This window comes from Barbus barbus (assembly GCF_936440315.1).
Source record: "Barbus barbus genome assembly, chromosome: 24".
NCBI classification, from domain to species: Eukaryota; Metazoa; Chordata; class Actinopteri; order Cypriniformes; family Cyprinidae; genus Barbus; species Barbus barbus.
The window spans coordinates 30,125,522-30,186,540 of NC_136752.1; the positions used below are offsets into that span (position 1 = coordinate 30,125,522).

At 43.7% G+C, this 61,019-nt stretch overlaps 6 protein-coding genes across 6 annotated transcripts; 3 read left to right on the top strand and 3 right to left on the bottom strand.

The window, feature by feature from the left end:
* Positions 1 to 9,724: 9,724 nt before the first annotated feature.
* On the top strand, positions 9,725 to 13,109 carry LOC306843541 (zona pellucida sperm-binding protein 4-like; the record flags this gene model as incomplete). The annotated part of the gene is made up of 9 exons (XM_079375069.1): positions 9,725 to 9,751; positions 11,509 to 11,662; positions 11,738 to 11,925; positions 11,996 to 12,093; positions 12,165 to 12,322; positions 12,393 to 12,585; positions 12,658 to 12,805; positions 12,883 to 12,955; positions 13,033 to 13,109. 9 exons carry the CDS (start codon positions 9,725 to 9,727, stop codon positions 13,107 to 13,109), a joined length of 1,116 nt encoding a protein of 371 aa, XP_079231195.1.
* A 4,245-nt stretch (positions 13,110 to 17,354) lies between these two features.
* Positions 17,355 to 23,256, bottom strand: LOC306843542 (zona pellucida sperm-binding protein 4-like; the record flags this gene model as incomplete). Its single annotated transcript, XM_079375070.1, has 10 exons — positions 17,355 to 17,431; positions 17,510 to 17,582; positions 17,659 to 17,806; positions 17,882 to 18,074; positions 18,146 to 18,303; positions 18,375 to 18,472; positions 18,543 to 18,730; positions 18,805 to 19,000; positions 23,126 to 23,196; positions 23,253 to 23,256. 10 exons carry the CDS (start codon positions 23,254 to 23,256, stop codon positions 17,355 to 17,357), a joined length of 1,206 nt encoding a protein of 401 aa, XP_079231196.1.
* A 3,513-nt stretch (positions 23,257 to 26,769) lies between these two features.
* Positions 26,770 to 30,863, top strand: LOC306843543 (zona pellucida sperm-binding protein 4-like; the record flags this gene model as incomplete). The annotated part of the gene is made up of 10 exons (XM_079375071.1): positions 26,770 to 26,810; positions 27,491 to 27,494; positions 29,263 to 29,416; positions 29,492 to 29,679; positions 29,750 to 29,847; positions 29,919 to 30,076; positions 30,147 to 30,339; positions 30,412 to 30,559; positions 30,637 to 30,709; positions 30,787 to 30,863. The coding sequence occupies 10 exons, from the start codon at positions 26,770 to 26,772 to the stop codon at positions 30,861 to 30,863; spliced, it is 1,134 nt and encodes a 377-aa protein (XP_079231197.1).
* Positions 30,864 to 34,650: 3,787 nt separating this feature from the next.
* On the bottom strand, positions 34,651 to 38,284 carry LOC306843544 (zona pellucida sperm-binding protein 4-like; the record flags this gene model as incomplete). The annotated part of the gene is made up of 10 exons (XM_079375072.1): positions 34,651 to 34,777; positions 35,206 to 35,278; positions 35,357 to 35,429; positions 35,506 to 35,653; positions 35,729 to 35,921; positions 35,993 to 36,150; positions 36,222 to 36,319; positions 36,390 to 36,577; positions 36,652 to 36,805; positions 38,258 to 38,284. The coding sequence occupies 10 exons, from the start codon at positions 38,282 to 38,284 to the stop codon at positions 34,651 to 34,653; spliced, it is 1,239 nt and encodes a 412-aa protein (XP_079231198.1).
* Positions 38,285 to 46,868: 8,584 nt separating this feature from the next.
* On the top strand, positions 46,869 to 48,417 carry LOC306843545 (zona pellucida sperm-binding protein 4-like; the record flags this gene model as incomplete). The annotated part of the gene is made up of 8 exons (XM_079375073.1): positions 46,869 to 46,911; positions 47,042 to 47,229; positions 47,301 to 47,398; positions 47,470 to 47,627; positions 47,701 to 47,893; positions 47,967 to 48,114; positions 48,190 to 48,262; positions 48,341 to 48,417. The coding sequence occupies 8 exons, from the start codon at positions 46,869 to 46,871 to the stop codon at positions 48,415 to 48,417; spliced, it is 978 nt and encodes a 325-aa protein (XP_079231199.1).
* A 4,731-nt stretch (positions 48,418 to 53,148) lies between these two features.
* LOC306843546 (zona pellucida sperm-binding protein 4-like) lies at positions 53,149 to 56,454 on the bottom strand (the record flags this gene model as incomplete). The annotated part of the gene is made up of 9 exons (XM_079375074.1): positions 53,149 to 53,225; positions 53,303 to 53,375; positions 53,453 to 53,600; positions 53,673 to 53,865; positions 53,936 to 54,093; positions 54,165 to 54,262; positions 54,333 to 54,520; positions 54,596 to 54,749; positions 56,428 to 56,454. The coding sequence occupies 9 exons, from the start codon at positions 56,452 to 56,454 to the stop codon at positions 53,149 to 53,151; spliced, it is 1,116 nt and encodes a 371-aa protein (XP_079231200.1).
* Between the last annotated feature and the right edge of the window lie 4,565 nt (positions 56,455 to 61,019).

A 61,019-nucleotide genomic window follows, 5' to 3' on the forward strand; every position in this document is an offset into this window, starting at 1 on the left:
AGTCTGAAAATAGAGGCCTGTACATTCCAAGATGTTTCTAATGGCAAGCTCATACTATATTAGTGTTGTTTTTGGCGGCCTGTTTTAATTTTGGTTTTAGACTAGTCTTGGTGTGAAGCTGTCATTTTAGTTTTTATTAGTTTTAGTCATGGTTCATACTCTTTTTAGTCTAGTCAAGTTTCAGTCAACTAAACGTCTGAGCATTTTAGTCTTATTTTAGTCAGAATTATCCATGACTAGTTTTGTCTAGTTTTAGTCGACAAAAACTGATGGCATTTTAGTCTAGTTTTAGACTATTCTAGTTTTAGACTATTGTATTTTAGTCTCTTTTTAGTAATGCAATTCTATTTAACCCAGTCAATGTAGTATAAGTACCTAGTAGCAGGGGCGCCGTAAGCAGTGGGGGGGGGGAGGTAGGACGATTCTAGGAGTACAGACAAGGACTTTTAAGGGGCTTAAGAGTTTCTTTAGAAAATGGAAACATGGAGAGAAGAAATGCATTGCACACAGTGAGTTAATAAGACGCTACACATTAGATCGTGCAGGGATCATGTTTGTGACCGATCTTATTAGAGACACACTAACAACTCCGACACCGCGCTGAAATGTCATAGCGCCAGAAATGGACGTAATCACTACATTAACATATCTGGCAACTGGAAAAATGCAACTATGCAGCAGTGATGATTTGGATCTGTTACAGCACTTATTAGGCTATGTCTCTGTTCATGTCCTATAAAATACTGTATGTATGACAGCATGGTAAATAAAAAATAAAGAATATATATATATATATATATATATATATATATATATATAATGTGTGTGTGTGTGTGTGTGTGTGAGGAAGAGAGAGAGAGCGAGTACGGTAAAACAGGAAAAATTACGTCTGTAATTTCAAAGTAAGGCTTATAATATACCCTACTCTTAAAAGCGCTCTTTTATTTCCTTCTTGACAACCAACCAATCACAGTCTTCAAAAGACTGTGTCATTCCTAGCAACGGGGTCCGCTCTGCCTCCTCACTAAGATAAAAGTTTTTGTCTTTTCCTCGCTCAGAGTTGCTCTCAGATCGGTCCTGAATCACTTTTAAGCTAAGACTCCTAGTTAGACATTTTTAAGCTAAATTAGGAGCTCTCTAAGAGGATTCTTAGAATCTTTAGGAATACGGGCCCAGATGTACAAACCAGACCCTCCCACCTCTGTAATAAACACGGAGATGTTAGTCCCGTCCGAACTGGTACATGAAAAATCGCAGACGTCAGGTGATAAGAATCGAAACTCAAACTTAGTTTAGAAAACTAGTCCCGTCCGAACAGGGCTTTTGTTTCAAAATATCAGAACAAATGCCACTGATGTGGAAACCAGGAAAAACATTGTTCAATAAACCCAAATCTCCACGCTTCACCATGGATTTAACATAACTACAGGAACAACTTGGTGAAATGAAGTCAACACTTCAAAGCTTTGAGTATTACCAAATTTGAAAATTATTTTTAGTGTGATTGACGTCATTTGTTCATCCTTCATAGGTTGCCTCCATTTATAAAACTAAAAGTTTCATAATGTAGGAAAGCAAACACTTATTTACATTTACATTTATTCATTTAGCTGACGCTTTTATCCAAAGCGACTTACAATTGCTATATATGTCAGAGGTCGCACGCCTCTGGAGCAACTAGGGGTTACGTGTCTTGCTCAGGGACACATTGGTGTCTCACAGTGGATTCGAACCCGGGTCTCTCACACCAAAGGCATGTGTCTTATCCACTGCGCCATCACCACCCCTTTTTATTTAAAAATAAAAAGGACATTAAATTACCACTATGTGGCTGCACAGACTTATTGGCCATTTCCACTCCCTATATATACTGTATATATACACTCACCTAAAGGATTATTAGGAACACCATACTAATACTGTGTTTGACCCCCTTTTGCCTTCAGAACTGCCTTAATTCTACGTGGCATTGATTCAACAAGGTGCTGAAAGCATTCTTTAGAAATGTTGGCCCATATTGATAGGATAGCATCTTGCAGTTGATGGAGATTTGTGGGATGCACATCCAGGGCACGAAGCTCCCGTTCCACCACATCCCAAAGATGCTCTATTGGGTTGAGATCTGGTGACTGTGGAGGCCATTTTAGTACAGTGAACTCATTGTCATGTTCAAGAAACCAATTTGAAATGATTCGACCTTTGTGACATGGTGCATTATCCTGCTGGAAGTAGCTATCAGAGGATGGGTACATGGTGGTCATAAAGGGATGGACATGGTCAGAAACAATGCTCAGGTAGGCCGTGGCATTTAAACGATGCCCAATTGGCACTAAGGGGCCTAAAGTGTGCCAAGAAAACATCCCCCACACCATTACACCACCACCACCAGCCTGCACAGTGGTAACAAGGCATGATGGATCCATGTTCTCATTCTGTTTACGCCAAATTCTGACTCTACCATCTGAATGTCTCAACAGAAATCGAGACTCATCAGACCAGGCAACATTTTTCCAGTCTTCAACCGTCCAATTTTGGTGATCTCGTGCAAATTGTAGCCTCTTTTTCCTATTTGTAGTGGAGATGAGTGGTACCCGGTGGGGTCTTCTGCTGTTGTAGCCCATCCGCCTCAAGGTTGTGCATGTTGTGGCTTCACAAATGCTTTGCTGCATACCTCGGTTGTAACGAGTGGTTATTTCAGTCAAAGTTGCTCTTCTATCAGCTTGAATCAGTCGGCCCATTCTCCTCTGACCTCTAGCATCAACAAGGCATTTTCGCCCACAGGACTGCCGCATACTGGATGTTTTTCCCTTTTCACACCATTCTTTGTAAACCCTAGAAATGGTTGTGCGTGAAAATCCCAGTAACTGAGCAGATTGTGAAATACTCTGACCGGCCCGTCTGGCACCAACAACTATGCCACGCTCAAAATTGCTTAAATCACCTTTCTTTCCCATTCTGACATTCAGTTTGGAGTTCAGGAGATTGTCTTGACCAGGACCACACCCCTAAATGCATTGAAGCAACTGCCATGTGATTGGTTGATTACATAATTGCATTAATGAGAAATTGAACAGGTGTTCCTAATAATCCTTTAGGTGAGTGTATATATATATATATATTTTTTATTTATTTATTTATTTATTTTTTTTATCAAATTATATTGAGACATTATGAATGACAATAAAAGTACATTTTATCTGCATCTCAACTACCCTGACAGCACAAGTAAATCTTCAAGACGTCTGTTAAAGATCTGGGCCCGTATTCATAAAGATCCTAAGAATTCTCTCAGAAAACTCTTAATTTAGCTTAAAAACTTTTACGTAGGAGTCTTAGCTTAAGAGTGATTCGGGACCGATCTGAGAGCAACTCTGAGTAAGGAAAAGACAAAAACGTTCATCTTAGTGAGGAGGCGGGGTTGACCCCGTTGCTATGTATGACACAATCTTTTGAAGACTGTGATTGGTTGGTTGTCAAGAAGGAAATAAAAGAGTGCTTTTAAGAGTAGGGTATATTATAAGCCTTCACTTTGAAATTACTGGCGGAATGTTTCCTCTCGCTCTTTCTCACACACACACACACACACACACACACACACACACACATTATATATGTATATATATATTCTTAATTTTTTATTTACCATGCTGTCATACTTACATTTAAATTTCTAGGGGGGCACAAATCACGTTGTGTGTGTGTGTCGGGGGGGGGGGGGCTGCAATCTGTGATCTCGTGCAGTTGCTGACGCTCGCTAAAGCGTGCAATCACATTATGTGCGCTGTTTTATCGGTACTTTCACTTTCAAAATCGATCGCGTTCAGCAAGGAGGGGAGAGCTCCGGGTCCTGACAACATTCCTGGGCGTGTACTGAGAGACTGTGCAGTGGAACTCACTGAGGTCTTCACAGACATCTTCAACATCTCACTAAATCAGGCTGTTGTCCCCACATGCTTCAAAGCTACCACCATCATTCCAGTCCCTAAGAAGTCATCTCCATCCTGTTTCAATGACTACCGTCCAATAACACTCACTCCCATCCTCATGAAGTGCTTTGAACGGCTAGTCTTGCACCACATCAAGTCTGCCCTCCCCCCCTCCCCCCCTCCCCCCCCTCCCTGGACCCCTTCCAGTTTGCATATAGGTCCAACCGCTCGACCGATGATGCCATCACCACTGCCCTCCACCCAGCCCTCACACATCTGGAGAAAAAAGACTCATTTGTCAGGATGCTGTTCATAGACTTCAGTTCAGCATTCAACACAATCATCCCTCAACAGCTCACTCACAAACTGGCCCAGCTGGGGCTCAATACCTCTCTGTGCAACTGGCTGTTGGACTTCCTGACCGGGAGACCTCAAGCAGTACGGGTCGGCAGTAACACATCCAGCACCATCACACTGAACACTGGGGCCCCCCAAGGATGTGTGCTGAGCCCCCTCCTCTTCACTCTGCTGACCCACGACTGCACACCATCACACAACTCCAACATTTTCATTAAGTTTGCGGATGACACGACTGTGGTGGGTCTCATCAGCAACAGAGATGAGACAAACTACAGGAGCGAGGTGAGCCGCCTGGCCGGGTGGTGCAGTGACAACAATCTCTCTCTGAATGTGAAGAAGACGAAGGAGATTGTTGTTGACTTCAGGAGAGTACACACTCAGCATGCCCCTCTGACCATCAACGGTGCGACTGTGGAGAGAGTGAGCAGCACCAAGTTCCTGGGTGTGCACATCACTGAGGACCTCTCCTGGACTAACAACACTGTAGCACTGGCCAAGAAAGCACAGCAGCGTCTCTACTTCCTCCGCAAACTCAGAAGAGCCAGAGCCCCGACCCCCATCATGTGCACCTTCTACAGAGGCACCATCGAGAGCATCCTAACTAGCTGCATCACTGTGTGGTATGGCGCTTGCAACGCATCCTGCCGCAAGTCACTTCAACGCATAGTGAGAGCAGCTGAGAAGATCGTTGGTGTCTCTCTCCCCTCCCTCCAGGACATCTACAGCACCCGTCTCACCCGCAAAGCCCTCCGCATTGCAGGTGATCCCACCCACCCGACACACAGCTTCTTCAGTCTGCTGCCATCAGGGAGGAGACTGCGGAGTCTCCAGGCGAGGACCAGCAGACTGAAGGACAGCTTCATACATCAGGCTGTCAGGAAGCTGAACTCCCTCCCGTCCTTGCCCCCCCTCCTCTCTTTCACCCCCATTTAACACAGCAACACACTAGGAACTCTGACTCTGTGACACCCCCCACCCCCCCCCCCCCCCCCACCGACCAACAAACTGTGACCGGCACCTGTCACTTGTGCAGCATTGGCTGATCACTACCCATCCAACATTGACTGCAAATTACCTCTTCGGATAGTCTGACAAAAATCTATCCGAACAGTCACTTCGACTTGTCACTTTAACAGACTGATAAGCTCTTCTTGCACTACACTCATAACAAAACAAAACAAATCTGCACAGTTTTGTTTTTGTACATTCAACTGGTTTGCACTCCATCTATTCTGCCATGTGCCTTATGCACTTTATCTATCTCTCTTTTTTTTATTTTCTACAATGTCCTCAGACTGATAAGCTCTTTTGCACTACAAATATATCTACACAGTGTTGTTTTTATTTTACTGGTTTTGCACTCTATCTGCCATGCGCCTTACGCCACTTTATCGATCTAATTCTTGTTTTTTTCTACAATATCCTCATTTGTATATTTGTATAGTTGTATGTACATATGTTTAAACTGTATTTATCTGTATCTGAACGTGTTTAATGTTAACTGTATGCACCAAGGGTCTGAGAGTAATGCAATTTCAATTCTCTGTATGTATGTGCTGTACATGTGGAAGAATTGACAATAAAGCTGACTTGACTTGACTTGACTTGAGAGGAGGGAAAGTGGGGGGGCACAATAACTCGTTTGGGGGGGGGGGGGGGGGCATGGCCCCCCTGGCTCCGGCCCTGCATATTTACTGTGTTTTATAGGAAATTAACAGAGACATATAAGCCTAATAAGTGCTGTAACAGACCCAAATCATCACTGCTGCATAGTTGCATTTTTCCAGTTGCCAAATATGTTAATGTAGTGATTTCTGGCGCTATGGCAATTCTGCGCAGTGTCTGAGATGTTAGCATGTCTTTAATAAGATCAGTCACACACATGATCCCTGCACGAACTAATGTGTAGTGTCTTTTTAACTCACTGTCATGCATTGTGTGCAACACATTTCTTCTCCCTCTTCATTTTCGTCCATTTTCTCCGCTGTTAAAGAAACTCTTAAGCCCCTTAAAAGTCCTCGTCCGTACTCCTAACAAGTTTGACCTTAAGACCTCTTTTAAAAGTTAAGATGCGTTCTGAATTACTTTTTTCTTTACTGGGATTTTTTCTTTAATTTTAAGAGTAAACGCCCACATTTCTAAGAATTGTCTTAGAATTTTGTCACTAGGAGCTACTTTTTGCATTAAAATTCTTCATGAATACGGGCCCAGGGAAACATCTGCCTTGTAATCTGATAAACGCCTCAGAAGCAGTTTTACATGCATTCTAATAAATGTTTATTTGACATCTGACAGGAAACGTCTTAGAGACGTATATTGCAGATGAGCAAACACCCTAAAAAATACGTCTTGCATATGTAAAGGCAGACATCAAACAGACATCTCCGTTATGTACATGTGCGATTAGGGTGAGTGCTTTACTGTCAGGTGCTGGTGCCACCTTCTGTAGAACTTAATGGCACTGGTGTCCTCAAATGTTAGTCTGGAGCCCTACAATGGTTCTCGAAGTCAGAAAAGTTATAACAATAGAAGAAGGTTGTCCATGGTATATTTTCACTGCAAAACAATAACAAATATCATGTTTCAGGAGGTAGCTGTTTGCATGGGGTTTCAGAGGGGGGCGGGGTGATTTGAGTTCAGGGCTCTCACAGCCTGGGGGAAAAGCTGTTGAGCAGTCTGGCAGAGCGGGCTCTGATGCTCCGGTACCGTCTTCCTGATGGTAGGAGCTGGAAGAGACTGTGGGAGGGATGGGTGGAGTCCTTCACGATGCTGTTGGTTTTGCTGGAGCATCAAGGAAGGAAAATGTCCAGGATGGAGGGGAGAGGGGCACCGATGATCTTTGCAGCTGTGTTCACTGTCCGCTGGAGGGTCTTGCGGTCAGCAGCACTGCAGTTCCCGTACCAGACAGTGATGCAGCTGGTCAGCACACTCTCAATGGTGCCTCTGTAGAATGTGGTGAGGATGGGTGGAGGGAGACTTGCTCTTTTCAGCCGGCGGAGAAAGTGTAGGCGCTGTTGTGCCTTTTTGGAGAGTGACATGGTGTTGGTGGTCTAGGTGAGATCCTCTGTGATGTGCACCCCCAGGAATTTAGTGCTACTGACTCTCTCCACAGTCGAGCTGTCGATGGTCAGTGGGGGGTGGTCAACGAAGTTTCTCCTGAAGTCCATCACAACCTCCTTTGTCTTCTCCACATTGAGGGACAGATTGTTAGTGCCACACCATTCAGCCAGGGACACGGACGGACTGAGGTCCGACACGGACTGACTGAGGTCTTCCGGTTAGAAAGTCCAGGATCCAATTACAAAGGGAATTGTTAAGGCCCAGCAGGTTTAGTTTATTTATGAGCTGTTGTGGGATTATTGTGTTGAATGCTGAGCTGAAGTCAATGCACAGCATTCTAACATAGGAGTCTTTATTTTCTAGGTGAGTAAGAGCCAGGTGGAGGGTGGAGGAAATCCGTAGAGCGGTTTGGACGGTATGCAAACTGGAGCGGGTCGAGTGTGTTGGGGAGGCTGGTTTTGATGTTGTGCATGACTAGCCTCTCAAAGCACTTCATCATGATTGGAGTCAGTGCTATGGGATGGTAGTCATTTAGACAGGACACAGGTGATTTCTTTGGTACCGGTATGATTGTTGTGGATTTGAGACATGTGGGGACGACTGCCTGGCTCAGCGAGGTGTTGAAGATATCTCCTAGGACATCTGTCAGCTGTGCAGCACAGTCTCTCAGAACATGGCCAGGTATGTTGTCAGGACCCGCAGCCTTGCGTGGGTTAATCCTAGATATGGTCTTGCTTACAGACAGAGCGCCTGGTCGTTGGGAGGTGTGGGCAGTTTTTGTGCAGGTGTGTCATTCTGCATTTCAAACCATGAATAAAAGTGGTTCAGTGCATCGGGGAGGGATGTGTCATCATCACAGGCCTGTGGTGGGGGCTTGTAGTCAGTGATGGTCTGAATGGCTTGCCACAGGCACTGTGTGTCTCTGCTGTCTGTGAATTGATTGTTGATATTTTTGAGCATATGACCGTTTTGCATTTTTGATGCCACAGGACAGATTGGCTCTTGCTGTTTTGAGGGCTGCTTTATCTCCTGATCTGAATGCTTCATCTCTGGTCTTTAGCAGCCCACGAACCTCTGCTGTCATCCATGGCTTCTGGTTTGCACGTGTGGTGATGGTCTTGGTGACTGTCACATCATCAGTGCACTTTTTGATGTAAGCAGTCACAGTTTCGGTGTACTCATGCAGGTCTGTGTGGTTGTTGTAGGTGGCTGCCTCTTTAAACATGTTCCAGTCTGTGCACTGAAAGCAGTCCTGTAGTGCTGAGGTGGCATTGTCTGGCCATACTGTGATCTGCTTTTGAACCAGTTTGATGAGTTTGAGAAGTGGTCTATATGCTGGGATTAGCATAACAGAGATGGGGTCTGAGTACCCGAGGTGGGGGCGGGGTACAGACTTGTAAGCGTTCTTTACTGTTGTGTAAACAAAGTCCAGTGTGTTGTTTCCCCTTGTTGCAAAGTCACATGTTGGTAGAACTTTGGCAAAACTGTCTTTAAGTTTGTGTGGTTGAAGTCACCGGCTATGATGAAAAAGCCGCTGGGGTTATTTGTTTGTTGTTCACTGATGGCGCTATACAGTTCATGAAGCGCGTCTTTAGCGTTTGCACACGGGGGGGATGTAAACCGCGACAATAACAATGGCCGTGAACTCCCGCGGTAGGTAGAACGGTAGACACTTCACAAACATAAACTCCACCAGCGATGAACAGTGTTTTGATAATACCGCAGCATTGTTACACCAGTCTTTGTTGATATACACACACAAGACACCGGGTCTTGCCAGATAGTGATGAATCTCTATCCGCTCGGTAGCTGGTTAGCCCGTGCTGCTGAATGGCGGATTCCGGGATGTTGTCGTTTAGCCATGTTTCAGTGAAAACATACACACAACAATCCCTTGCCTCATGCTGTGTAGACCGACTGAGTTGAATTAAGTCCAGTTTGTTTTCCAGAGAGCGAACGTTTGAGAGCATGACTGTTGGAAGAGCCGGTCTTGTGGGGTTAGCTCTTAGCCTAGCTCGTATACCTCTGCGCTTACCGCGCTTCCGTCCTCTCTCACGCAGCTTGCGACGCTGCCTTGTGCGGGTAGCGTCATTAGGCGAGGCCGTGGTCTCGAGGTCCAGCTCCAGTAGTAAACAAAGGCCTCGTAGCTTCTCAGTAGCCGCCGGCGAGAGTTGGTGTTTGTACGCGTTGCCGATATCCAAAAGGCTTTGGCGATCATATATGTGTTTGAGAGTGATTTCCTTGTGAGTTAGCGGTAATTTTACACTATTTGGAGACGAACAGATGACATTAAAAGACATAAAAAGCACCGTCTTTGGGACCCGGAGCAGACGCTGCGTCTGACCGCGCCGCCATCTTGGATCAATCAATCTTCAAGCATGGATGATCAACTGGCCCTTCAATTGGTCTGTGCAGTTATTTTATCTGAAAGAAAGAAGAAACCACGACAAAAGGGAATATGGCAGAAACAATGACTTGGAAGACGTGGATAACAAGAACTGTCAGTACTGCAGAAAGAGTTGGAGTTAATTAAACAGTACAATGAAACTTAGTTGATTTGATTAATTTGTGGATTTTCGTTTCTCTTCATAAAGATCCATGATAAGACCGATTATACCATCTGCACTATGATTGGCTGGATTAGTTCCATCATGTCATTGTGTCACTCACATTACCAGATCACATGGCGATAATATCAAACAGGGCTGAGTTCAGCCCTGAAAAAACGGTGCAAAACGTTTATCAAACGTAAACGGTGGTGCGTTGAACACCCTGTTCTGATGTTCTGAAGTGTTGCAACTATGGCAGCTGAGAAGGCCATTCTTTGTGTTCTTTTTGAAGAATTTTTGGAGTCTGATGAAATCGGTGTAAATACGTGTTTAATACTGCAAAATACGCTCGATGTTACAGTCATTGCTCTTGCCGTCCAGAATAAAAGACAACATCCCAATTGAGTGAAGGGATTTGTGGAAACTGTGGTTCCTAATTATTGTGATCCAACATTTGCCTCGCATTTCAGGTGAAGGATAATCCACTTCTTACCTCCGAGACTGTGTTATGATCTATATGACCTTATTATTTTTATTGTAGCACCGATTTGGTCACGATCCCGGGGTTTTGTCGCAGACTATGGAAATCTGTCCGCGACAGCAAAATCCAGCCAAAAGTCCCGTAGTGTGAGCCTGCCTTAAGAATAAAACAATCCAGAAATGTCAAAACGTCAACAACTGGATTCAGCTAATGCAGGATAAAACCAAGACCGAATTCAAAATGGCAGAAATTAATACAAGTATGCTATTTTTAATTATGCTCAAGTTTGTTTTTCATGCATGTAACAAGGATAATTGAATCAATGAGAATCACACAGTTGCATAAGCTCCAACTCATGCAAGTCTAGAGAATCGTGAGGATTAATGAAGAGGGAGGAGCTATCATTAATTAGCTGAAATCTGTAGAGTACAAAAAGACCAAAAGGCTGCACTTCTAAATTGTGACTAGCTGTTGAACAATGGTTGGAATTTGGTGGTTGTTTCAGATTTTGGCAGTTTGTGCTTTCTGTCATGCTGTTCCACAGTGGAGTAATTTGCCTCAGAATCCTCAAGCTCTGATGTTCCAGCAAACTGACCAGCGGTTTCAGAAGCCAGTTCAACAGCAAACTGACCAGCGGTTTCAGAAGCCAGCTCAACAAACTGCCCAGTGGTTTCCTCCGCAGTTTCAGAAGCCAGCCCAAGAGCAAACTGACCAGCGGTTTCAGAAGCCAGCTCAACAGCAAACTGACCAGCGGTTTCAGAAGCCAGCTCAACAGCTAACTGACCAGCGGTTTCAGAAGCCAGCTCAACAGCAAACTGACCAGCGGTTTCAGAAGCCAGCTCCGATACAAACTGACCAGCGGTTTCAGAAGCCAGCTCCGATACAAACTGACCAGCGGTTTCAGAAGCCAGCTCCGATACAAACTGACCAGCGGTTTCAGAAGCCAGCTCAACAAACTGCCCAGTGGTTTCCTCCGCAGTTTCAGAAGCCAGTTCAACAGCAAACTGACCAGCGGTTTCAGAAGCCAGCCCAACAGCAAACTGACCAGCGGTTTCAGAAGCCAGCCCAACAGCAAACTGACCAGCGGTTTCAGAAGCCAGCTCAACAAACTGCCCAGCGGTTTCCTCAGCAGTTTCAGAAGCCAGTGGCCCAGGCAGAGTACCTTGATAAATGTGCTGTAGCTGATTATGAGCAGATCCAATGTGGACAACCTGGGATCAGTGGTGCTGAGTGTGAAGCTATCAACTGCTGCTTTAACGGACAGCAGTGTTACTATGGGAGGGCAGGTAAGCTTTCTCAATCTTACTGTTCATGTTAAACAGATTCTCAGCACTAACCTGTTCTTGTACCTTTTGTTCCAGTGACTGTCCAGTGTATTAGAGATGGTCAGTTTGTGGTAGTGGTGTCTAGAGACGTTACTCTGCCTAGACTGAGTCTGGATTCGGTTAGTCTACTGGGTGGAAATGACCCACCTTGCGGTCCTGTGGAGTCCACGCCTTATTTTGCTATATACCAGTTCCCTGTGACCGCATGTGGCACGAGCATGATGGTGAGCAGCTGCTTCTGGTGTAATTCTGCTTTGCTTATGGACTGGATGCCAACAGTGTTGCTATTCACAGGAGGACCGCGGATATGTGGTGTATGAGAACAGAATGACCTCCTCGTATGAAGTTGGCATTGGACCGTTTGGTTCCATCACTAGGGACAGTCATTTTGAGTAAGTGATCTATGACTTGGTGTGAATTTTAACCTTTGATAAATGCTACAAGCTCACCGTCTGTTGTCCAGGCTTCTCTTTCAGTGTAGGTACTCTGGAACTTCTGTTGAAGCTCTGGTTGTGGAGGTCAACTCTGTTCCTCCACCTCCACCAGTAGCTGCTCCTGGACCTCTCAGGGTGGAGCTCAGGCTGGCCAATGGCCAATGTGTAACCAAAGGGTGCGCAGAAGGTGAGGTCTTATCCTGTGTCTCCCTAAAGCCTTTCAAACTTGAGTGTGGTTAAACCCCAGTGTTCCTCAGGGGATGAGGCCTACACGTCCTACTACAGTGACGCTGATTATCCCGTCACAAAAGTCCTGCGGGAGCCTGTGTATGTTGAGGTGCGCATTATGGAGAGGACTGACCCCAACATTGTCCTGATGCTGGGACGTTGTTGGGCAACTTCAACCCCCAGTCCACTCAGTCTCCCCCAGTGGGACCTTCTGGTTGATGGGTGAGTGTACAGCCGATCTTATCCAGTTTGTCTACTGGGAGGCGCTTTCTAACCTTCTCTCTCTTTCTTCAGATGCCCTTACCAGGACGACCGTTATCTGACCACACTGGTTCCAGTGACTGGATCGTCTGGTCTTCAGTTCCCAACCCACTACAAGCGCTTTGTTGTGAAGATGTTCACATTTGTAGCTCCAGCCTCACTGGCTCCTCTGCAGGAAACCGTATGCCCCCCATTACTTGACCGGTTTTGTTTTTACTACTTGTGGATTCTATGACTTGCTCCTCTCTTCCCTGTCAGATCTTCATCCACTGCAGCACAGAGGTGTGCCATCCATCTTCTGGCTCTTGTGAGCAAAGCTGCACCAGGAAACGTGAGTTCTTGCTTTAACTTGACTAGCAGAACTGAGAATTTATAAGCGCGTTCACGCTCCTAAAATTTCTCTTTCAGGAAGAGACACCGCTATCAAGGCCAGGTCTAGTGAGCAGACAGTGGTTTCTAGTGGAGAAGTTACTCTGGTCCTGTAAATCTAGTGTTTTTAATAAACCTTGCAGAACACCAAGATGTTTTTGTCTATTGGTACTTTTTGACTTCGCCGAATCTGATATTACGTGCCTCTTCCGAGTGCCTTTTTCTCCCCCACACTTTTAAACCAAGGTTCCACGACCTTTTGTACAGTCATGCCTCGACTCAGAATGCTTCTGTACGAGGCATGACCCTTATCCAACCTCCAGTTGTTAACCTGGGCCACTGCATGGGGTACCAAATTAAGTGTTAATCATTAGCTTTTCATTAACAGGACGTTTGGCCCAACCAACATGCACTTATCCCATCAAAGTGTGCATACACTTTGCTGGGGAGCAACTGGGTTTTTGGGGTTGTTCAAGGGCACCTCAGCTGTGGGTATGGAAGGTAGTGTTATACACTCACTCCCTTGTATAATTCCTGCTGGTACTGATACTTGAATCCTTGACCTTTTGGGTTACTAGTCGGTCCCTCCAGGATGTTTGTAATTGCCACAGATCTTGGACATGTCCTGTGACATCGCAACACGCATTCAAAGAAAGGTTGTCTCAGTTTGAAAAATGGAATGAAGAGCCTTGTGTTCTCATACCGATTTACAAGAGCTACATTGGACAAACGAATCTGGCCGGAGCCGCAGGCTGCTCTCGATCACGTGACCCCATTATACTATACGGTCTAATTTGCTGCAGAATCAACATCGGTCAAAAAATTGTGAAGCATTCAAATTCGGCACAGAATTGATAGCTACGGATATCAAGGCAAGTTTATTTATATGGAACATGCACCGTGGTAATTCAAAGTGCTTTACATGAGTGAAGGTCATTAAAAATAATCACAGCAATAAAAACAAGGAATTTTAAAGTGATATACAAATTGATTTAAATGAATTTTAAAACCGTTAAGAGAAAATGATTATCCATAAAATGCAGTCCTATTGGACATAGCGCAGTGCTCATTCAACAAATGCACAGCTAAACATGAGTTTTGTGTCTGGATTTAATGGTGGCTAATTTTTTTTGCACAGCTGGGGCCTGTTCCATAAAACAAGTTTACCAAATAAGCCAGGCTTATTTCAGTAATTCTGACTTATTTTCACTTGATTTGGTTTCTGAAAGCAAAATTACCATAGCTAATGCTCAGTCACTGTGGCAACTTATGCTGGCAAACTAACCTGGTCCGGAGCAGGCTAACTGTCAGGCTAAGTTGAGCTCCTCTAACTCTGACCAATAGGAACGCATCGATATTACCACTGACACTCTCACATACAGTCAGTTTAATTTATTATCGGTCCAAAAATAAAAGTATACAGAAAATACACCTGTGAATGACATTTTAACACAGTTGCTACTTCAGTTGATCAGAAGTTTCTAGCCATGCAGCCTTTCTCTCTGAATTTATGACAGCTGTACCTTTTATGGTTATTAGAACATTAAAACATTACAATCTAAAATGGCTCTTTAAAGCATAAAAACACAATCAAATGTTAAAATCACTGAATTAAAAATGTAAATTTATAATAGAAATCAGAGTACATTTTAACTGATAAGAGGAACACACATTTAACTCATTTGAGCTAGTGATTAACAGTTGCGGCTATCATAAAAATACACATGTAGGAAATTAAAATTCTATGTGTCACATTTAATGTCCAACAACATATTTTAGCAGAATGTATATTTTATTCAGAATTCTTGCGCTAGTATTCTATTCTGCTCTGTGTGTAGCGCAGCGCTCGTTCTCTCGCATAAGCCCCGCCCACTCCTGACAGCTAAATGGATATATTTGCATGGCTTTCTGACATTTACAGATGTAAAAAATATACCTGTGACGTATCAATTATGCACTGAGGAAAACACAATGTTTCAAATGCGTTAAACAGCACAAATATTCGCTGTTTGCTATGGTGGATCGATTTGATCCATGATCGACATTAAGGGCTGCTTCAGAATAAGCGTGTACATCACATTATCCTGACTCACTGAACCTGGATAGCATTAGTCAGATTGCGTGAACTTGAATTGTCGTTTATGGAACCGCTTTAGTCCCGATTTGTTAGGTTATTTCAAGTCAGGTTTTGGACTTTAATCCCCGCTTTTCTTAGCGTCTTTTATGGAACAGCCCCCCGATCTCTTCTGGAAGCTGGTTCCAATGGTGTGTGACATAATAGCTAAAAGCGGACTCCCCTTGTTTTGTGTGAACCCTTGGTATTTCTAACTGACTCTATCCTAATGGTCTGAGTGGTCCATTAGGTTACTATTCCGTGAGCATATCAGCAATGCATTTAGGTCCTAGGCCATCTCTACTATAGGAAAGGAAGAATTGTGTGAACTTGTTAAATCAGCTAAACCAACAACATGTTAGACCCTATTCCAGTTAAACTACTAAAAGAGGTGCTTCCAGAAGTCATAGATCCTCTTTTGGCTATTATTAATTTGTCATTAGGATATGTCCCCAAAACCTTTAAATTGGCTGTTATTAAGCCTCTCATTAAAAAAAAAAAACAACTTGACCCCCAAGATCTAGTTAATTACAGAGCGATCTCGTATCTCCCTTTTCTGTCAAAGATGCTAGAAAAGGTAGTATCCTCACAGTTATAGTCCTTCTTAGAGAAAAATTATATGTGTGGATTTCCAGTCAGTATTTAGACCTTCCCATAGTACTGAGACTGCTCTGAGTTACAAATGACCTGCTGTTATCATCTGATCGTGGTTGTATCTCTATTAGTGGTACTGGATCTTAGCGTTACGTTCAACGCTATCGTTCACAACATTCTTTTGAATAGACTAGAAAACTTTGACATTATTGGAAGTGCATTAGCATGGTTCAAATCGTACTTATCTGACCGCCATAAATTCGTAGCAGTGAATGAAGAGGTATATCGATCACAAGTGCAGCATGGAGTACCTCAAAGCTCAGTACTAGGGCCGTTACTTTCACGATTTACATGTACAATATCATCAGGAAACACGAAGTTAGAGGTGTTAAAAATAGGTGTTAATTTAGGACCTAAAACCCCCAAAAGTAATAACCTAGAACATCGTCTAACACTTGATGGCTGCTCTGCTCCACATCCATTACGTTCTCAAAACTCTGGCCATTTGATAATACCTAGAATATCAAAATCAACTGAGGGAGGTAGATCCTTTTTCTATTTAGCGCCCAAACTCTGGAACAATGTACCGAACACTGTTCGGGAGGCAGACACACTGTCAGTTTAAATTTGGATTAAAGACCCATCTCTTTATCATGGCGTACACACACTTCTAATATTCAAATCCGTTAAAGGATTGTTAGGCTGCATTAATTAGGTCCAGGAACACTCCCCATAACACAATGTACTCGTTACATCGTAAGAAGATTGACATCTACACTAATATTAGTCTGTTTTTCTCTTATTCAGAGGTCACCTTAGCCGCCCAATCCAGTCCGTATCCAGCCCAGATGGTCACTGCAGGCACCAGATCCAGTTCATATCCAGATCAGATGGTGGATTAGCACCCAGAGATGACCTCTACAGCCCTGAACATCAGTGGAGACCAGGGTCGCGTTTCATAAAACAAGTTTACCAAATAAGTCAGGTTTATTTCAGTTAGTCTGACTTATTTAGAACCAAATCAACTGACAATAAATCAAACCAACTAAAATAAACCTGACCTATTTGGTAAACTTGTTTTATGTAACAGGCCCCTGGACACCTAGATGAGCCCCAGAGAGGACCCCGCCACTTAGACAGCATCGGGAAGAGACCACTGGAACCCTTACAATCTGACTGTGCTGCAGTTGAACTGCTGGTTCGTTTGGCCAGAGGAGAACTTGCCCCCCGACAGAGCCTGATTTCTCTCCATTCTGGCACCGATGGAATTTTGGTTCCTTGCTGATGTCGACCTGCTTGCAAAAGACACCATTTAAACTGAACTCAATGAAATTCCTTTAACTGAAAGGAGCTTAATCTTGTCATTTAATTTGCATTGTTAAAAGCGCTACATAAATAAAGGTGACTTGGATGTGATGAATGCATGTTGGTTGGGCTAAATGTCCAGTTAACGATTAACCCTTAATTTGGTACCCTATGCGGTGGCCCAGGTTATCAAGTCGAGGCATGACTGTACAAAAGGTCGTGGAACCTTGGTTTAAAAGTGTGGGGGAGAAAAAAAAAACCCCACAAACTCGGAAGAGGCAAGTAATATCAGATTCGGCAAAGTGAAAAGTACCAATAGACAAAAAGATTTTTATTAAAATCACTAGATTTACAGGACCAGAGTAACTTCTCCACTAGAAACCACTGTCTGCTCACTCGAGCTGGCCTTGATAGCAGTGTCTCTTCCTGAAAGAGAAGATTTTAGGAGCGTGAACGCGCTTATAAATTTTCAGTTCTGCTGGTCAAGTTAAAGCAAGAACTCACGTTTCCTGGTGCAGCTTTGCTCACAAGAGCCAGAAGATGGATGGCACACCTCTGTGCTGCAGTGGATGAAGATCTGACAGGGAAGAGAGGAGCAAGTCATAGAATCCACAAGTAGTAAAAACAAAACCGTTCAAGTAATGGGGGCATACAGTTTCCTGCAGAGGAGCCAGTGAGGCTGGAGCTACAAATGTGAACATCTTCACAACAAAGCGCTTGTAGTGGGTTGGGAACTGAAGACCAGACGATCCAGTCACTGGAACCAGTGTGGTCAGATAACGGTCGTCCTGGTAAGGGCATCTGAAGAGGAGAGGGAGAAGGTTAGAAAGTGCCTCCCAGTAGACAAACTGGATAAAAGATCGGCTGTACACTCACCCATCAACCAGAAGGTCCCACTGGGGGAGACGGAGTGGACTGGGGGTTGAAGTCGCCCAACAACGTCCCAGCATCAGGACAATGTTGGGGTCAGTCCTCTCCATAATGCGCACCTCAACATACACAGGCTCCCGCAGGACTTTTGTGACGGGATAATCAGCGTCACTGTAGTAGGACATGTAGGCCTCATCCCCTGAGGATGAACACTGGGGTTTAACCAGACTCAAGTCTGAAAGGCTTTAGGGAGACAGGATAAGGCCTTACCTTCTGCACACCCTTTGGTGACACATTGGCCATTGGCCAGCCTGAGCTCCACCCTGAGAGGTCCAAGAGCAGCTACTGGTGGAGGTGGAGGAACAGAGTTCACCTCCACAACCAGTGCTTCAACAGAAGTTCCAGAGTACCTACACTGAAAGAGAAGCCTGGACAACAGACGGTGAGCTTGTAGCATTTATCAAAGATTAAAATTCACACCAAGTCATAGATCACTTACTCAAAATGACTGTCCCTTGTGATGGAACCAAACGGTCCAATGCCAACTTCATATGAGGAGGTCATTCTGTTCTCATACACCACATATCCACGGTCCTCCTGTGAATAGCAACACTGTTGGCATCCAGTCCATAAGCAAAGCAGAATTACACCAGAAGCAGCTGCTCACCATCATGCTCGTGCCACATGCGGTCACAGGGAACTGGTATATAGCAAAATAAGGCGTGGACTCCACAGGACCGCAAGGTGGGTCATTTCCACCCAGTAGACTAACCGAATCCAGACTCAGTCTAGGCAGAGTAACGTCTCTAGACACCACTACCACAAACTGACCATCTCTAATACACTGGACAGTCACTGGAACAGGTACAAGAACAGGTTAGTACTGAGAATCTGTTTAAAATGAACAGAATAAGATTGAGAAAGCTTACCTGCCCTCCCATAGTAACACTGCTGTCCGTTAAAGCAGCAGTTGATAGCGTCACACTCAGCACCACTGATCCCAGGTTGTCCACATTGGATCTGCTCGTAATCTGCTACAGCACATTTATCAAGGGGCTCTGCCTGGGCCACTGGCTTCTGAAACTGCTGAGGAAGCCTCTGGACAGTTTGCTGTTGAGTTGGCTTCTGAAACCGCTGGTCAGTTTGCTGTTGAACTGGCTTCTGAAACTGCTGAGGAAACCTCTGGTCAGTTTGCTGTTGAGCTGGCTTCTGAAACCTCTGGTCAGTTTGCTGTTGAGCTGGCTTCTGAAACCGCTGGTCAGTTTGCTGTTGAGCTGGCTTCTGAAACCGCTGGTCAGTTTGCTGTTGAGCTGGCTTCTGAAACCGCTGGTCAGTTTGCTGTGGAGCTGGCTTCTGAAACCTCCGGTCAGTTTGCTGTGGAGCTGGCTTCTGAAACCTCTGGTCAGTTTGCTGTTGAGCTGGCTTCTGAAACCGCTGGTCAGTTTGCTGTTGAGCTGGCTTCTGAAACCGCTGGTCAGTTTGCTGTTGAGCTGGCTTCTGAAACCGCTGGTCAGTTTGCTGTTGAGCTGGCTTCTGAAACCGCTGGTCAGTTTGCTGGAACATCAGAGCTTGAGGGTTCTGAGGCAAATTACTCCACTGTGGAATAGCATGACAGAAAACACAAACTGCCAAAATCTGAAACAAACACCAACTTCCAGCCATTGTTCAATAGCTAGTCACAAAGTAGAAGTACAGCCTTTTGGTCTTTTTGTACTCTACAGATTTCAGCTAATTAATGATAACTCCTCCCTCTTCATTAATCCTCACGATTCTCCAGACTTGCATGAGTTGGAGCTTATGCAACTGTGTGAAACTTGAGCATAATTAAAAATAGCATACTTGTATTAATTTCTGCCATTTTGAATTCGGCCTTGGTTTTATCCTGCATTAGCTGAATCCAGTTGTTGACGTTTTGACAATTCTGGATTGTTTTATTTTTAACGCAGGCTCACACTACGGGACTTTTTGGCTGGATTTTGTTGTCGTAGATAGATTTCCATAGTCTGCGACAAAACCCCCGGATCGTGACCAAATCGGTGCTCGTTGTGGTCGCTGAAGCTCGTTTATTATGAGCAGGTCAGCAAAGTTATCCAAACCCGTCTTGAACTATCACAGACGCTACGACATTTTCAAACCTGGGGCACGTTCAGGCTCACACCGTTTTATTAATATTTCCTTTATTTTACCAGGATAGTCCCATTGAGATATAAAATCTCTTCTTCCAGGGAGTCCTGGCCAAAATGGCATCGCAAAAAAGTTTCACACAAAACAGTATACATATACATTAAAACTCATACACACACAAAAAAACCTTAATACTTAATTAAAACATTTACACGTTTCCTTACAGTTAGACCATAAAACATTTTTAAAGGTATTTAGCGAAGGAAGTTTTTGCAACATTAAAATACTCTCTCATTCCATAAGAAAGGTGCATAAAAAGAGAAAGCAGTTTTGCCAAACTCTGTGTAAACTCTAGGAACATGTAAAAGCAATCTATCAGTCGATCTTGTACTATAATGACAAGTATAATAAGATAGCAGACTACATATATAAGAGGGTAATTAACCTAACAAGGCCTTAGCTGTAAATAACAACATATGTATTGTGACGAGTCGGCTGCCTCCCCCCTTATTGTCATCACCACCCCGTCCCGTATTCGCCGCCCTTCACCAGGCTCCCGACAGGAGTGGGTGTGTGAGAGAGGAGGGGCGCTGAAACAGCCAGGGCTGGCGGCGTGTGATGAGGCGCACCTGATGTGAATAGAGCCTCATCACCGCCGCCGTTTAAATGCCGAGCGCGCCTCTCCTCGGGAGACCGGTCTCTTCCCCGTGCATGCACGCTGGTGTCCTCGTGGGTCCAGGAAGGGTGCGTCGAGGAGGAGGATTGCCGCACCCGTGAGACGGCTGACGGGCCAGGCTGACGGGCCAGGATGCCAGGCCGTCGAATCCCCCAGAAGCGCCGGGAACCCAGGAGTTGGAAGAAGCCGCGCAAGAGACGTCGCCACTCGCTCCTGGCCCCGAGAGGGGAGCGCGTGTGGCCACCGGACTCCGCCCCTTCCCTTCTTAACACTACCCTCCTGCACAAGCCCCGCAGCACAACGAGGACACCAGATTCCCCGTTTATTTGGACACTTTTTTTCCCCCTTTGGACACTTTATTTTACCTTTTATTGTTTAATAAAAACCTCTCCGAGGCTTGACACCACACCCACTGTGTCTGTCGTTTGCTCCTCCCACCACAGTATTTTTCTCCTCTGAAACAAAGAGGACCAACCCACTAATTCATACAAGGTACAATGATGAGTGTGAGAAGAAGCACAAGTCACAAATCGTAATGCAGCATGGTATACATAATCCGACTTTTTTAAAATAGAAGAACTTGCATGCATCTAAGTCACATCACCATAATCCAGCACCGAAGCAAAACAACCTTGTATAATTCTCTCCCTTGCTTCAAAGGGAAAACATTTCTTTAAACGATACAAAAAACAGATACTTTTTTAATAGATTTTCAATATGTACCTGAAAACTCAGCCTTTCATCCAGCCATATACCCAAATATTTGTAGCAACTAACTCTTTCTATACTCTCACTCTCTAAACTTAAAATAAAGTAATCCGATTTAATGCCATGTCTGGTAAAAAACATTTATTTCGTTTTATTAGAATTTAATACCAATTTTAAATTTGACAATGAAAGTTGCAATGTCCTAAAAGATTCTTGCAAAAAAATACAGCTTGGTCCAAGGAACGTGCTACTGTATAAATAACAGTGTCTTCAGCGTAGAAATGAATTTTAGCTGGGGTTATCCCACATCCCAAATCATTAATATATATTGAAAATAAAATGGGTGCTAAAAATTATAAAAATTATAAAAGGGACACCTTTTATAATTTTTAACTCTGATGAACTATAATTTTCTGTCTAAAACCCACACACCTGAGTTTTTGCAACAAAACTGTATGATCTACAGAGTCAAATGCTTCGGTAAGGTCTACAAATAAAGCTGCACAATACTGTTCACTATCCAAGCAATTTATAACATAATTTATGACCGATATGGCTGCTGTTATAGTACTGTGACCGGATCTGAAGCCTGACTGAAATTTATTTAAAATTGCATTTTCAGTTAAAAATTGTTTTACTTGTTCATTTATAAAGGATTCAAATACTTTTGCCATCACCGGTAACTGTCACAAACTCGACCATCCACCTCACCAGTGTCAGCAGGTTTCTTCTTTGTCAAAAAGAAGGATGGAGGATTACAGTCAATGAGATCACAGTCAAGTTCCGCTACCCTCTGCCACTGGTTCCAGCCGCCCTAGAAATGCTCCATTCTGCAAAATACTTTACCAAGCTTGACCTTCGCAATGCATACAACCTTATCCGGATGAGAAGAAAATCAACTCAGTGTTAAACTGGCCCACACCCAAGACCACAACGGATCTGCAGCGTTTCCTGGGGTTTGCCAACTTCTACAGACGTTTCATACGCAACTTCAGCACCATAGCCGCTCCGTTAACGTCATTGCTTAAGGGAGGCAAGCGCTACCTCGCCTGGTCTACAGCAGCATCAGAGGCTTTTCAGCAACTCAAGGAACGTTTTAACTCCGCACCGATTCTTCATCACCCCGATCCAGAGCTCGAGTTCACGGTTGAGGTGGATGCCTCTCACACAGGCATTGGAGCCATCTTGTCTCAACGTCAAGGTAACCCCGCTAAGCTCTATCCATGTGCTTATTACTCCAGGAAACGCAACGCTGCTGAGAAGAACTATGATGTTGGGGATCGAGAACTACTAGCCAAAGTAGTTGGCTTTCGAGGAGTGGAGGCATTGGCTAGAGGGCGCCAAACGACCTTTCATTGTACTCACTGATCACAGAAATCTGGAATACATCAGGTCAGCCAAACGCCTTAACTCCCGTCAAGCAAGATGGTCACTGTTCTTTTCCCGATTTGACTTTCATGTTACTTACCGTCCTGGCTCAAGGAATGGTAAAGCTGATGCTCTCTCCAGACAATTTTAATTCAAACACCACCAACGAACCGGTCATTCCCACATCTCTCATTCTCGCTCCCGTACAATGGGACATTATGACAGAGATTACCGAGGCACAAGCCGATGATCCCACGCCACCTGAATGCCCACCTAACTTAACTTTTGTTCCAGTAGATCTTTGACAACGCATCCTACGGATGATTCACGAATCTCCCAGTTCCGGTCATCCCGGCATCACAGCTACTGTTCACCTTATTAACAACCGTTTCTGGTGGCCATCGGTACAGAAGGACGTTGCCATGTTCATCCAGCACTGTGCCACCTGCAACATTACCAAGTCATCTCATCAATGCCCAGCTGGCTTACTTCAACCTCTACCCATACCTCAACGACCCTGGTCCCATATCGCCATCGACTTTGTCACTGACCTTCCTCTTTCCAGAAATCACACCACCATACTTACAGTTATCGACCGCTTCTCCAAAGCATGCCGCCTCATTCCTCTCCCCAAGCTCCCCACAGCCTTCGAAACAGCAGAGGCTTTGCTGGAACATGCGTTTTCCGATTCTACGGACAGCCCGAGGACATTGTCTCTGACCGTGGACCACAATTCACCTCCAGAGTCTGGTCTGCCTTCTGTCAGCAGCTCAACATAAACATCAGTCTAACCTCTGGCTATCACCCCGAGTTCAATGGCCAAGTGGAACGGCTCAATCAAGAACTAATTTGGTTTCTAAGATCTTACTGCCACAACAATCAGAACGACTGGAGTCGATATCTGCTTTGGGCGGAATATGCTCAGAATTCACTACGCAAGCCTTCGACTGGTCTAACACCGTTCCAGTGTGTGCAGGGGTTTCAGCCTCCCCTATTTCCCTGGTCAGGGGAACCCTCTGATCTGCCCGCTGTCAATGACTGGCTACACCGCAGTGAGGAGACCTGGAATTCATCTGCAACGTGCTGTACGCCGGGTCAGAGAGCAGGCCAATCGTCGTCGGAGACCTGGTCCCCCCTATGCTCCGGGTCAGTGGGTGTGGTTATCCACCAAGGACCTTCGCCTTCGTCTCCCGTGCAAGAAGCTCAGTCCCAGATACGTGGGTCCTTTCAAAATAATTTGTCAAATTACACCAGTTTCATATCGTTTAGCACTTCCTGCCAGTTATCGTATCTCACCCACTTTTCATATGTCTTTGCTCAAGCCCGCCGGTGGTCTGAGAGGAGAGGGAACCAGGAGGAGGCCGCTGAGGAGCGCACCCCTCCTATCGTGGTAAACGGCGAGGAGGCGTATCGAGTCAGGGAGATCTTGGATTCCCGACGCCGAGGCAGGGTGTTACAATACCTCATCGACTGGGAGAGGTACGGTCCCGAGGAGAGGTCCTGGGTCAACGCCCAGGACATCCTGGACCCCACGCTCACGGATGATTTCCATCGTCTGCATCCCAACAGACCCGCTTCTCGCACCCGTGGAAGGCCCCGGCGGAGAACCGCCCCTCGCTTCAGGAGCCGCTCGCAGGAGGGGGGGCTCTGTCACAAACTCGCCCTCTGTGGCTCTCCCTGAACACCACCGGAGGGCACCATCACCGGAATATTAACCGAACTGCCCTGTACAATGCCCTGTACCTGAGACTGATTGCAGCACAGGTGTTTCCCATCACTGTTACCCCATATAAGCGGCAATCTCCAACAACTCACCGCGAAGTCTTGTATTGCCCCGGCTACACTACTGGGCGTTTAGTCCATGTTTATTGATCTCCCGTTTACGACCTTGGACTGTTTATCCGACTCTGTGATTCTCTGCTACCTGCCTTTGTGACCTGATCTCTGGACTGTTGTTTACTTCCCCTGTCTGCCGCCTGCCTCGACTCTAGCCTGGATATCGTTTATGGATTCTGATTTATCTCTGACACCCCTGTCGCTGTTGACTGATCTCTGCCTGTTTGACCCTGTCTTATCAATAAAGCTGAAAATGGATCCCTCTGCCTCAGACCCCTCATTACAGTAACTTTGAAATCGGGCGATAATTATCTAATTCAAATGGGTCGCCACCTTTTAACAAGGGGAGAACTATAGCTGATTTCCATGCACGAGGGATAGCATTTGAGGTTAAACTTAAATTAAAAATAAAAGAGATGGGCTCTGTTATCAGTGCTGCAGCAATTTTTTAAAAATAAGGTTCTATTTTATCAAACCCTGCTGATTTTTTACAATCCAAATTTAATAATGCTTTGTAAACTTGTATATCCGAAATTGGAGTAAAGGCAAAAGACTGAGTGGAACAAGATGATGTGGTTTCCATAGCATCTATGTTAGATGTTTTAATTTGTTCTTTAAGCAGAGATAAAATGACTATTAAAAGTATTCACAATATTTTCTTTTCCTCTAATTACGCACTTATTTAATTTCAAATAATCAGGCAGACTGGTAAAAGTTTTTGAACCAGAAACTAATTTGGTTAACTTCCAAAACTTTGTTGGATCATTCAAATTTTCATTTAACATGTTTAAATAATAATCACGTTTTGAGTTTTTTACCAATTTAGTACAATTATTTCTTGTTGTTCTGTAATTAACCCAGTCCAATTGATTATTTGTTTTCTTAGCTAAAGCCCACGCAACATCTCTTTTTTTGAAGATATTGACTCATTAAACCATGGATTGTCTCTATTACTTATTCTAAATCTGTTATAAGGTGCATATTTATCACATAAAGCTAAAAAAGTTGATCTAAAATACTCCCATGCTAAGTCAACATCAGGTATTTGTAAAACAAAGCGCAAATCACTATTATAAATATCTTGCAAAAAAGCTTGTTCATTAATATATTTAAATTGTCGTTTCAAAATAAAACGTGATTTACCCTTTGGAATCCTGCAATCTCTCAAACATATATTGCACAGTGATCACTGACACCATTACAAAATACTCCAACTGCGGTAAATCTATGAGGAGCATTGGTTAAAATTACATCAGGTAGAGTGGATTTAGCTGGATCTTTCTGATTTAACCGGGCAGGCAAATTTATAAGTTGCTCCAAACAAAGAGAGTCACAAATACCCCTGAATGGATCAAACATATGTGATGACCAGTCCCAATTCAAATCCCCAAGTAAAATCAATTCTGATGTTGTCCACTCGTTAAGAAAGTCAATTAATGAAGTGATAGCTTCACTTGATGCCGATGGTGGGAGAAATAACATCCCACAACGACGATATCAGGTCCATTTTGAAAAAGTAATCTAATTGCAAGACGTTCAAAGCATTTTGGTTTGCTGATGGAAATAATACAAGTGCAGTTTAGTTTAGACTTAACATAAACTGCAACTCCACCACCTTTTTTTGTACGGTCTTATCTAAAAAGTTGAAATCCCTCAATAAGTACCATGGAATTCGGCACTGATTTATTTAACCATGTCTCAGAGAGAACGATAATATCGGAATTTGTTGAATCGGCCCATATTCTTATCAAGTCCATTTTATTTACCAGACTGCGTACATTAAGATGAAAAAAAACGTAATCCGTTGCTTGACTTGAATTCATCTGGAGTTTGAAGCTGCACCCTCTCTGGGCCTGGATTCGGATGAATATTGCCCGACAATAAGAGCAAAACAAGAACCCACCAGTTTTTCCTCGCTGAGCCGGCTGACGGGCCATCGCTACAGATGGACACTGCGTAACGAGATAACTTTCCATTTCCCCAGGAACAAAGGCATCGCAGACCTCTTGGTTCATCTCTCAAATCGAAAGGCATCCGAGAAACGAGGTACTTCTCAAACGCCCGAGTCATCAGGATACCACCTCCGCCATCTGGCTCCAGGATAGTCATAGCACTCGGGATAGTCCACCTGTGCCATAGCGCAGGCTTATCTCACCCCTCATCAGCATTAGCGTTAGAGAACATGCCGACAGTGGGGATCCACAACGCCAGGCAGCCAAGCAGGTAAACGAGTCCAGAGTGTATCCGCATTTTCGCAATACAATTTAATAAAATGCAAAAAATTATACAACGAACTCAGGAACAATCGTAAAACAATCTTTGATATCCTTATACATAAAAACTGAAAACAAAACACGCGCACTACATACAAGCCGCCATTTTGGATTTGCTTCAAGCTGTATGCCAAAACCGTTGCCTAATGGTTTGCTATGGTTTCCAGATTGAACGACATGTTTCCTGGAAACGGTGTGCAACGGGGTTTGAGATACGTTTTCTCATGTTTGGTGGGTGTGTCAAAAATGTCAGCCCAATCAGCAGCAACGTGTATATAAACCACGCGGTATTAAAGAGACAGCTCGCACTATGGGTCCAAGTGAAGTCGTTTACAAATGTGTCCACTGCAGCTCAGTATACGCGACAATTGAAGATATTAAAACGTTTGTCATAAGAGTTTTATAGTAACATAGCTTATCAACATGATGATGGTGAATTTGTAAGTAAATGTAATTAACATCAAAATAAATTCACAAGAGCAAGTATATTGTTTGCACATGTTTATTTACATTAAAAGCAAAATAACTGAAATAATAAGAGCACAAGTATAAATCTGGAACTTCTTTGTCTGTCTAAATATCATGTAGTAATTGCAATGTCTTCTGTTCCGGTCCGTATGCTTTCCTTAGGAAGGTGTGCTAGACACTGATTAATGTAACATAAAAATACTATACATATTTATATATTTTGCTATTGTATTGGGGAGTGACACTTTCATAAACTTTTCTATGCTCCTCTGATTATATAATGGTAAATATTACAATATCATAGCACAAAAACAGTGATCAGCAATAATGATAAGCCTGATAATCACAATAAAAATAATAAGGTCATATAGATCTCGGAGGTAAACAGTGGATTATCCTTCACCTGAAATTTATTTTCATCCTGAAATGCGAGGCAAATGTTGGATCACAATAATTAGGAATAATCATAAATCCTTTCACTCGACTGGGATGTTCTCTTTTATTCTGGGCGGCAAGGGCAGTGACTGTAACATCAAACGTATTTTGCAGTATTAAACACGTATTTATACCAATTTCACCAGGCTCCGAAAATTATTCAAAAAGAACAGAGAGAGTGGCCTTCTCAGCTGCCATAGTTGCAATATTTGTGTCATCAGAACAAGGTGTTCAACGAACCACCGTTTCCGTTCAATAAACGCTTTGCACCATTTTATCGGGGCTGAATGTGGCCCTGGATTCAGCTAATGCAGGATAAAACCAAGGCCGAATTCAAAATGGCAGAAATTAATACAAGTATGCTATTTTTAATTATGCTCAAGTTTGTTTTTCATGCATGTAACAAGGATAATTGAATCACACAGTTGCATAAGCTCCAACTCATGCAAGTCTGGAGAATCGTGAGGTTTAATGAAGAGGGAGGAGCTATCATGAATTAGCTGAAATCTGTAGCGTACAAAAAGACCAAAAGGCTGCACTTCTACTTTGCGACTAGCTGTTGAACAATGGCTGGAAGTTGGTGTTTGTTTCAGATTTTGGCAGTTTGTACTTTCTGTCATGCTGTTCCACAGTGGAGTAATTTGCTTCAGAACCCTCAATCTCTGATGTTCCAGCAAACTGACCAGTGGTTTCAGCAGCCAGCTCAACGGCAAACTGACCAGCGGTTTCAGAAGCCAGCTCAACAGCAAACTGACGAGCGGTTTCAGAAGCCAGCTCAACAGCAAACTGACGAGCGGTTTCAGAAGCCAGCTCAACAGCGAACTGACGAGCGGTTTCAGAAGCCAGCTCAACAGCGAACTGACGAGCGGTTTCAGAAGCCAGCTCAACAGCAAACTGACGAGCGGTTTCAGAAGCCAGCTCAACAGCAAACTGACGAGCGGTTTCAGAAGCCAGCCCAACAGCAAACTGACCAGCGGTTTCAGAAGCCAGCTCAACAGAAAACTGACCAGCGCTTTCAGAAGCCAGCTCAACAGCAAACTGACCAGCGCTTTCAGAAGCCAGCTCAACAGCAAACTGACCAGCGGTTTCAGAAGCCAGCCCAACAGCAAACTGACCAGCGGTTTCAGAAGCCAGCCCAACAGCAAACTGACCAGCGGTTTCAGAAGCCAGCTCAACAGCGAACTGACCAGCGGTTTCAGAAGCCAGCTCCGATACAAACTGACCAGCGGTTTCAGAAGCCAGCTCAACAAACTGCCCAGTGGTTTCCTCCGCAGTTTCAGAAGCCAGCCCAACAGCAAACTGACCAGCGGTTTCAGAAGCCAGCCCGACAGCAAACTGACCAGCGGTTTCAGAAGCCAGCTCAACAGCAAACTGACCAGCGCTTTCAGAAGCCAGCTCCGATACAAACTGACCAGCGGTTTCAGAAGCCAGCTCAACAGCAAACTGACCAGCGGCTTCAGAAGCCAGCTCAACAAACTGCCCAGCGGTTTCCTCAGCAGTTTCAGAAGCCAGTGGCCCAGGCAGAGTACCTTGATAAATGTGCTGTAGCTGATTATGAGCAGATCCAATGTGGACAACCTGGGATCAGTGGTGCTGAGTGTGAAGCTATCAACTGCTGCTTTAACGGACAGCAGTGTTACTATGGGAGGGCAGGTAAGCTTTCTCAATCTTACTGTTCATGTTAAACAGATTCTCAGCACTAACCTGTTCTTGTACCTTTTGTTCCAGTGACTGTCCAGTGTATTAGAGATGGTCAGTTTGTGGTAGTGGTGTCTAGAGACGTTACTCTGCCTAGACTGAGTCTGGATTCGGTTAGTCTACTGGGTGGAAATGACCCACCTTGCGGTCCTGTGGAGTCCACGCCTTATTTTGCTATATACCAGTTCCCTGTGACCGCATGTGGCACGAGCATGATGGTGAGCAGCTGCTTCTGGTGTAATTCTGCTTTGCTTATGGACTGGATGCCAACAGTGTTGCTATTCACAGGAGGACCGCGGATATGTGGTGTATGAGAACAGAATGACCTCCTCGTATGAAGTTGGCATTGGACCGTTTGGTTCCATCACTAGGGACAGTCATTTTGAGTAAGTGATCTATGACTTGGTGTGAATTTTAACCTTTGATAAATGCTACAAGCTCACCGTCTGTTGTCCAGGCTTCTCTTTCAGTGTAGGTACTCTGGAACTTCTGTTGAAGCACTGGTTGTGGAGGTGAACTCTGTTCCTCCACCTCCACCAGTAGCTGCTCCTGGACCTCTCAGGGTGGAGCTCAGGCTGGCCAATGGCCAATGTGTAACCAAAGGGTGCGCAGAAGGTGAGGTCTTATCCTGTGTCTCCCTAAAGCCTTTCAAACTTGAGTGTGGTTAAACCCCAGTGTTCCTCAGGGGATGAGGCCTACACGTCCTACTACAGTGACGCTGATTATCCCGTCACAAAAGTCCTGCGGGAGCCTGTGTATGTTGAGGTGCGCATTATGGAGAGGACTGACCCCAACATTGTCCTGATGCTGGGACGTTGTTGGGCAACTTCAACCCCCAGTCCACTCAGTCTCCCCCAGTGGGACCTTCTGGTTGATGGGTGAGTGTACAGCCGATCTTATCCAGTTTGTCTACTGGGAGGCGCTTTCTAACCTTCTCTCTCTTTCTTCAGATGCCCTTACCAGGACGACCGTTATCTGACCACACTGGTTCCAGTGACTGGATCGTCTGGTCTTCAGTTCCCAACCCACTACAAGCGCTTTGTTGTGAAGATGTTCACATTTGTAGCTCCAGCCTCACTGGCTCCTCTGCAGGAAACCGTATGCCCCCCATTACTTGACCGGTTTTGTTTTTACTACTTGTGGATTCTATGACTTGCTCCTCTCTTCCCTGTCAGATCTTCATCCACTGCAGCACAGAGGTGTGCCATCCATCTTCTGGCTCTTGTGAGCAAAGCTGCACCAGGAAACGTGAGTTCTTGCTTTAACTTGACTAGCAGAACTGAGAATTTATAAGCGCGTTCACGCTCCTAAAATTTGTCTTTCAGGAAGAGACACCGCTATCAAGGCCAGGTCTAGTGAGCAGACAGTGGTTTCTAGTGGAGAAGTTACTCTGGTCCTGTAAATCTAGTGTTTTTAATAAACCTTGCAGAACACCAAGATGTTTTTGTCTATTGGTACTTTTTGACTTCGCCGAATCTGATATTACGTGCCTCTTCCGAGTGCCTTTTTCTCCCCCACACTTTTAAACCAAGGTTCCACGACCTTTTGTACAGTCATGCCTCGACTCAGAATGCTTCTGTACGAGGCATGACCCTTATCCAACCTCCAGTTGTTAACCTGGGCCACTGCATGGGGTACCAAATTAAGTGTTAATCATTAGCTTTTCATTAACAGGACGTTTGGCCCAACCAACATGCACTTATCCCATCAAAGTGTGCATACACTTTGCTGGGGAGCAACTGGGTTTTTGGGGTTGTTCAAGGGCACCTCAGCTGTGGGTATGGAAGGTAGTGTTATACACTCACTCCCTTGTATAATTCCTGCTGGTACTGATACTTGAATCCTTGACCTTTTGGGTTACTAGTCGGTCCCTCCAGGATGTTTGTAATTGCCACAGATCTTGGACTTGGACATGTCCTGTGACATCGCAACACGCATTCAAAGAAAGGTTGTCTCAGTTTGAAAAATGGAATGAAGAGCCTTGTGTTCTCATACCGATTTACAAGAGCTACATTGGACAAACGAATCTGGCCGGAGCCGCAGGCTGCTCTCGATCACGTGACCCCATTATACTATACGGTCTAATTTGCTGCAGAATCAACATCGGTCAAAAAATTGTGAAGCATTCAAATTCGGCACAGAATTGATAGCTACGGATATCAAGGCAAGTTTATTTATATGGAACATGCACCGTGGTAATTCAAAGTGCTTTACATGAGTGAAGGTCATTAAAAATAATCACAGCAATAAAAACAAGGAATTTTAAAGTGACATACAAATTGATTTAAATGAATTTTAAAACCGTTAAGAGAAAATGATTATCCATAAAATGCAGTCCTATTGGACATAGCGCAGTGCTCATTCAACAAATGCACAGCTAAACATGAGTTTTGTGTCTGGATTTAATGGTGGCTAATTTTTTTTGCACAGCTGGGGCCTGTTCCATAAAACAAGTTTACCAAATAAGCCAGGCTTATTTCAGTAATTCTGACTTATTTTCACTTGATTTGGTTTCTGAAAGCAAAATTACCATAGCTCAAGCTCAGTCACTGTGGCAACTTATGCTGGCAAACTAACCTGGTCCGGAGCAGGCTAACTGTCAGGCTAAGCTGAGCTCCTCTAACTCTGACCAATAGGAACGCATCGATATTACCACTGACACTCTCACATACAGTCAGTTTAATTTATTATCGGTCCAAAAATAAAAGTATACAGAAAATACACCTGTGTATTTGCCTACATTTTGTGCCCAAAATGTAGGCGAATGACATTTTAACACAGTTGCTACTTCAGTTGATCAGAAGTTTCTAGCCATGCAGCCTTTCTCTCTGAATTTATGACAGCTGTACCTTTTATGGTTATTAGAACATTGTAATGTTTTAATCTAAAATGGCTCTTTAAAGCATAAAAACACAATCAAATGTTAAAATCACTGAATTAAATGTGTGTTCCTCTTATCAGTTAAAATGTACTCTGATTTCTATTATAAATTTACATTTTTAACTCATTTGAGCTAGTGATTAACAGTTGCGGCTATCATAAAAATACACATATGTAGGAAATTAAAATTCTATGTGTCACATTTAATGTCCAACAACATATTTTAGCAGAATGTATATTTTATTCAGAATTCTTGCGCTAGTATTCTATTCTGCTCTGTGTGTGTAGCGCAGCGCTCGTTCTCTCGCATAAGCCCCGCCCACTCCTGACAGCTAAATGGATATATTTGCATGGCTTTCTGACATTTACAGATGTAAAAAATATACCTGTGACGTATCAATTATGCACTGAGGAAAACACAATGTTTCAAATGCGTTAAACAGCACAAATATTCGCTGTTTGCTATGGTGGATCGATTTGATCCATGATCGACATTAAGGGCTGCTTCAGAATAAGCGTGTACATCACATTATCCTGACTCACTGAACCTGGATAGCATTAGTCAGATTGCGTGAACTTGAATTGTCGTTTATGGAACCGCTTTAGTCCCGATTTGTTAGGTTATTTCAAGTCAGGTTTTGGACTTTAATCCCCGCTTTTCTTAGCGTCTTTTATGGAACAGCCCCCCGATCTCTTCTGGAAGCTGGTTCCAATGGTGTGTGACATAATAGCTAAAAGCGGACTCCCCTTGTTTTGTGTGAACCCTTGGTATTTCTAACTGACTCTATCCTAATGGTCTGAGTGGTCCATTAGGTTACTATTCCGTGAGCATATCAGCAATGCATTTAGGTCCTAGGCCATCTCTACTATAGGAAAGGAAGAATTGTGTGAACTTGTTAAATCAGCTAAACCAACAACATGTTAGACCCTATTCCAGTTAAACTACTAAAAGAGGTGCTTCCAGAAGTCATAGATCCTCTTTTGGCTATTATTAATTTGTCATTAGGATATGTCCCCAAAACCTTTAAATTGGCTGTTATTAAGCCTCTCATTAAAAAAAAAACAACTTGACCCCCAAGATCTAGTTAATTACAGAGCGATCTCGTATCTCCCTTTTCTGTCAAAGATGCTAGAAAAGGTAGTATCCTCACAGTTATAGTCCTTCTTAGAGAAAAATTATATGTGTGGATTTCCAGTCAGTATTTAGACCTTCCCATAGTACTGAGACTGCTCTGAGTTACAAATGACCTGCTGTTATCATCTGATCGTGGTTGTATCTCTATTAGTGGTACTGGATCTTAGCGTTACGTTCAACGCTATCGTTCACAACATTCTTTTGAATAGACTAGAAAACTTTGACATTATTGGAAGTGCATTAGCATGGTTCAAATCGTACTTATCTGACCGCCATAAATTCGTAGCAGTGAATGAAGAGGTATATCGATCACAAGTGCAGCATGGAGTACCTCAAAGCTCAGTACTAGGGCCGTTACTTTCACGATTTACATGTACAATATCATCAGGAAACACGAAGTTAGAGGTGTTAATTTAGGACCTAAAACCCCCAAAAGTAATAACCTAGAACATCGTCTAACACTTGATGGCTGCTCTGCTCCACATCCATTACGTTCTCAAAACTCTGGCCATTTGATAATACCTAGAATATCAAAATCAACTGAGGGAGGTAGATCCTTTTTCTATTTAGCGCCCAAACTCTGGAACAATGTACCGAACACTGTTCGGGAGGCAGACACACTGTCAGTTTAAATTTGGATTAAAGACCCATCTCTTTATCATGGCGTACACACACACTTCTAATATTCAAATCCGTTAAAGGATTGTTAGGCTGCATTAATTAGGTCCAGGAACACTCCCCATAACACAATGTACTCGTTACATCGTAAGAAGATTGACATCTACACTAATATTAGTCTGTTTTTCTCTTATTCAGAGGTCACCTTAGCCGCCCAATCCAGTCCGTATCCAGCCCAGATGGTCACTGCAGGCACCAGATCCAGTTCATATCCAGATCAGATGGTGGATTAGCACCCAGAGATGACCTCTACAGCCCTGAACATCAGTGGAGACCAGGGTCGCGTTTCATAAAACAAGTTTACCAAATAAGTCAGGTTTATTTCAGTTAGTCTGACTTATTTAGAACCAAATCAACTGACAATAAATCAAACCAACTAAAATAAACCTGACCTATTTGGTAAACTTGTTTTATGTAACAGGCCCCTGGACACCTAGATGAGCCCCAGAGAGGACCCCGCCACTTAGACAGCATCGGGAAGAGACCACTGGAACCCTTACAATCTGACTGTGCTGCAGTTGAACTGCTGGTTCGTTTGGCCAGAGGAGAACTTGCCCCCCGACAGAGCCTGGTTTCTCTCCATTCTGGCACCGATGGAATTTTGGTTCCTTGCTGATGTCGACCTGCTTGCAAAAGACACCATTTAAACTGAACTCAATGAAATTCCTTTAACTGAAAGGAGCTTAATCTTGTCATTTTACGTTGACAACATTTTCCTATTTTGATAGTGCAGTTTTGCTTTGACAATTTGCATTGTTAAAAGCGCTACATAAATAAAGGTGACTTGGATGTGATGAATGCATGTTGGTTGGGCTAAATGTCCAGTTAACAAAAAGTTAGTGATTAACCCTTAATTTGGTACCCTATGCGGTGGCCCAGGTTATCAAGTCGAGGCATGACTGTACAAAAGGTCGTGGAACCTTGGTTTAAAAGTGTGGGGGAGAAAAAAAAAAAAACCCACAAACTCGGAAGAGGCAAGTAATATCAGATTCGGCAAAGTCAAAAGTACCAATAGACAAAAAGATCTTTTTATTAAAATCACTAGATTTACAGGACCAGAGTAACTTCTCCACTAGAAACCACTGTCTGCTCACTCGAGCTGGCCTTGATAGCAGTGTCTCTTCCTGAAAGAGAAGATTTTAGGAGCGTGAACGCGCTTATAAATTTTCAGTTCTGCTGGTCAAGTTAAAGCAAGAACTCACGTTTCCTGGTGCAGCTTTGCTCACAAGAGCCAGAAGATGGATGGCACACCTCTGTGCTGCAGTGGATGAAGATCTGACAGGGAAGAGAGGAGCAAGTCATAGAATCCACAAGTAGTAAAAACAAAACCGTTCAAGTAACGGGGGCATACAGTTTCCTGCAGAGGAGCCAGTGAGGCTGGAGCTACAAATGTGAACATCTTCACAACAAAGCGCTTGTAGTGGGTTGGGAACTGAAGACCAGACGATCCAGTCACTGGAACCAGTGTGGTCAGATAACGGTCGTCCTGGTAAGGGCATCTGAAGAGGAGAGGGAGAAGGTTAGAAAGTGCCTCCCAGTAGACAAACTGGATAAAAGATCGGCTGTACACTCACCCATCAACCAGAAGGTCCCACTGGGGGAGACTGAGTGGACTGGGGGTTGAAGTCGCCCAACAACGTCCCAGCATCAGGACAATGTTGGGGTCAGTCCTCTCCATAATGCGCACCTCAACATACACAGGCTCCCGCAGGACTTTTGTGACGGGATAATCAGCGTCACTGTAGTAGGACGTGTAGGCCTCATCCCCTGAGGATGAACACTGGGGTTTAACCAGACTCAAGTCTGAAAGGCTTTAGGGAGACAGGATAAGGCCTTACCTTCTGCACACCCTTTGGTGACACATTGGCCATTGGCCAGCCTGAGCTCCACCCTGAGAGGTCCAAGAGCAGCTACTGGTGGAGGTGGAGGAACAGAGTTCACCTCCACAACCAGTGCTTCAACAGAAGTTCCAGAGTACCTACACTGAAAGAGAAGCCTGGACAACAGACGGTGAGCTTGTAGCATTTATCAAAGATTAAAATTCACACCAAGTCATAGATCACTTACTCAAAATGACTGTCCCTTGTGATGGAACCAAACGGTCCAATGCCAACTTCATATGAGGAGGTCATTCTGTTCTCATACACCACATATCCACGGTCCTCCTGTGAATAGCAACACTGTTGGCATCCAGTCCATAAGCAAAGCAGAATTACACCAGAAGCAGCTGCTCACCATCATGCTCGTGCCACATGCGGTCACAGGGAACTGGTATATAGCAAAATAAGGCGTGGACTCCACAGGACCGCAAGGTGGGTCATTTCCACCCAGTAGACTAACCGAATCCAGACTCAGTCTAGGCAGAGTAACGTCTCTAGACACCACTACCACAAACTGACCATCTCTAATACACTGGACAGTCACTGGAACAGGTACAAGAACAGGTTAGTACTGAGAATCTGTTTAAAATGAACAGAATAAGATTGAGAAAGCTTACCTGCCCTCCCATAGTAACACTGCTGTCCGTTAAAGCAGCAGTTGATAGCGTCACACTCAGCACCACTGATCCCAGGTTGTCCACATTGGATCTGCTCGTAATCTGCTACAGCACATTTATCAAGGGGCTCTGCCTGGGCCACTGGCTTCTGAAACTGCTGAGGAAACCTCTGGTCAGTTTGCTGTTGAGCTGGCTTCTGAAACCGCTGGTCAGTTTGCTGTTGAACTGGCTTCTGAAACCGCTGGTCAGTTTGCTGTTGAGCTGGCTTCTGAAACCGCTGGTCAGTTTGCTGTTGAGCTGGCTTCTGAAACCGCTGGTCAGTTTGCTGTTGGGCTGGCTTCTGAAACTGCGGAGGAAACCACTGGGCAGTTTGTTGAGCTGGCTTCTGAAACCTCTGGTCAGTTTGCTGTTGAGCTGGCTTCTGAAACCGCTGGTCAGTTTGCTGTTGAACTGGCTTCTGAAACCGCTGGTCAGTTTGCTGGAACATCAGAGCTTGAGGATTCTGAGGCAAATTACTCCACTGTGGAACAGCATGACAGAAAGCACAAACTGCCAAAATCTGAAACAACCACCAAATTCCAGCCATTGTTCAACAGCTAGTCACAATTTAGAAGTGCAGCCTTTTGGTCTTTTTGTACTCTACAGATTTCAGCTAATTAATGATAGCTCCTCCCTCTTCATTAATCCTCACGATTCTCCAGACTTGCATGAGTTGGAGCTTATGCAACTGTGTGATTCTCATTGATTCAATTATCCTTGTTACATGCATGAAAAACAAACTTGAGCATAATTAAAAATAGCATACTTGTATTAATTTCTGCCATTTTGAATTCGGTCTTGGTTTTATCCTGCATTAGCTGAATCCAGTTGTTGACGTTTTGACATTTCTGGATTGTTTTATTCTTAAGGCAGGCTCACACTACGGGACTTTTGGCTGGATTTTGCTGTCGCGGACAGATTTCCATAGTCTGCGACAAAACCCCGGGATCGTGACCAAATCGGTGCTACAATCAAAATAATAAGGTCATATAGATCATAACACAGTCTCGGAGGTAAGAAGTGGATTATCCTTCACCTGAAATGCGAGGCAAATGTTGGATCACAATAATTAGGAACCACAGTTTCCACAAATCCCTTCACTCAATTGGGATGTTGTCTTTTATTCTGGACGGCAAGAGCAATGACTGTAACATCGAGCGTATTTTGCAGTATTAAACACGTATTTACACCGATTTCATCATACTCTGTTCAACGCACCACCGTTTACGTTTGATAAACGTTTTGCACCGTTTTTTCAGGGCTGAACTCAGCCTTGTTTGATATTATCGCCATGTGATCTGGTAATGTGAGTGACACAATGACATGATGGAACTAATCCAGCCAATCACAGTGCAGATGGTATAATCGGTCTTATCATGGATCTTTATGAAGAGAAACGAAAATCCACAAATTAATCAAATCAAGTTTCATTGTACTGTTTAATTAACTCCAACTCTTTCTGCAGTACTGACAGTTCTTGTTATCCACGTCTTCCAAGTCATTGTTTCTGCCATATTCCCTTTTGTCGTGGTTTCTTCTTTCTTTCAGATAAAATAACTGCACAGACCAATTGAAGGGCCAGTTGATCATCCATGCTTGAAGATTGATTGATCCAAGATGGCGGCGCGGTCAGACGCAGTGTCTGCTCCGGGTCCCAAAGACGGTGCTTTTTATGTCTTTTAATGTCATCTGTTCGTCTCCAAATAGTGTAAAATTACCGCTAACTCACAAGGAAATCACTCCCAAACACATATATGATCGCCAAAGCCTTTTGGATATCGGCAACGCGCACAAACACCAACTCTCGCCGGCGGCTACTGAGAAGCTACGAGGCCTTTGTTTACTACTGGAGCTGGACCTCGAGACCACGGCCTCGCCTAATGACGCTACCCGCACAAGGCAGCGTCGCAAGCTGCGTGAGAGAGGACGGAAGCGCGGTAAGCGCAGAGGTATACGAGCTAGGCTAAGAGCTAACCCCACAAGACCGGCTCTTCCAACAGTCATGCTCACAAATGTTCGCTCTCTGGAAAACAAACTGGACTTAATTCAACTCAGTCGGTCTACACAGCATGAGGCAAGGGATTGTTGTGTGTATGTTTTCACTGAAACATGGCTAAACGACAACATCCCGGAATCCGCCATTCAGCAGCACGGGCTAACCAGCTACCGAGCGGATAGAGATTCATCACTATCTGGCAAGACCCGGTGTCTTGTGTGTGTATATCAACAAAGACTGGTGTAACAATGCTACGGTATTATCAAAACACTGTTCATCGCTGGTGGAGTTTATGTTTGTGAAGTGTCGACCGTTCTACCTACCGCGGGAGTTCACGGCCATTGTTATTGTCGCGGTTTACATCCCCCCCGTGTGCAAACGCTAAAGACGCGCTTCGTGAACTGTATAGCGCCATCAGTGAACAACAAACAAATAACCCCAGCGGCTTTTTCATCATAGCCGGTGACTTCAACCACACAAACTTAAAGACAGTTTTGCCAAAGTTCTACCAACATGTGACTTTGCAACAAGGGGAAACAACACACTGGACTTTGTTTACACAACAGTAAAGAACGCTTACAAGTCTGTACCCCGCCCCCACCTCGGGTACTCAGACCCCATCTCTGTTATGCTAATCCCAGCATATAGACCACTTCTCAAACTCATCAAACCGGTTCAAAAGCAGATCACAGTATGGCCAGACAATGCCACCTCAGCACTACAGGACTGCTTTCAGTGCACAGACTGGAACATGTTTAAAGAGGCAGCCACCTACAACAACCACACAGACCTGCATGAGTACACCGAAACTGTGACTGCTTACATCAAAAAGTGCACTGATGATGTGACAGTCACCAAGACCATCACCACACGTGCAAACCAGAAGCCATGGATGACAGCAGAGGTTCGTGGGCTGCTAAAGACCAGAGATGAAGCATTCAGATCAGGAGATAAAGCAGCCCTCAAAACAGCAAGAGCCAATCTGTCCTGTGGCATCAAAAATGCAAAACGGTCATATGCTCAAAAATATCAACAATCACTTCACAGACAGCAGAGACACACAGTGCCTGTGGCAAGCCATTCAGACCATCACTGACTACAAGCCCCCACCATAGGCCTGTGATGATGACACATCCCTCCCCGATGCACTGAACCACTTTTATTCATGGTTTGAAATGCAGAATGACACACCTGCACAAAAACTGCCCACACCTCCCAACGACCGGGCGCTCTGTCTGTAAGGAAGACCTTATCTAGGATTAACCCACGCAAGGCTGCGGGCCCTGACAACATACCTGGCCATGTTCTGAGAGGCTGTGCTGCACAGCTGACAGATGTCCTAAGAGATATCTTCAACACCTCGCTGAGCCAGGCAGTCGTCCCCACATGTCTCAAATCCACAACGATCATACCGGTACCAAAGAAATCTGTGTCCTGTCTAAATGACTACCATCCCATAGCACTGACTCCAATCATGATGAAGTACTTTGAGAGGCTAGTCATGCACCACATCAAAACCAGCCTCCCCAACACACTCGACCCGCTCCAGTTTGCATACCGTCCAAACCGCTCTACGGATTTCCTCCACCCTCCACCTGGCTCTTACTCACCTAGAAAATAAAGACTCCTATGTTAGAATGCTGTGCATTGACTTCAGCTCGGCATTCAACACAATAATCCCACAACAGCTCATAAATAAACTAAACCTGCTGGGCCTTAACAATTCCCTTTGTAATTGGATCCTGGACTTTCTAACCGGAAGACCTCAGTCAGTCCGTGTCGGCCACAACACCTCGAGCACTACCTCACTGAGCACAGGTGCCCCACAAGGCTGTGTGCTCAGCCCGCTGCTCTTCACACTGCTGACCCACGACTGCACTGCCAAATTCAGCTCCAACCACATCATCAAGTTTGCTGATGACACAACAGTGGTAGGTCTCATCAGCAACAACGATGAAACGCACTACAGAGAGGAAGTGGCACAGCTGGCTGAATGGTGTGGCACTAACAATCTGTCCCTCAATGTGGAGAAGACCAAGGAGGTTGTGATGGACTTCAGGAGAAACTCCGTTGACCACCCCCCACTGACCATCGACAGCTCGACTGTGGAGAGAGTCAGTAGCACTAAATTCCTGTGGGTGCACATCACAGAGGATCTCACCTAGACCACCAACACCATGTCACTCTCCAAAAAGGCACAACAGCGCCTACACTTTCTCCGCCGGCTGAAAAGAGCAAGTCTCCCTCCACCCATCCTCACCACATTCTACAGAGGCACCGTTGAGAGTGTGCTGACCAGCTGCATCACTGTCTGGTACGGGAACTGCAGTGCTGCTGACCGCAAGACACTCCAGCGGACAGTGACAAGACACTCCAGCTCACAGCTGCAAAGATCATCGGTGCCCCTCTCCCCTCCATCCTGGACATTTTCCTTACACGATGCTCCAGCAAAACCAACAGCATCGTGAAGGACTGCACCCATCCCTCCCACAGTCTCTTCCAGCTCCAACCATCAGGAAGACGGTACCGGAGCATCAGAGCCCGCTCTGCCAGACTGCTCAACAGCTTTTCCCCCAGGCTGTGAGAGCCCTGAACTCAAATCACCCCACCCCCCTCTGAAACCCCATGCAAACAGCTACCTCCTGACACATGATATTTGTTATTGTTTTGCAGTGAAAATATACCATGGACAACCTTCTTCTATTGTTATAACTTTTCTGACTTCGAGAACCATTGTAGGGCTCCAGACTAACATTTGAGGACACCAGTGCCATTAAGTTCTACAGAAGGTGGCACCAGCACCTGACAGTAAAGCACTCACCCTAATCGCACATGTACATAACGGAGATGTCTGTTTGATGTCTGCCTTTACATATGCAACACGTATTTTTTAGGGTGTTTGCTCATCTGCAATATACGTCTCTAAGACGTTTCCTGTCAGATGTCAAATAAACATTTATTAGAATGCATGTAAAACTGCTTCTGAGGCGTTTATCAGATTACAAGGCAGATGTTTCCCTGGGCCCGTATTCATGAAGAATTTTAATGCAAAAAGTAGCTCCTAGTGACAAAATTCTAAGAAAATTCTTAGAAATGTGGGCGTTTACTCATAAATTAAAGAAAAAATCCTAGTAAAGAAAAAAGTAATTCAGAACGCATCTTAACTTTTAAAAGAGGTCTTAAGGTCAAACTTGTTAGGAGTACGGACGAGGACTTTTAAGGGGCTTAAGAGTTTCTTTAACAGCGGAGAAAATGGACGAAAATGAAGAGGGAGAAGAAATGTGTTGCACACAATGCATGACAGTGAGTTAATAAGACACTACACATTAGTTCGTGCAGGGATCATGTGTGTGACTGATCTTATTAAAGACATGCTAACATCTCAGACACTGCGCAGAATTGCCATAGCGCCAGAAATCACTACATTAACATATTTGGCAACTGGAAAAATGCAACTATGCAGCAGTGATGATTTGGGTCTGTTACAGCACTTATTAGGCTTATATGTCTCTGTTCATTTCCTATAAAACATAGTAAATAAGCAGGGCCGGAGCCAAGGGGCGTCGCGGGCCGTGCCCCCCCCCCTCCAAACGAGTTACTGTGCCCCCCCACTTTCCATCCTCTCCCCTCCTTGCTGAACGCGATCGATTTTGAAAGTGAAAGTACCGATAAAACAGCGCACATAATGCGATTGCACGCTTTAGCGAGCGTCAGCAACTGCACGAGATCACAGATTGCAGCCCCCCACCCCCCCGACACACACACAACGTGATTTGTGCCCCTCTAGAAATTTAAATGTCCCCCGATGGAGGTGCCCTGGCGCCGGCTCTGTAAGTATGACAGCATGGTAAATAAAAAATTAAGAATATATATATACATATATAATGTGTGTGTGTGTGTGTGTGAGAGAGAAAGAGCGAGAGGAAAAATTCCGCCAGTAATTTCAAAGTGAAGGCTTATAATATACCCTACTCTTAAAAGCACTCTTTTATTTCCTTCTTGACAACCAACCAATCACAGTCTTCAAAAGATTGTGTCATACATAGCAACGGGGTCAACCCCGCCTCCTCACTAAGATGAAAGTTTTTGTCTTTTCCTTACTCAGAGTTGCTCTCAGATCGGTCCCGAATCGCTCTTAAGCTAAGACTCCTACGTAAAAGTTTTTAAGCTAAATTAAGAGTTTTCTGAGAGGATTCTTAGGATCTTTATGAATACGGGCCCAGATCTTTAACAGACGTCTTGAAGATTTACTTGTGCTGTCAGGGTAGTTGAGATGCAGATAAAATGTACTTTTATTGTCATTCATAATGTCTCAATATAATTTGATAAAATATATATATATATATATACAGTATATATAGGGAGTGGAAATGGCCAATAAGTCTCTGCAGCCACATAGTGGTAAATTAATGTCCTTTTTATTTTTAAATAAGTGTTTGCTTTCCTACATTATGAAACTTTTAGTTTCATAAATGGAGGCAACCTATGAAGGATGAACAAATGACGTCAATCACACTAAAAATAATTTTCAAATTTGGTAATACTCAAAGCTTTGAAGTGTTGACTTCATTTCACCAAGTTGTTCCTGTAGTTATGTTAAATCCATGGTGAAGCGTGGAGATTTGGGTTTACTGAACAATGTTTTTCCTGGTTTCCACATCAGTGGCATTTGTTCTGATATTTTGAAACAAAAGCCCTGTTCGGACGGGACTAGTTTTCTAAACTAAGTTTGAGTTTCGATTCTTATCACCTGACGTCTGCGATTTTTCATGTACCAGTTCGGACGGGACTAACATCTCCGTGTTTATTACAGAGGTGGGAGGGTCTGGTTTGTACATCTGGGCCCGTATTACTAAAGATTCTAAGAATCCTCTTAGAGAGCTCCTAATTTAGCTTAAAAATGTCTAACTAGGAGTCTTAGCTTAAAAGTGATTCAGGACCGATCTGAGAGCAACTCTGAGCGAGGAAAAGACAAAAACTTTTATCTTAGTGAGGAGGCGGAGCTGACCCCGTTGCTAGGAATGACACAGTCTTTTGAAGACTGTGATTGGTTTTTCAAGAAGGAAATAAAAGAGCGCTTTTAAGAGTAGGGTATATTATAAGCCTTCACTTTGAAATTACAGACGTAATTTTTCCTGTTTTACCGTACTCGCTCTCTCTCTCTTCCTCACACACACACACACACACACATTATATATATATATATATTCTTTATTTTTTATTTACCATGCTGTCATACATACAGTATTTTATAGGACATGAACAGAGACATAGCCTAATAAGTGCTGTAACAGACCCAAATCATCACTGCTGCATAGTTGCATTTTTCCAGTTGCCAGATATGTTAATGTAGTGATTACGTCCATTTCTGGCGCTATGGCATTTCAGCGTGGTGTCGGAGTTGTTAGTGTGTCTCTAATAATATCGGTCACAAACATGATCCCTGCACGATCTAATGTGTAGCGTCTTATTAACTCACTGTGTGCAATGCATTTCTTCTCTCCATGTTTCCATTTTCTAAAGAAACTCTTAAGCCCCTTAAAAGTCCTTGTCTGTACTCCTAGAATCGTCCTACACCCCCACCCCCCACCCCCCCCATACATATGTATTGTAAAATCATCTTGGATCAATCAATCTTCAAGCATGGATGATCAACTGGCCCTTCAATTGGTCTGTGCAGTTATTTTATCTGAAAGAAAGAAGAAACCACGACAAAAGAGAATATGGCAGAAACAATGGCTTGGAAGACGTGGATAACAAGAACTGTCAGTACCGCAGAAAGGGTTGGAGTTAATTAAACAGTACAATGAAAGGTGGTATTATATGCACAATCTATGCATTTGTTAAATTTACTTCTAGTTAGTTGATTTGATTAATTTGTGAATTTTCGTTTCTGTTCATAAAGATCCATGATAAGACCGATTATACCATCTGCACTGTGATTGGCTGGATTAGTTCCATCATGTCATTGTGTCACTCACATTACCAGATCACATGGTGATAATATCAAACAAGGCTGCGTTCAGCCCCGAAAAAATGGTGCAAAACGTTTATTAAACGGAAACGGTGGTGCGTTGAACACCCTGTTCTGATGTTCTGAAGTGTTGCAACTATGGCAGCTGAGAAGGCCATTCTTTGTGTTGTTTTTGAAGAATTTTTGGAGCCTGATGAAATCGGTGTAAATACGTGTTTAATACTGCAAAATATGCTCGATGTTACAGTCATTGCCCTTGCCGTCCAGAATAAAAGACAACATCCCAATTGAGTGAAGGGATTTGTGGAAACTGTGGTTCCTAATTATTGTGATCCAACATTTGCCTCGCATTTCAGGTGAAGGATAATCCACTTCTTACCTCCGAGACTGTGTTATGATCTATTTGACCTTATTATTTTTATTGTGATTATGAGGCTTATCATTATTGCTGATCACTGTTGTTGTGCTATGATATTGTAATATTTACCATTATATAATCAGAGGAGCATAGAACATTTTATGAAAGTGTCACTCCACAATACAATAGCAAAATATAAAAATATGTATAGTATTTTTATGTTACATTAATCAGTGTCTAGCACACTTTCCAAAGGAAAGCATACGGACCGGAACAGAAGACATTGCAATTACTACATGATATTTAGACAGACCTAAAGATGTTCCAGATTTATACTTGTGCTCTTATTATTTCAGTTATTTTGCTTTTAATGTAAATAAACATGTGCAAACAATATACTTGCTCTTGTGAATTTATTTTGATGTTAATTACATTTACTTACAAATTCACCATCATCATGTTGATATGCTATGTTACTATAAAACTCTTATGACAAACGTCTTAATATCTTCAATTGTTGCGTATACTGAGCTGCAGTGGACACATTTGTAAACGACTTCACTTGGACCCATAGTGCGAGCTGTCTCTTTAATACCGCGTGGTTTATATACATGTTTCTGCTGAATGGGCTGACATTTTTGAAACACCCACCAAACATGAGAAAACGTATCTCAAACCCCGTTACACACCGTTTCCAGGAAACATGTCGTTCAATCTGGAAACCATAGCAAAACGTTAGGCAACGGTGTGAGCCTGAACGTGCCCCAGGTTTGAAAATGTCGTAGCGTCTGTGATAGTTCAAGACGGGTTCGGATCAAGTTGCTGACCTGCTCATACTTAACGAGCTTCAGCTACCACAACGAGCAATGATTTGGTCACGATCTGGGGGTTTTGTCGCATACTGTGGAAATCTGTCTGCGACAGCAAAATCCAGCCAAAAGCCCCGTAGTGTGAGCCTGCCTTAAGAATAAAACAATCCAGAATTGTCAAAACGTCAACAACTGGATTCAGCTAATGCAGGATAAAACCAAGGCCGAATTCAAAATGGCAGAAATTAATACAAGTATGCTATTTTTAATTATGCTCAAGTTTCACACAGTTGCATAAGCTCCAACTCATGCAAGTCTGGAGAATCGTGAGGATTAATGAAGAGGGAGGAGCTATCATTAATTAGCTGAAATCTGTAGAGTACAAAAAGACCAAAAGGCTGCACTTCTACTTTGTGGCTAGCTATTGAACAATGGCTGGAAGTTGGTGTTTGTTTCAGATTTTGGCAATTTGTGCTTTCTGTCATGCTGTCCCACAGTGGAGTAATTTGCCTCAGAACCCTCAAGCTCTGATGTTCCAGCAAACTGACCAGCGGTTTCAGAAGCCAGCTCAACAGCAAACTGACCAGCGGTTTCAGCAGCCACTTCAACAGCAAACTGACCAGCGCTTTCAGAAGCCAGCTCAACAGCAAACTGACCAGCGCTTTCAGAAGCCACTTCAACAGCAAACTGACCAGCGGTTTCAGAAGCCAGCTCAACAGCAAACTGACCAGCGGTTTCAGAAGCCAGCTCAACAGCAAACTGACCGGCGCTTTCAGAAGCCAGCTCAACAGCAAACTGACTGGCGCTTTCAGAAGCCAGCTCAACAGCAAACTGACCGGCGCTTTCAGAAGCCAGCTCAACAGCAAACTGACCGGCGCTTTCAGAAGCCAGCTCAACAGCAGACTGACCAGCGGTTTCAGAAGCCGGCTCAACAGCAAATTGACCAGCGGTTTCAGAAGCTGGCTCAACAGCAAACTGACCAGCAGTTTCAGAAGCCAGTGGCCCAGGCAGAGCCCCTTGATAAATGTGCTGTAGCAGATTATGAGCAGATCCAATGTGGACAACCTGGGATCAGTGGTGCTGAGTGTGAAGCTATCAACTGCTGCTTTAACGGACAGCAGTGTTACTATGGGAGGGCAGGTAAGCTTTCTCAATCTTATTCTGTTCATGTTAAACAGATTCTCAGCACTAACCTGTTCTTGTACCTGTTCCAGTGACTGTCCAGTGTATTAGAGATGGTCAGTTTGTGGTAGTGGTGTCTAGAGACGTTACTCTGCCTAGACTGAGTCTGGATTCTGTTAGTCTACTGGGTGGAAATGACACACCTTGCGGTCCTGTGGAGTCCACGCCTTATTTTGCTATATACCAGTTCCCTGTGACCGCATGTGGCACGAGCATGATGGTGAGCAGCTGCTTCTGGTGTAATTATGCTTTTGCTTATGGACTGGATGCCAACAGTTTTGCTATTCACAGGAGGATCGTGGATATGTGGTGTATGAGAACAGAATGACCTCCTCATATGAAGTTGGCATTGGACCGTTTGGTTCCATCACAAGGGACAGTCATTTTGAGTAAGTGATCTATGGCTTGGTGTGAATTTTAATCTTTGATAAATGCTACAAGCTCACCGTCTGTTGTCCAGGCTTCTCTTTCAGTGTAGGTACTCTGGAACTTCTGTTGAAGCTCTGGTTGTGGAGGTCAACTCTGTTCCTCCACCTCCACCAGTAGCTGCTCCTGGAGCTCTCAGGGTGGAGCTCATGCTGGCCAATGGCCAATGTGTCACCAAAGGGTGCGCAGAAGGTAAGGTCTTATCCTGTGTCTCCCTAAAGCCTTTCAAACTTGAGTGTGGTTAAACCCCAGTGTTCATCCTCAGGGGATGAGGCCTACACGTCCTACTACAGTGACGTTGATTATCCCGTCACAAAAGTCCTGCGGGAGCCTGTGTATGTTGAGGTGCGCATTATGGAGAGGACTGACCCCAACATTGTCCTGATGCTGGGACGTTGTTGGGCTACTTCAACCCCCAGTCCACTCAGTCTCCCCCAGTGGGACCTTCTGGTTGATGGGTGAGTGTACAGCCGGTCTTATTCAGTTTGTCTACTGGGAGGCACTTTCTAACCTTCTCCCTCTCCTCTTCAGATGCCCTTACCAGGACGACCGTTATCTGACCACACTGGTTCCAGTGACTGGATCGTCTGGTCTTCAGTTCCCAACCCACTACAAGCGCTTTGTTGTGAAGATGTTCACATTTGTAGCTCCAGCCTCACTGGCTCCTCTGCAGGAAACTGTATGCCCCATTACTTGAACGGTTTTGTTTTTACTACTTGTGGATTCTATGACTTGCTGCTCTCTTCCCTGTCAGATCTTCCTCCACTGCAGCACAGAGGTGTGCCATCCATCTTCTGGCTCTTGTGAGCAAAGCTGCACCAGGAAACGTGAGTTCTTGCTCTAACTTGACCAGCAGAACTGAAAATTTATAATCGCGTTCACGCTCCTAAAATCTTCTCTTTCAGGAAGAGACACTGCTATCAAGGCCAGCTCGAGTGAGCAGACAGTGGTTTCTAGTGGAGAAGTTACTCTGGTCCTGTAAATCTAGTGATTTTAATAAAAAGATCTTTTTGTCTATTGGTACTTTTGACTTTGCCGAATCTGATATTACTTGCCTCTTCCGAGTTTGTGGGTTTTTCTCTCCCACACTTTTAAACCAAGGTTCCACAACCGTTTGTACAGTCGTGCCTCGACTTGATAACCTGGGCCACTGCATAGGGTACCAAATTAAGGGTTAGTCACTAACTTTTTGTTAACGGGACGTTTAGCCCAACCAACATGCATTCATCACATCCAAGTCACCTTTATTTATGCAGCGCTTTTAGCAATGCAAATTGTCAAAGCAAAACTGCACTATCAAAATAGGAAAATGTTGTCAACGTAAAATGACAAGATTAAGCTCCTTTCAGTTAAAGGAATTTCATTATTGAATTCAGTGTTCAGTTTCAATGGTGTCTTTTGCAATCAGGTCGACATCAGCAAGGAACCAAAACTCGGTGCCAGAATTGGGAGAAACCAGGCTCTGTCGGGGGGCAAGTTCTCCTCTGGCCAAACGAACCAGCAGTTCAACTGCAGCACAGTCAGATTGTAAGGGTTCCAGTGGTCTTTTCCCGATGCTGTCTAAGTGGCGGGGACCTCTCTGGGGCTCATCTAGGTGTCCAGGGGCCTGTTACATAAAACAAGTTTACCAAATAGGCCAGGTTTATTTTAGTTTGATTTAGAACCAAATCAACTGACAAATCTAACTAAAATAAACCTGACCTATTTGGTAAACTTGTTTTACGAAACTCGACCCTGGTCTCCACTGTTCAGGGCTGTAGAGGTCATCTCTGGGTGCTGATCCACCATCTGATCTGGATATGAACTGGATCTGGTGACTGCAGTGACCATCTGGGCTGGATACGGACTGGATTGGGCGGCTAATGTGACCTCTGAATAAGAGAAAAACAGACTAATATTAGTGTAGATGTCAATCTTCTTACGATGTAACGAGTACATTGTGTTATGGGGAGTTTTCCTGGACCTGATTAATGCAGCCTAACAATCCTTTAACGGATTTGAATATTAGGTGTGTGTGTGTACGCCAGGATAAAGAGATGGGTCTTTAATCCAAATTTAAACTGACAGTGTGTCTGCCTCCCGAACAGTGTTCGGTACATTGTTCCAGAGTTTGGGCGCTAAATAGAAAAAGGATCAACCTCAGTTGATTTTGATATTCTAGGTAGAATCTAGAAGAGGTGTTAGTGAGGCCAGCAGGGGGTGCTCACCCTGTGGTCTGTGTGGGTCCTAACACCCCAGTATAGTGACGGGGACACTATACTGTAAAAAGCACCGTCTTTCAGATGAGACGTTAAACCGAGGTCCTGACACTCTGTGGTCACTAAAAATCCCACGACACTTCTCGTAAAGAGTAGGGGTGTAACCCCGGTGTCCTGGCCAAATTCCCTCCACTGGCCCTTATCAATCATGGCCTCCTAGTAATCCCTATCCACTTAATTGGCTCTATCACTCACCAAGTGGATGCTGCATACTGGTGGTGGTTGAGGAGAGACCCCCCCACATGATTGTAAAGCACTTTGGGTGTACAGCAATGCACAATAAATGCGCTATATAAATGCATCATTCATTCATTATCAAATGGCAAGAGTTTTGAGAACGTAATGGATGTGGAGCAGAGCAGCCATCAAGTGTTAGACGATGTTCTAGGTTATTACTTTTGGGGGATTTAGGTCCTAAATTAACACCTATTTTTAACACCTCTAACTTCGTGTTTCCTGATGATATTGTACATGTAAATCGTGAAAGTAACGGCCCTAGTACTGAGCTTTGAGGTACTCCATACTGCACTTGTGATCGATATACCTCTGCATTCACTGCTACGAATTTATGGCGGTCAGATAAGTACGATTTGAACCATGCTAATGCACTTCCAATAATGTCAAAGTTTTCTAGTCTATTCAAAAGAATGTTGTGAACGATAGCGTCGAACGTAACGCTAAGATCCAGTAGCACTAATAGATACAACCACGATCAGATGATAACAGCAGGTCATTTGTAACTCAGAGCAGTCTCAGTACTATGGGAAGGTCTAAATACTGACTGGAAATCCACACATATAATTTTTCTCTAAGAAGGACTATAACTGTGAGGATACTACCTTTTCTAGCATCTTTGACAGAAAAGGGAGATACGAGATCGCTCTGTAATTAACTAGATCTTGGGGGTCAAGTTGTTTTTTTTTTAATGAGAGGCTTAATAACAGCCAATTTAAAGGTTTTGGGGACATATCCTAATGACAAATTAATAATAGCCAAAAGAGGATCTATGACTTCTGGAAGCACCTCTTTTAGTAGTTTAACTGGAATAGGGTCTAACATGTTGTTGGTTTAGCTGATTTAACAAGTTCACACAATTCTTCCTTTCCTATAGTAGAGATGGCCTAGGACCTAAATGCATTGCTGATATGCTCACGGAATAGTAACCTAATGGACCACTCAGACCATTAGGATAGAGTCAGTTAGAAATACCAAGGGTTCACACAAAACAAGGGGAGTCCGCTTTTAGCTATTATGTCACACACCATTGGAACCAGCTTCCAGAAGAGATCGGGGGGCTGTTCCATAAAAGACGCTAAGAAAAGCGGGGATTAAAGTCCAAAACCTGACTTGAAATAACCTAACAAATCGGGACTAAAGCGGTTCCATAAACGACAATTCAAGTTCACGCAATCTGACTAATGCTATCCAGGTTCAGTGAGTCAGGATAATGTGATGTACACGCTTATTCTGAAGCAGCCCTTAATGTCGATCATGGATCAAATCGATCCACCATAGCAAACAGCGAATATTTGTGCTGTTTAACGCATTTGAAACATTGTGTTTTCCTCAGTGCATAATTGATACGTCACAGGTATATTTTTTACATCTGTAAATGTCAGAAAGCCATGCAAATATATCCATTTAGCTGTCAGGAGTGGGCGGGGCTTATGCGAGAGAACGAGCGCTGCGCTACACACACAGAGCAGAATAGAATACTAGCGCCAGAATTCTGAATAAAATATACATTCTGCTAAAATATGTTGTTGGACATTAAATGTGACACATAGAATTTTAATTTCCTACATATGTGTATTTTTATGATAGCCGCAACTGTTAATCACTAGCTCAAATGAGTTAAATGTGTGTTCCTCTTATCAGTTAAAATGTACTCTGATTTCTATTATAAATTTACATTTTTAATTCAGTGATTTTAACATTTGATTGTGTTTTTATGCTTTAAAGAGCCATTTTAGATTGTAATGTTTTAATGTTCTAATAACCATAAAAGGTACAGCTGTCATAAATTCAGAGAGAAAGGCTGCATGGCTAGAAACTTCTGATCAACTGAAGTAGCAACTGTGTTAAAATGTCATTCGCCTACATTTTGGGCACAAAATGTAGGCAAATACACAGGTGTATTTTCTGTATACTTTTATTTTTGGACCGATAATAAATTAAACTGACTGTATGTGAGAGTGTCAGTGGTAATATCGATGCGTTCCTATTGGTCAGAGTTAGAGGAGCTCAGCTTAGCCTGACAGTTAGCCTGCTCCGGACCAGGTTAGTTTGCCAGCATAAGTTGCCACAGTGACTGAGCTTGAGCTATGGTAATTTTGCTTTCAGAAACCAAATCAAGTGAAAATAAGTCAGAATTACTGAAATAAGCCTGGCTTATTTGGTAAACTTGTTTTATGGAACAGGCCCCAGCTGTGCAAAAAAAATTAGCCACCATTAAATCCAGACACAAAACTCATGTTTAGCTGTGCATTTGTTGAATGAGCACTGCGCTATGTCCAATAGGACTGCATTTTATGGATAATCATTTTCTCTTAACGGTTTTAAAATTCATTTAAATCAATTTGTATATCACTTTAAAATTCCTTGTTTTTATTGCTGTGATTATTTTTAATGACCTTCACTCATGTAAAGCACTTTGAATTACCACGGTGCATGTTCCATATAAATAAACTTGCCTTGATATCCGTAGCTATCAATTCTGTGCCGAATTTGAATGCTTCACAATTTTTTGACCGATGTTGATTCTGCAGCAAATTAGACCGTATAGTATAATGGGGTCACGTGATCGAGAGCAGCCTGCGGCTCCGGCCAGATTCGTTTGTCCAATGTAGCTCTTGTAAATCGGTATGAGAACACAAGGCTCTTCATTCCATTTTTCAAACTGATACAACCTTTCTTTGAATGCGTGTTGCGATGTCACAGGACATGTCCAAGTCCAAGATCTGTGGCAATTACAAACATCCTGGAGGGACCGACTAGTAACCCAAAAGGTCAAGGATTCAAGTATCAGTACCAGCAGGAATTATACAAGGGAGTGAGTGTATAACACTACCTTCCATACCCACAGCTGAGGTGCCCTTGAACAACCCCAAAAACCCAGTTGCTCCCCAGCAAAGTGTATGCACACTTTGATGGGATAAGTGCATGTTGGTTGGGCCAAACGTCCTGTTAATGAAAAGCTAATGATTAACACTTAATTTGGTACCCCATGCAGTGGCCCAGGTTAACAACTGGAGGTTGGATAAGGGTCATGCCTCGTACAGAAGCATTCTGAGTCGAGGCATGACTGTACAAAAGGTCGTGGAACCTTGGTTTAAAAGTGTGGGGGAGAAAAAGGCACTCGGAAGAGGCACGTAATATCAGATTCGGCGAAGTCAAAAAGTACCAATAGACAAAAACATCTTGGTGTTCTGCAAGGTTTATTAAAAACACTAGATTTACAGGACCAGAGTAACTTCTCCACTAGAAACCACTGTCTGCTCACTAGACCTGGCCTTGATAGCGGTGTCTCTTCCTGAAAGAGAAATTTTAGGAGCGTGAACGCGCTTATAAATTCTCAGTTCTGCTAGTCAAGTTAAAGCAAGAACTCACGTTTCCTGGTGCAGCTTTGCTCACAAGAGCCAGAAGATGGATGGCACACCTCTGTGCTGCAGTGGATGAAGATCTGACAGGGAAGAGAGGAGCAAGTCATAGAATCCACAAGTAGTAAAAACAAAACCGGTCAAGTAATGGGGGGCATACGGTTTCCTGCAGAGGAGCCAGTGAGGCTGGAGCTACAAATGTGAACATCTTCACAACAAAGCGCTTGTAGTGGGTTGGGAACTGAAGACCAGACGATCCAGTCACTGGAACCAGTGTGGTCAGATAACGGTCGTCCTGGTAAGGGCATCTGAAGAAAGAGAGAGAAGGTTAGAAAGCGCCTCCCAGTAGACAAACTGGATAAGATCGGCTGTACACTCACCCATCAACCAGAAGGTCCCACTGGGGGAGACTGAGTGGACTGGGGGTTGAAGTTGCCCAACAACGTCCCAGCATCAGGACAATGTTGGGGTCAGTCCTCTCCATAATGCGCACCTCAACATACACAGGCTCCCGCAGGACTTTTGTGACGGGATAATCAGCGTCACTGTAGTAGGACGTGTAGGCCTCATCCCCTGAGGAACACTGGGGTTTAACCACACTCAAGTTTGAAAGGCTTTAGGGAGACACAGGATAAGACCTCACCTTCTGCGCACCCTTTGGTTACACATTGGCCATTGGCCAGCCTGAGCTCCACCCTGAGAGGTCCAGGAGCAGCTACTGGTGGAGGTGGAGGAACAGAGTTGACCTCCACAACCAGAGCTTCAACAGAAGTTCCAGAGTACCTACACTGAAAGAGAAGCCTGGACAACAGACGGTGAGCTTGTAGCATTTATCAAAGGTTAAAATTCACACCAAGTCATAGATCACTTACTCAAAATGACTGTCCCTAGTGATGGAACCAAACGGTCCAATGCCAACTTCATACGAGGAGGTCATTCTGTTCTCATACACCACATATCCGCGGTCCTCCTGTGAATAGCAACACTGTTGGCATCCAGTCCATAAGCAAAGCAGAATTACACCAGAAGCAGCTGCTCACCATCATGCTCGTGCCACATGCGGTCACAGGGAACTGGTATATAGCAAAATAAGGCGTGGACTCCACAGGACCGCAAGGTGGGTCATTTCCACCCAGTAGACTAACCGAATCCAGACTCAGTCTAGGCAGAGTAACGTCTCTAGACACCACTACCACAAACTGACCATCTCTAATACACTGGACAGTCACTGGAACAAAAGGTACAAGAACAGGTTAGTGCTGAGAATCTGTTTAACATGAACAGTAAGATTGAGAAAGCTTACCTGCCCTCCCATAGTAACACTGCTGTCCGTTAAAGCAGCAGTTGATAGCTTCACACTCAGCACCACTGATCCCAGGTTGTCCACATTGGATGTGCTCATAATCAGCTACAGCACATTTATCAAGGTACTCTGCCTGGGCCACTGGCTTCTGAAACTGCTGAGGAAACCGCTGGGCAGTTTGTTGAGCTGGCTTCTGAAACCGCTGGTCAGTTTGCTGTTGGGCTGGCTTCTGAAACCGCTGGTCAGTTTGCTGTTGGGCTGGCTTCTGAAACCGCTGGTCAGTTTGCTGTTGAACTGGCTTCTGAAACTGTGGAGGAAACCACTGGGCAGTTTGTTGAGCTGGCTTCTGAAACCGCTGGTCAGTTTGTATCGGAGCTGGCTTCTGAAACCGCTGGTCAGTTAGCTGTTGAGCTGGCTTCTGAAACCGCTGGTCAGTTTGCTGTTGAGCTGGCTTCTGAAACCGCTGGTCAGTTTGCTGTTGAGCTGGCTTCTGAAACCGCTGGTCAGTTTGCTGTTGAGCTGGCTTCTGAAACCGCTGGTCAGTTTGCTGTTGAGCTGGCTTCTGAAACCGCTGGTCAGTTTGCTCTTGGGCTGGCTTCTGAAACTGCGGAGGAAACCACTGGGCAGTTTGTTGAGCTGGCTTCTGAAACCGCTGGTCAGTTTGCTGTTGAACTGGCTTCTGAAACCGCTGGTCAGTTTGCTGGAACATCAGAGCTTGAGGATTCTGAGGCAAATTACTCCACTGTGGAACAGCATGACAGAAAGCACAAACTGCCAAAATCTGAAACAACCACCAAATTCCAGCCATTGTTCAACAGCTAGTCACAATTTAGAAGTGCAGCCTTTTGGTCTTTTTGTACTCTACAGATTTCAGCTAATTAATGATAGCTCCTCCCTCTTCATTAATCCTCACGATTCTCCAGACTTGCATGAGTTGGAGCTTATGCAACTGTGTGATTCTCATTGATTCAATTATCCTTGTTACATGCATGAAAAACAAACTTGAGCATAATTAAAAATAGCATACTTGTATTAATTTCTGCCATTTTGAATTCGGTCTTGGTTTTATCCTGCATTAGCTGAATCCAGTTGTTGACGTTTTGACATTTCTGGATTGTTTTATTCTTAAGGCAGGCTCACACTATGGGACTTTTGGCTGGATTTTGCTGTCGCGGACAGATTTCCATAGTCTGCGACAAAACCCCGGGATCGTGACCAAATCGGTGCTACAATAAAAATAATAAGGTCATATAGATCATAACACAGTCTCGGAGGTAAGAAGTGGATTATCCTTCACCTGAAATGCGAGGCAAATGTTGGATCACAATAATTAGGAACCACAGTTTCCACAAATCCCTTCACTCAATTGGGATGTTGTCTTTTATTCTGGACGGCAAGAACAATGACTGTAACATCGAGCGTATTTTGCAGTATTAAACACGTATTTACACCGATTTCATCAGACTCTGTTCAACGCACCACCGTTTACGTTTGATAAACGTTTTGCACCGTTTTTTCAGGGCTGAACTCAGCCCTGTTTGATATTATCGCCATGTGATCTGGTAATGTGAGTGACACAATGACATGATGGAACTAATCCAGCCAATCACAGTGCAGATGGTATAATCGGTCTTATCATGGATCTTTATGAAGAGAAACGAAAATCCACAAATTAATCAAATCAACTAAGTTTCATTGTACTGTTTAATTAACTCCAACTCTTTCTGCAGTACTGACAGTTCTTGTTATCCACGTCTTCCAAGTCATTGTTTCTGCCATATTCCCTTTTGTCGTGGTTTCTTCTTTCTTTCAGATAAAATAACTGCACAGACCAATTGAAGGGCCAGTTGATCATCCATGCTTGAAGATTGATTGATCCAAGATGGCGGCGCGGTCAGACGCAGTGTCTGCTCCGGGTCCCAAAGACGGTGCTTTTTATGTCTTTTAATGTCATCTGTTCGTCTCCAAATAGTGTAAAATTACCGCTAACTCACAAGGAAATCACTCCCAAACACATATATGATCGCCAAAGCCTTTTGGATATCGGCAACGCGTACAAACACCAACTCTCGCCGGCGGCTACTGAGAAGCTACGAGGCCTTTGTTTACTACTGGAGCTGGACCTCGAGACCACGGCCTCGCCTAATGACGCTACCCGCACAAGGCAGCGTCGCAAGCTGCGTGAGAGAGGACGGAAGCGCGGTAAGCGCAGACGTATACGAGCTACGCTAAGAGCTAACCCCACAAGACCGGCTCTTCCAACAGTCATGCTCTCAAACGTTCGCTCTCTGGAAAACAAACTGGACTTAATTCAACTCAGTCGGTCTACACAGCATGAGGCAAGGGATTGTTGTGTGTATGTTTTCACTGAAACATGGCTAAACAACAACATCCCGGAATCCGCCATTCAGCAGCACGGGCTAACCAGCTACCGAGCGGATAGAGATTCATCACTATCTGGCAAGACCCGGTGTCTTGTGTGTGTATATCAACAAGGACTGGTGTAATAATGCTGCGGTATTATCAAAACACTGTTCATCGCTGGTGGAGTTTATGTTTGTGAAGTGTCGACCGTTCTACCTACCGCGGGAGTTCACGGCCATTGTTATTGTCGCGGTTTACATCCCCCCCCGTGTGCAAACGCTAAAGACGCGCTTCGTGAACTGTATAGCGCCATCAGTGAACAACAAACAAATAACCCCAGCGGCTTTTTCATCATAGCCGGTGACTTCAACCATACAAACTTAAAGACAGTTTTGCCAAAGTTCTACCAACATGTGACTTTGCAACAAGGGGAAACAACACACTGGACTTTGTTTACACAACAGTAAAGAACGCTTACAAGTCTGTACCCCGCCCCCACCTCGGGTACTCAGACCCCACCTCTGTTATGCTAATCCCAGCATATAGACCACTTCTCAAACTCATCAAACCGGTTCAAAAGCAGATCACAGTATGGCCAGACAATGCCACCTCAGCACTACAGGACTGCTTTCAGTGCACATACTGGAACATGTTTAAAGAGGCAGCCACCTACAACAACCACACAGACCTGCATGAGTACACCGAAACTGTGACTGCTTACATCAAAAAGTGCACTGATGATGTGACAGTCACCAAGACCATCACCACACGTGCAAACCAGAAGCCATGGATGACAGCAGAGGTTCGTGGGCTGCTAAAGACCAGAGATGAAGCATTCAGATCAGGAGATAAAGCAGCCCTAAAAACAGCAAGAGCCAATCTGTCCTGTGGCATCAAAAATGCAAAACGGTCATATGCTCAAAAATATCAACAATCACTTCACAGACAGCAGAGACACACAGTGCCTGTGGCAAGCCATTCAGACCATCACTGACTACAAGCCCCCACCATAGGCCTGTGATGATGACACATCCCTCCCCGATGCACTGAACCACTTTTATTCATTGTTTGAAATGCAGAATGACACACCTGCACAAAAACTGCCCACACCTCCCAACGACCGGGCGCTCTGTCTGTAAGGAAGACCTTATCTAGGATTAACCCACGCAAGGCTGCGGGTCCTGACAACATACCTGGCCATGTTCTGAGAGGCTGTGCTGCACAGCTGACAGATGTCCTAAGAGATATCTTCAACACCTCGCTGAGCCAGGCAGTCGTCCCCACATGTCTCAAATCCACAACGATCATACCGGTACCAAAGAAATCTGTGTCCTGTCTAAATGACTACCATCCCATAGCACTGACTCCAATCATGATGAAGTGCTTTGAGAGGCTAGTCATGCACCACATCAAAACCAGCCTCCCCAACACACTCGACCCGCTCCAGTTTGCATACCGTCCAAACCGCTCTACGGATTTCCTCCACCCTCCACCTGGCTCTTACTCACCTAGAAAATAAAGACTCCTATGTTAGAATGCTGTGCATTGACTTCAGCTCGGCATTCAACACAATAATCAGTGATTTTAACTTTTGATTGTGTTTTTATGCTTTAATGCTTCAAAGAGCCATTTTAGATTGTAATGTTTTAATGTTCTAATAACCATAAAAGGTACAGCTGTCATAAATTCAGAGAGAAAGGCTGCATGGCTAGAAACTTCTGATCAACTGAAGTAGCAACTGTGTTAAAATGTCATTCGCCTACATTTTGGGCACAATACATTAAATACAGTTGGTTGTAGCCTATTTTTTTATTTATTTGATTATTTAAGGTGTATTTTCTGTATACTTTTATTTTTGGACCGATAATAAATTAAACTGACTGTATGTGAGAGTGTCAGTGGTAATATCGATGCGTTCCTATTGGTCAGAGTTAGAGGAGCTCAGCTTAGCCTGACAGTTAGCCTGCTCCGGACCAGGTTAGTTTGCCAGCATAAGTTGCCACAGTGACTGAGCTTGAGCTATGGTAATTTTGCTTTCAGAAACCAAATCAAGTGAAAATAAGTCAGAATTACTGAAATAAGCCTGGATTATTTGGTAAACTTGTTTTATGTAACAGGCCCCTGGACCCACTTAAAAGATATAAAAAAATGGAAGTGATGCCTTGGCAAATTACTAATTGGAAACAAATAATTAAAACTGAAATCAAAACACATGAAATCTAAATAGTGATACTAAAACAACCAAAAACTAATAAAAATGACAAAAACATGGAACAAAATAACCAAAAGCTAAACATATAAGCGAAATATTAATGCACATCACAGAAATAAATTGCAGTTTAACACATATTCACTTAGAAAACAGCTGTTTTACATTACAAAACTATTTCACAATTTTTACTGTATTTTTGCTGAAATAACAGTCTTAAAGAAACCCCAAACGTGTAGCTGCTATAAACACCTCAGCTGTTTAACTTGGGTCATGTGACCAAGAATTCTAAGACAAATCGCTTGCGATTTTCATCATTTATAAGTTGCTTTGGATAAAAAAAGTCTTTCTGAATGAATCAGATTGCTTCTGCAAACCCTTGCTTTATCTCCTTCCATCCAAGTGTTTGCAGTCGTATATTGGCGTATATTTGAGTTTTTATTTCAGTTACTGAATCAGTATGAAATAACAGAATGCGGTACAGAATGCGCACACAATTACTGGAAATTCAAAGTATAGACTAGAATGAGAGAGAATCAGTGATGAGATGCAGAACACCTGATAGACCACTCCTGTTGTGCTGTTTTAGGCCTAAAATAAGGCTAGAAATCATCTTTCTCAACAAATCGTCAGTCAAAAAGGATCAGTCAAAAGATTCACCTCGATTCATGAGAGATAAACAGCAAGACACTTGATCCATTCAGATGTGACAGACCTGTTATACAGTCGTGTGATATGAGAAACATTAAAGGTTCTGTAATGCTGCCGGAAAACAGCCACGATTATGAGGTATATTGGAAAACGCCAATAGATTTGTCAATTCAGCACCACAGTAATTTAACTTCGTTATTAAGACTGTACAAACAGCCTATGTGTTGGCAGAAAATATTTATTATAAATGTTACTGTTATTACATATTGGGAATAAGCTATTTTAATTTCATAGAAGCTGGTTTGTGTAGTTTCGTCATGTTTAGTTTTTTTTTTTTTTTACATCAAATTTTATAGTTTATTATTACTTATTTATTTTAAATACCATAAAACCAAGGTAATGAGGACCATGGGTTTACTTCTTACCACCATCCTACAAATACCTGTCAGTTAAACTGGATATTCTGGATTCTTTAGTTCTAATGAATTTTAATTGAAGTAAAATGTTAATTCAATAAGGGCCTGATTAAAGATAAATATCATTGTCTTATATAAATTAGGTGCTTATAATTTACAAACAATAAAGTTTTAAAGGGAGATTCACCCAAAAATGAAAACTGTCCTCACTCGTGTCACTCCAAACCTGTATGAATTTCTTAAAAATACAAGAAATTTTTGTCCATACAGTAGAAATCAAGGGTAACCAAAATGGTCTGATAACATTCTACAAAATTTTATTTTGTGTTCGACAGAAGAAAGTCATTTGGAACGACATGAGGGTGAGGAAATGATGACAGAATTTATTAGCAATACATTTCCAGCTCAAAATCAATGCTTTACTGTCAAGTGCTTTTCTCTAACAACATCTTCTTCAGAACATGACCTCAGCATGTGTCCAGTTATCCTCCTGTAAATAAATATAGTGATTTGATTTGATTTTTAATCCAGTGTTGTGCAAACTGTTTCCCATTCTATGAATCCAGGTTTCAGTGAGTAATAAGAAGTGTTTCGCTCTGAATAAACACACATTCATGCATTTGATTTATTGCACAGCCTGTGTTTATTCTGTTAGTTTTCCAGTCCTGTTGTCATGTCGAGTGTGAAATGAAAAGAGGAATATTGGATTATTGCAAACATAATTGTTTTGTATAGACTGAATCAGAATAACAGCATCAACAGCGCCACCTGTGTGTGTTTAGCA